The following is a 60,948-nucleotide window of genomic DNA, read 5'->3' as shown; positions in this document are numbered from 1 at the left end:
AATTACTCTAACAATCTTGAAGCATTAAAAATCAAACCCTGATTTTTTATAGTAGTCAATCTCTCCCGCACATACGAACGATTTTTTGGGCGTGGGTTTCTTCCAACAAAAAATCAAGATTTGGGCGTGGGATTCTTTTCTCGAATCAATTTGGGCGTTGGGTTTCCTCTCTCCCTCCTTCCTAAAAAGAACGGTGGGATCTACTGTCCTTCTCCCATCTCGTCTCTTTCTTTGCCTAAGAACCGTTTGAACCTTTTTTGGGTTCTTCCAGGGGCCTCATATTTCTGAGATTAGAATTGGTTTCAAGGCTTTGTCTTGATTGTTCTTCAACGACAGAGCCACAACTGTTGTTGGGCCCTCTATTGCACTGAGTTGAGGAAGAAGCCCACATGGATTGGTTGAGACAGATGCTAAATTAGCTTCTTCCAATTTTAGATTTGGAAGGGATCCTTCGATTGAAAATTTTGTTTTTATTGGTCGTGTGTTTCTCCGCAAAAGGCAACTTTCCTATCTCTCTTGTCAAAAAAAGAAAAAAGAAAAAAAAGGGCAACGTTCCTATCTCTATCCTGAACAGGCAACGTTCCTATCTCTCTCCTACAGATTGTCTTTTGATTTGGTGTAGCAGCAACCGACCAAAAAAAGAAAAGAAAAGAAAACGATCATTTCTTTTCCTTGCTTAGGGGTTTCATCTCTGACGCTTTGAATAAAAAAAAAATTCATCTCTGAAATAGCTGGTCTGGTGGAGGTTGTCTTTTTGTTGGGCTGAAATTCTTGTTGGACGGAATTAGACTTTTGGTGGGGTCGAATTGCTTGGCCGACATTCGATTTTTGCTTGGCTGCAGATCACAAGCTGTTCTGTTGGGGTTTGTCGATTTGCCGAAGCCGAATCGACACTGAAATTTTTGCCGTCAACCTCCTCTTGTCGTCGGCCACTTTCTCGCCGCCGACTAATTGTTGAGCCGCTAGTTCTTATTTTGTTTCTTGGATTCCACTTGGATTGGGTTTTCGCGATTCGTCAATCAGGTGCACGCTTTCTAATTTTCTTTTCATCTTAATTATACAATGGAAAAGAATGGTATGCCTCTTGAGATGGTCAAACTTCAATCCTTTGGTGGATCTGAGTTTAACTCATGGAAGCGAAAGACTCAATTCGGTCTAAAATATATAAATTGTTTTTACACTGTTTTGAGTACCTTTGCTGAGACGGATGAAGACGTTGATGAATCTCAATGGCTTAGGGATGAGGATTTCTGCAAAGACTACTTGTTGAATTGTCTTTCAGATCGTCTTGCAGAAACCTATAGTAAATTTAACACTGCTAAAGCAATATGGGACAACTTAGATGCTCAATTCAAGAAGGAGGAGGAATTGTCCAAGACCCATCTTGTGGACAAATTCATGGATTTCAAGTTTCAAGAAGACAAGGAAATCACTCCTCAAGTTACTGATCTAGAAAATTTGAGATCTAAGCTGAATAATGAAAAAATAGTTGTCTGTGATTCATTTCTTGTGGGTGCAATTATATACAAGTTACCATCTGCATGGCACTCTTTCAAAACCGAGATGTATCGGAAAAAGGTGCAAGTGGGACTGGATGATCTCAAACGATTCATTCGAATCGAAGATGAGAATCGAGCTAGGAATAACTTGGAGATGGTTAGACAGCAACAATCTGCTGCTAACGCGGTAATATATCCCAAGAAATTTCCTCGAAAATCCAAGTCACCTAAAAGTGAACATCCCAAGTTGGAGGCCAAAAAGACTATCTTTCAGAAAAAGAAGGGCAAGTGCCACAACTGTGGGAAATGGGGTCACTTTGCTGCAGAGTGTAAACAACCAAAAAAGGCTAAATCTGACACACCACAAAAGGAAGCCCATATGATGGTGGGCAGTGCTGCGCCTAAGAATTTTATTGCCATGTTAGGCAATGGTAAGGCCAGTACTTCTTCAGACTAGTGGTTAGATACAGGAGCCACCTGCCATGTTTGCAACTCGAAGAAACTACTTACGGATGCTGTTGGCGTGAAAGAGACCGTTACAGTGGCTAGTGGAGCTGAGGCAAAAGTGACTCACACTGGAACTGCGAACCTGGTCCTTTCTTCAGGTAAAATACTAACTTTAAAAAATGTTAAAGTAGTTCCTGCTATTCAAAAGAATTTAATTTCTATTAGTCTTTTGGACAATGTTGGCATGTGTTCATCTTTTTTAGGTGGTAGAGTAACTTTAACTGTTAACTCTTATTATTTTGGATGTGCTTTCTTAATCGATGGTATGTATAGACTGAGTTTAGCAAATGAAACCGTTAGTCAGGTTAGTTCCACTTTGATTGATCCTAAGTTGTTACACACTAGATTGGGACATGTGAACTATAGAAAAATGGTCAAACTTGCTAACACTTATAATATACCTTTAGATACATCGATTAGATTTGACAGGTGTGAAGTGTGTGCACAAACCAAGATCACTAGAAAACCCTTTCGTTCGGTTTCTAGGAGCACACACCTTCTTGAGTTAATACATTCTGACCTCTGTGACTTTAAAAGTTTCACTATTCGAGGTGGTCGGAAGTATTTAATTACTTTTATAGACGATTTTTCTAGATTTTGTCATATTTATCTCCTAAAATCAAAAGATGAAGCTTTTGATAAATTTAAAATTTTCAAGAATCGTGTTGAAAATCAATTGAACTTAAAAATTAAGCGATTTAGGAGTGATAGAGGAGGAGAATACACTTTGACAGAGTTCAAGGAATTCTGTTCCTCTCAGGGCATAATACTTGAAACTACTGCTCCTTACTCACCTCAATCTAATGGCATAGTTGAACGTAAGAACCGGACGTTAACTGAAATGTTAAACTCTATGTTATTAACAGCTGGCATGCCTACTAGCTATTGGGGAGAAGCAGTTTTAACTGCAAATCACATCCTGAATAGAGTACACCACTCTAAGTTGACCACTACTCCTTATGAGTTATGGCATAAACATCCTTGTAGATATGACACTCTTAAGACTTGGGGCTGTATTGCTTATGTAAGGATACAAGACCCTAGGAGACCTAAGGTAGGACCTAGAACCAACACTTGTGTTTATCTAGGTGGTGCAGAAGATAGTGCTGCTGATCGGTTTTTGGATCTATCTACCAATTTGGTTATAGAATCTAGAGATGCAGTATTCTTTGAGAATAAATTTCTCAGAGATCATGGTTTGAACCTACCTGGCGATACTGAAATGGTTACAGAATCACATGTAGAGTTTGAACAGAATACTTCTGACACCTGTCCTACACTGATTTCTACATCAGAACCTTTAAGAGTTTCTACAAGAGATAGAGTACCCAAGAACTTTGGTGAGGACTTTGTGACCTACCATGTAGAGAATGATCCATCAACCTATAAGGAAGCGATGAGATCTAGGGACTTTTTGTTGTGGGCAGAAGCCATTGATGATGAAATGAGCTCTCTGCTACAAAATCAAACTTGACAGCTAGTCGATTTGCCAAAAGGGGCTAAGACTGTGGGCTGTAAGTGGATTTTGAAGAAGAAACTTAATCCTGACGGATCCATAGCTCGGTATAAAGCACGTTTAGTAGCTAAGGGCTATACTCAAGTCAGTGGGATAGACTACTTTGATGTTTACTCACCGGTCTGTCATTTGGCAACGATAAGAATTCTTCTTGCTTTGGCTTCTATTGAGAAGTATGTTGTGCATCAAATGGATGTAAAAACGGCTTTCCTTAATGGAGACCTCACAGAGGAAATCTACATGAACCAACCTGAAGGGTTTGTCATGGAAGGTTTCGAGAACAGAGTTTGTAAGTTACACAAATCTTTGTATGGTCTTAAACAAGCACCTAAATTGTGGCATCAAAAATTTGACAAGGTAGTAAAGAGCTTTGGTTTTCAGACCAGTTACTCAGATAAATGCCTTTACTATCGTTCTGTGTCGAATAAGGTTGCGATTATTTGTTTGTATGTAGACGATATGTTGATTCTTGGTTCCGATCTCTCTGCAGTGAGTGACGTGAAAACCACTTTGGCTCAAGAATTCGACATGAAAGATCTTGGTGTGGTTGACACCATTCTTGGTATGAAAGTAAGTTTTGAAAGGCAAGGGATTACTCTTAGCCAAGCCCATTATATTGAAAAACTACTTTCTACATGGGGATACAGTGAGTGTAAACCGATTGAGACACCATTTGATTATACCAAGAAGCTGATCTCTAATGAAGGAGACAGTGTGAATCAGTTAGATTATTCTAAACTGATTGGTAGTCTCATGTATGCTATGAGTTGCACTAGACCAGACATAGCCTTTACAGTTGGCATGCTGAGTCGTTTCACTAGTAATCCTGGCCATGAGCACTGGGATGCCCTTATGAGGCTGATGAGATACCTTAAGGGTACTCAAGGATATGCTCTATGTTATACTGGCCATCCTCCTATCCTGGAAGGGTATTCTGATGCATCATGGGGATCAGAATTAGGAGACAGTAAATCTACCAGTGGTTATGTTTTTACACTGGGTGGAGCCGCTGTTGCATGGAAGTCAAAGAGACAGACTTGTATTGCTCTGTCATCTATGGAATCGGAACTTTATGCTTTAGCTTCTACAGGAGATGAAGCAGAGTGGATAAGAGATCTGATCCTGGACATTCCATTGACCCATTTAAAGATTAACTCTTTAAGTTTGTTCTGTGATAATCAAGCTACAATTACGATTGTGAAAAACTCACTCTTTAATGGTAAGATGAGACATGTCAGGCTGAAACATGCCACGCTGAATTATCTTCTAGAATAAGGTATTATCACTTTGGTTGATGTGAGATCGAAGGATAATATGGCCGATGCTCTTACGAAGGGACTGAACAAAGATCGAATATTCAAAACTGTGGGGGAGATGGGGTTAAAGACTGTGTAGACATGTCTTAACCTACATTCATATTATTTTGAATTTTTCGAATCTCCCTATCTTGGCCAAGATAAGCACTTGATATGTTTCAATGATGTTTACAGTTATCTTTATGTCATTCCACATTTGATGATATGTCCTTCTTGGGAAAGGTTGTTTCATTCCAAACTTGATGATACAGCTTAACTCAATTTGGATATGATGCCTGTAACATTCCAAATGGAAACATGGAATGGTTCTTTGTAAAGAAACTGTTTAGGTCTGGTTCTTGATTGAAACTTGACATTGATGCTTATTGATATTGATATTTATTTTTCAGCCATTATGAAATTGTACTAAGTTCTTCTGGTAGAACTAGATACTTTTGGTAAAATACACAAATGATTGGATTCATTTTTTAATGAAATTCATATTTGATAATTTACAGGAATTGGCGAAAATGGAGGAGATTGCCTCAATTTGGATCTTGATGAGGATGACTTACTTGATGAGTGAATCCTTATAGTGCAGTGGAACTATTATTTTCTTTTCCGTTGATTAAATAGTTCACCTACATATAAAACTGCTTATGTTTGAGTTTAGATTATTTCTAAAACTCTTGGTTATTCTTTAAAGTATTTTTGTTTTCAGTTGGATTACAAATCTTTATTGATATGGTGATATGGATGATTCAATAATTTTGTTTGGACATCACATTATCTATCTATTGGATTGTGCTATATGTAGAACATAGGAGGAGATTGTTGGGTATATCATATAACCCATATATGTTCTAATATAAGCCCAATAGGTAATGGACCAGGTGTAGTGGGCCCATTTGGGCTGGAGCCCATTAACCTCTTCTAACCCTAGTGTATCTCTATATATAGGGGCTGGAGGCAACAAACTTGGTATTCCAAACTAGATACCTTGGGTGTAATGCTTCAAGCAACCTCTTGCTTGACCTAATTACTCTAACATGCAAAGGGGCTGATGTACTTGTGAAGGAATGAGGTGACCTGATTGTCACGTACAATGCAGCCGGGTGTCCCAAGTGATGAAAAGGGGCTCATTTATCATTTCACGAATAAGATGGATACTGTTAAAGAGTTTGAGGGTACTGTTGGTGATAGAAAACAGAAACTGTTGCTTCAAGGCGTGATATCACTTTCCTTAAGATAAGATTCGCCCCCACCAGTAGTGTGCAAAGGGGATCTACGAATTGCCTCATACAATGAAGCCTAGTAGGGAAGCCCTACTAATGTTTGATGACACCTCGCACTAGCGGAATCAAACCCGAAATGCCCTTCCGAAATTTCAAGCCTTAGAGAAATTTCCAGATACTGTTTCTGCAGAAGAATAGTATCTAGAACGGTAAATAAAAGAAAAATAGTATGTAGAAATACTTGGAGATTTTAAAAGAATGTAGAAGAGAGTTTAAAGTTTGTCAGAATTGCCAATTCATTTTTGTTATGAAATGACTGAATTCTGCACATTTTATAGACCACCTGGTGTCTTTTCTGTGTGAAAAACACCTCTACAGGGCACCTTTCTAGAAGTTTGAAATCTGACCGTTAGATCACACCAATTTGATATTGAACGGTCCTGATCGATCTTAAAGGTGACTGTTGGTTTGAGTAAAACCTCTCTCCAACTCCGTCATCGTTAGATCAACTATCTATGGTGCGGATCGCACCCCCTTTGCTCTTGACCATTGGGGAAAGGGACACAACCCATTTGACCACACTCCTTGACCGTTGGAGTACTGGGCCCGTGCAAAGTGCGCCTAAAAAAGAGTCACTATGCGCCCTATAGCCCATTGCCCAAGCCGCGCGCGCGTGTTTATGTGCGTTGCACCGTCCCGCGGGTCCAACCATGGGTTCAACCCAATGTGCAATCAAACAAGTAGTAAAGAAGTGTAATGTTTTATAAGCCATTTTCTTTCCTTTATCTCGTTCGATACGGGACTATCTTTTCAACTACACTTCTAAATCATTTTGTATAAAAAAAAAACAAACCTTTCCAAAAAAATATTTTCTTTTTCCCAAACGCTATTGAGAAAATATTTTCCAAAAACACTAAATCATGGCAAAATATAAGATTTTGAAAATCCAAAATCACTAAGGGCCCGTTTGGATACCCCATTGGATTTGGATTTGGAGGTGAATTTGGATTTTTAAATCCAAATTCGGCGTTTGGCAACCCTTTATGACATCTGGATTTGGATTTGAGTGAAATCCACAAGATTTACAAATTCCTCATGTTAGTGTAATTTTTTGGATTTATAAATTGTCTCTGAGAGAGGTTATTTATAAATCTAAATCTGACCCATAAGGGTTTAAATGACCAAAATATACCAAATACCCCTATACCAGGTAAAAATGACAAAAACCCTTGAGTAGTGCAAAATTACTAAAATACCCCTATGACATAAAAATGATCAAAATAATCTCACACAGTGTAAAATGACTAGAATACCCCAATATCATGGAAAATTACTAAAATACCCCTAGATCAAGTAAAAATGACCCATGGCTCATAAAAAATGACTAACTCAACTCAACTCAACAAAGCCTTTGTCCCAAGCTAGTTGGGGTCGGCTAAATGAATCATTTAGAAAAAAAATTCATGAAGAAGGTAAAATGGCTCTACCCGGCTTTAATCCTGGTTCCAGTTGGGTGATTCTACGTGGATCATTTTCTTCCATCATGAGATAAAAATGATAAAAATACGCCATATTAGGTAAAATAACTAGAAATACCCCTATACCAGGTAAAAATGACAAAATACCCCCGAGTCGTGCAAAATGACTAAAATACCCGTATGACATAAAATGATCAAAATAACCCCATATAGGGTAAAAATGACTAAAATACTTCAAGATCATGGAAAATTATCGAAATTCCCCTATATAAAGTAAAAATGACCTATGGCTCATGAAAAATGACTAAAAATACCCTTATGAGATAAAAATAATAAAAATATGCCATATTAGGTAAAATGACTAGAATACCCTCGGGTCATGCAAAATGACCGGAATACACCTATACCGAGTGAAAATGACCAAATACCCTGAGTCATTGAAAATGACTAAAACACCCTTATGACATAAAAAATGATCAAAATACCCCCATATAAGGTGAAATGACTAGAATACCCTGGATCATGGAAAATGGCTGAAATGCCCCTATATCAAGTATTTTAGAGTTTTTTGGTTTTGTTAGATTTCAAATTCAAATCCAAAGAGCATCCAAACAAAAAAAAATTAATTTAGATTTGAAATCCAAATCAATACGTGGTCATCCAAACGGCATTATTTATAAATTTGTGAATTTTAAAATTGTTGATTTCAAATCCATGGATTTTGGAAATCCAAATCCAAGGGATATCCAAACGGGCCCTAACAGATACTACTATAGTTTGAAACATTTAACTAATTCTCTCTGGTACTTTATTTGGCTGCTTGTGTAAGTATTGAAGTAGGAGATACTATATGATATATCGGCGTGTATTCTATTCCACATAAATACATAGGGAGAAAAAAAGTAAACTAGTGCCCATTTATTTGGATGATCTAAACCACTCATTTGTAGGTCTCCATCATAGATAGGCAGTGTCCCAAAACTCTTCTCCTTAGGATGATTATATATATATATATATATATATATATACGAAAAGAAATTATATGATGAATGGGTGTATGAACACATAAAGGTGGTACGATGGATGTACAAGCCTTCATATTTAATCCAACAGCAGCTTCTTAACAAGTCAGCTGCTGTTGGATCAAATATCAAGAATGGGATGATGAGTACATGTTTATACGCCCATTCATCATACAATTTTTCATTTACTTTAACAAATGTTTGTTTTGGTACAACCAAAGATACCAATCACATGGTCTGATTGCTTTGACTTGTTTTGTTGGCCCACCCACATTGTCTATTTTTTAGTGTTTTGTGTTTAGGCATTAAGAATAAAAAGTTGAAAACCGAATGGCGGGTAACCCGAGGGCACCAATGCCCGACCCAGACCCACCCACGGGTCACAGGTACGGGTTGGGTGCGGGTATGTTTTTTCGCGTATTGAAATTGGTACCCGTACCCTTGCTGGCTGGGTGTGCCCGCGGGTACGGGTCCCATTTTGCCGGGTCTAATCCCTGCTTCTCAATTCTCATACTAAGACTTCTCACTCCGCTTCCCCAAAAACAAAATGGGCACAAACGTAAATTAACCTCAATAAGTAATAAGCTATAAAAGCACAAACCCTAGAACGCTAAAAACCCTAGACATCTCCACAATCATATTCTCTTCTTCTTCTTCTTCAAGAGAAACCCTAGGGAGCAGGAAAAATGGTGTCTGGATCAGGGATCTGCGCGAGAAGAGTGATTGTGGATGCTCGTCACCATATGCTAGGTCGTCTTGCTTCGATCCTTGCTAAGGAGCTTTTGAACGGACAAAAAGTCGTGGTGGTTCGATGTGAGGAGATCTGCCTTTCTGGAGGACTAGTTCGTCAAAAAATGAAGTATTTACGTTTTCTAAGGAAGAGGATGAACACTAAACCCTCTCATGGTCCTATTCATTTCCGTGCTCCTGCAAAAATCCTCTGGAGAACCATCCGAGGGTAATAAACTATCCTTCTTCTCCTTTGATTTAGTTATAGAAAAAAGATGAAATCTTTCTGTTCAGATCGGTATTCTTCATTAAAAAAAAAAAAAAAAATTCTGTTCAGATCTGATGTAGTTGTGATGTGTTTTAGGGTGGTGATTGTTAGTTGTTGTTGATGAGTTGTTGATGATGATGATGTGTGTTGTAATTGTCAAATGGATTGGTGATATGTAAACTACCTTTGTTCTTTTGATAATGTTACATGTTATCTTTTGATAATGTAAACTACATTTGTTCTTGTATTTAAATAGTTGTATTACATTGGAAATGGAGAGAATTTGGCAACAAAGAAACTTTATTTCAGGAGAGTCAATGTTCCTCTTGAATTGAATCATTAGTAGACCCGGTTGCCTCGAATCAACCTCTCTCTCCCCTATTTTTTCTATATTTTTCTTTATTCATTTTTGTTATGGCCATATAGGCACGTAACAAGATCTTAGTTATCATTTCCATTTCGTTCTACGTTTCGGCTGTTCTTTCATTTTGTTTCAGAAAAGACCTACAATTGGGGGAATTTTTTTAATAGTTAAAAATTAAAAAAATCTAAGAAAATGGGAAATTGCTAGAAAAATATAAGAAACTATTAATAATATGAACCATCTGTTTAGATTGATAGATTTTTTTTGCTTCTTATTCTGTTTTTGGTTCAGGATGATCCCTCATAAGACGAAGCGTGGGGCTGCTGCACTTGCCCGATTGAAGGCGTATGAGGGAGTGCCTGCCCCTTATGATAAGATGAAGAGGATGGTGATCCCAGATGCACTCAAGTAAGGCCATTTCCTTATTTTTTTATCTGTTCTTAGATCTACAAATACCCTAATTTCTGTTTTTTAATTTGTTGTTTTTCATCGATATATTTGATTGAGTTTTTTGTTACACATTCCTTGTTCAACAATAACAGAGTTTTGAGGCTTCAGCCCGGTCACAAGTATTGCCTTTTGGGTCGTCTTTCCAAGGAGGTTGGCTGGAGCCACTATGATACTATCAAGGTCAGTTCATGATGCCTTTTTTCTTTTTTGCAATACCCTTTATTTGCCTACTTGCATATATGTTGTTGTTGTTGTTGTTGTTGTGTGTGTGTGTGTGTGTGTGTGTGTGTGTGTGTGTGTGTGTGTGTGTGTGAAATAAAGTTTTATACTGTCAGTGTAAATACCACTGATTAAGAATGGAACTTGTTGATGCTGGGGTTAAGCTATGTGATTGCTAGGATGGACTTGTTCCATGCATAAATGTTTCCCACTCTCTTGTTATTGAGTGGTCTGTGGTATCTTATGGCATGGCTCTCCCAATAATTTTCTTTGATATCTATTTTGAATTTAATGTGAGTGCTAGGGATGAATTGGAATGACATTTGTGATGTGTTTCTTGTGATGAGTTCAAAGTATATGGATCATTCCTAATTGGGTCTTGATCGATCAAATAACCCCATGTGCACTTTGTGGGTTCATGCGATGCACTACCACATCACGTGGGTATCAGTACCACCCTTATCTTATCTATTGCTAGATTTATACTGGAAGTCCTGCTAAGGTGTCATTTATTTTCCTAGGTAACCTTCCATCTTATGCCCAAAATGTTATTGCATGGATGCTCATTACAAGATCTTCAGTAATTATATTCTGAAGATAATATAGGTATTAGACATCGTATCTGGGTTACTATCATATTTAATGCTCGGAGGTTCATAATTCACAACAGACTCACAATGCTCACAGCTAGGCTTAATATCAAGCAATAATATTGCAACAATCATCCTGCTATTCTATTGTAATCTAAAATTTCCATCTTTTTCCACCTTGAAAACAAGGACAAGCTATACCTGTATATTTTTCTTGTTTTACTATAATTACCCCTTTTTTATATCTTATTATGTGTCAAAGGGTACTTACCTTATGTCCAATGCTTTAAAGTTTCAATTATTGGTTACATGTTTGTTGATTTGAAGTGATCAATCAGATAAGAATGCCCCACTAGAGATCCTTTGATGAAAAAGGAACACCATTTGACAAGTGAAAAATAATTATCAGTAATGATGATCAAGAACATTGGTTTTCTATAATTACATTTCTCCTTAGGGCAGCATTTCTGATTGAAAATGCTGGTTTCTATTGTAGATGATTGCGTATATATACTACTATGACCTACATTAGATTTGGGTAAGAGTCAATATTGGGACCATTGATAGTTTATCCATTTTGTATGTTTTCTGCTCTTCCTGATGTTATGTCTCGTTTGATTATCAGGATTTAGGCTAACATGGTGGGAACCTTAGGCATATAGTGGTAGTTTGGGTTTGGATGAAAATGTATGATATTAGTGCTATTTTCACAATGACTTCGATTCATCAGGTTTGTAGCCATCCATGTTGTGGGGGTATGTGTGCTAGTGTCACTCAAAGGTATTAAGTGTCGAATTGACAATCCTCAAAAAAAAAAAAAAAAAGAAGAATAAGAATTTAATTCTTTTACATAATCTTGTATAACAGGTTATATATTGTGAGTTTTAAGTTTTAATATGTTTGGTTAGTGTGGTGTTTTATTTCCATATGCAAAGTTTACATTAGGATGGATACAGCTCCAGGCACATGATAGATGTAAATTTGTGGTAGTAGAATTTAGAAAATTCAAAATTATTAGTGAACTTGAATTGTTATATGCAAAATCCAACTAATGTTGGAATCTGACATGTCTGGCATAAGTTCTCTACATGTTTTGTAGAATCCATGTAACATGGGCACCCATTAGGTTAGGAGTGATGGTGTCTGTTATTCTAGGTTTATGGAAGCTTCTATTGTGATGTTAGCTTTTCATAGATGAGGGGTTGCAAATGTTGCTGAGTTTTCTCCCTATTAACATAATCTTCAATATCTGTAATCTACTTCCCCCATCCGTCATCTCCAACCAAAGTGTGAATGAAGTGACTTATATATGCGTTAGGTAAATTTGTTCTTAGTAGAGGCCTACCATTAGGATGGATAAACCCCAAAGGAATGGTGAATGTTAGAAAGTGTCATATACTCATACTAGAATTCTGTATTCCATGGAGTATTGGAATCGCAAGCGTTTATGACATGGGTACTTTGTCTGTTCAGAAGAATCCATGCAACATAATTACCCATTATGACTCAAGGTGTCTGTTGCACTAGGTTTATGGAAGCTTCTATTGAGTCTTATCTTTTTCCTATATGAGAGGTAGCGAATCGTGCTGTGAGTTGTGGTGGCTGGTGATAGATCAAAGGCAGTTGATGGATAAGTAAATCCTGTATGTTAGTAAGATACCTTTCGAACATGCTTATGAGTGATATTGTATCTGGTTCGCAGTGTTATATGCTGATGTTGATCTTTCATATCGAGACTGTGGAGTTGATTAGCATGGGAAGATGAAGGGTGGTAGATTGGTAAATTCAGTAAGATTGTGTGGTTTACTAATGCTTTAGGCTATGTTTGGTTGTAGGTATTTACCTCGGATAGTGGTGTAAGTAGTCAACAAGGAGGAGACAGACATTAGATTTACCTGGAACTTACCTCGGAGAATAGTGGTATGTAGTGTTTGGTTGTCAACCTTGGAGAGTAGAGTGTCATTATCAATATAGAGAGGAGAGGGAAGAGAAGGAGAGAAAACACCATTCCCAAGAAATTCAAGCAAAATTTCACCTTTTTTGTGGATTTTGGCTTGGAAGTTATGAGGAGGAGACATGAATGCCACATCACCAGACATGCAATAATTACCTAGGAGACATCTCTGGGAGTCTCCAGGGATTTCAATCCTATATTGACGACCAAAAAGGAATTTCGCTGACATGGCACCCTAATACCAAGCAAAATCCCTAAGCCTTCTTGGATTTTGTGCAACCAAACACACCCTAAAGAGGCTGGTAGCTACTTGAGTTCATTTCTCTGTGCTATTGAAGTTTGCAATGACAGTGAAGTTGGGTGGTAGCCTTTTAGTTCGTTTCTCAATACTAGCGGAGCTTGCAATGTTCCCAAAGACACTGTATTAGCCTACTGCTCAAATTTGGTCTATGAAGCAATACCCTTTTTTGGTAGTCATGCTGAGATTGAACTTCCCACCTCCAGGTGGAAGAACAAAGCCTTGACCATTGCGCTAGAGGCTCAATCCCCTACGAAGCAACACCTACGTGGATATAGATGAGTAAAATAGTATGATAGGAAACATCTAGGTGCTACTTTAGTTGTATTTTTGCTGCAATCAAGATACTAAATTCAATGTTGGGAAATATCACAAGGAATCTTCTCCTAGGTGATTCGTTGGCTTGTGTTTGGTTGCACAAAATCCCAGTAGCCGTCGGGATTTTTTTGAATTGGGGATGCCATTCCTCGTTTGGTTGCCAATATAACATTGACTTCCCGAAAATCTGGTATTTTCCCGTGTAATTATTGCATGTCTGGTGATGTGGCGTTCATGTCCACTCCTTGTAACTTTCAAACCAAATTCCACAGAAGGTGGAATTTTGCTTAAATATCTTGGGAACGGTGCTCTTTCTCTTTCTCTTCCCCCCCTCTCTCTATATTGGTAACGACAATCCCCTACTCTCTGAGTATAGCTGTGCAACCAAACACTACTTACCATTATTCCCCAAGGTAATACTTGTCAAACTCTTACGAGTCGAGCGCTAGGTTTTCAAGGCTAGTTGTTTGGGTGAATTGCCTCTGTTGAAGACTTTTACAAGTCGTCTGGTGAATCTTACGAGTCGCTGCGAGACGAGTCGAAAAAACAAGACTCTTACGAGTCAGGTCGAGTTGCTGGGCTAGGGCTTTCTTGTTTTGATGGTTGAAAGCTTGGAAGTTGGAACTTAGAACTTAATTATTATTATTTTTGAATGATAGGCATTTGCATTAAATGGAAAAAAATAAGACCGAGGAGATCTATACAAATAATGAGACTAAAAAAGAAAAAGAAAGACTAGTAAGTCCACTGCAAGGGTCACGGAGGAACAAAGTCAAATAGATCAACTCTCTCCATAGAGACACCATCTCTAGCTAAACTGTCCGCCACACCATTAGCTGACCGCCTAGCATGATGGAAAGAAGTAGATGCATCCCCCACACCATCTTTGATCTCATTGAAGAAAGAGGCAAATCTCCAAGGGAAGGAATGAGAGCCACTAAGCCACCTTATCACATTGAGAGAGTCTCTTTATACCACTACCTTATTCAAATCTTCATTTTCAAGTTACCTTAGTCCTTGGTAGATAACACACACTTCAGCTTCATTAGCGTCTGTGACTCCAATGGGACCCACCTATTTCATAGCTTCAAATTCATCCCTCAAGACTCCCACAATTCCGGTAGGACAGGGGTTGCCCATGCTGGACCCGTCAAAGTTTAGCTTCAAAAAACCATGTGCGGGAGGCTCCCGATCTTGTACAATCTTGAGTACTTGGCCCGAACCACCACAAATCTCCTTCCAACAATACAATAAATCATGGCCGGATACAAATCTAAAGCAAGGAAGGGTTTTCACCCATGATTAATTTCCAACAAGAACTTAATTATTTTGTGCATGCAAGTTACAAGAGGAAAATCCACATGGTCAGCTGGTGCGCTTTGTGTAACGAGGCGGAGGAGATGATTGGCCACTTATTATTTCATTGCCCTTTCACGTATCGTTTATGGACGGGGCTGATTAGATCGTTTGGCGTGAAATGGGTGTTCCAAAAATCCATCTGCAGGGTACTAATTAATTGGACGGGTGGTGCGTTTGGAGATACTGGACAAATCTTTTGGAAAATGCTCTCTTACGAGATTATATGGAACACCTGGAAAGAAAGAAACGAACGCATCTTCGGCGATAAAGTCAAATCGTTGGACATGATCAGCATTGAAGTTAAGGTTCAACACATCTCATGGGCAAAAACTATGAGAGGGGTTTCATATGGAACTGGGGTGATAATGAAGAATTGGACGCGCGATTATATGGGAAAGGAAGATATCGCCCAAAATAACCCCAAAATGGACGACTCCGCCGGTGGGATGGGTGAAACTGAATTTCGACGGGAGCTCTATAGGAAATCCAGGGCGGGCTGGTATTGGGGAATTATTCGGGATGATCAAGGGTGAACGGTTATGTCTTATTCAGGTCCGATAGGAATTTGCAATGCAAACAAAGCGGAAGTGAGGGCCCTGCCATTGACCTCAAATGGTTCTCAACTAATTCTTCTAAGCCTTTAATCGTCGAGAGGGATTCAGCAACGTGATTGCTTTGGCCAATTGAAAATCAAAGGTGGCCCTGGAGGCTTCAGAATTATATAGCTGAAGTGAAGGACCTAGTGAATTTGATCCGGCCAACAATCAACCACAGGAGGCGCTCGGCTAATGAAACGGCAGACGAATTGGCCAAACAGGGTGTAATGCTGGACTCGATGGGCATTGTAATCCGGTAATTTTAATGGTTGATGGGGTTGGGTAGTTTCATATTGTATCATCTTTCGTAATGGTTGATGGGGTTGGGTAGTTTCATATTGTATCATCTTTCGTAATGTATTAGGACCGATAGGCCTGACATCTGGTTGGGGACACACCCTGTCGTCCTCTCTTTGATCTGATTTGGATTAAAAAAAGTCAATTGTAAAAAAAGAAAGAGAATATAGTTATTTATATTTTTGCTTTGGTACTTTATCTATGTGCTATTGGTTTATACTTTTTACATGCTTCATCTTTTGGTATAAAATTATTTTTTTTCCAACTAAATTTCTTTTCTTGTCAAAAACTCTTACGATCGAGTCCAGTCATGAGTCATAAAAGTAAGAAATCGAGTCACGGGTTGAGAACTATGCTTGTCTCCCTGTTGACTACTTATTCCACTACTCGAATCTATGCCGTGCAACCAAACATAGGGATTATGTGATTAGATCCCCTGCACACTTCTTCCCTGACCGAAACTCCTAGGCAATTCAAACCCTATAACTGTATGTAATCTTTATAGTCCATCAGTTGCACTTCCTGTCCTCTATTGCTGTCATGATTGGGTCGAAGGAGAAACATCTTGGTTGGAGCTCAAATTTGTCATAATCCTCCCCTTCTTTTACCTAGGGTATGTTCTGCCAATGGGTGAGTGATAAGTGGCCCCCTCTAACCTATGTATAGGATGAAGCTAGATGGTCTGGAATTTTTTTTTTTTTGGGGCGGGGGGCCAGCTGTCACAGTATCCTAGATGGGGTGGGGGTTTCCTAGATAACATTTTTGTTTGAAGAGGGATATTGGATAAAAGGTGCCTTAAGCGACGAAGTGTAAACTACATTTTTGTTTCCGCATTTTTGGGTATTGCGGAAATGGCGCTGTACTCAATGAATGATTAACATTCGCCATTTGGGGTGGAAGGATAGATTTCCGCTAGGTTTAGGATAATACCACCCAAATAGTCCTTGAATTCTGAGAATAGTCTTTATTATATCTCCACTACCAAGTAAAAGAAAGTTGGAAAGTTCTTTTCCTATTTGGCTCGAAGGTATGATCGTGTCGGCTATATAAGTACTTTATTTTGGAGGGAACTTGTCATACTTGTTTAGTGGATCAGAGGACCGGTCATTGGTCTTTGCCTATAAGTCTATAACTAGGCGGTGAATCCCATATAAAGGGGGGCTTAGGGAGATCTTTGGGTTCCCTTAAGATATTTAGAATTAGGCCATCTCTTGAACATTGCCTTAGCCAGCAATAGAGCAACAAAGCGACGCGCAGCATGGCTCATCTTCCCTCCCCTCTTGTTCCGGAGGGCGGAAAAGGAACTTCCATGGAAATCTTTGTTTTGGAAAAGATTCTCGGCAAGCTGAAAACGATGGTTTATGATGAGGAGATGGCTTCTAAGAATGACCCAACCCACAAGGAGATTACGAAACACCTCCTTAAGAAGCAATGGAAATTGTTTAAGAAAGAGGCTCAGGACTATCCTTGGACACTCCGTCATGTTTCTGGGTCAGACAAGGTAAATGACACTCACTTGTCGTCGGACAAACACCCTTTCTTCAATTTAATCCTAAACGAAGAGAGGAATTTGAGGAAGCATCGTTGGGAAGCTAATAAGTTGGTGGGAATTCGACTGGTGGAAGAAAGGATTGCCACTCGAAAGAGCCCTACCTTTCTGGAAATGGAACCAGAGGACCCCATCGCACACATGCCGGATTTTCAAATCCAGCACCTTTTGGGGGAGTTAGAGAAGTGCGCTTCCTAGGCGAGAATATCTTCCTGGCGTTGACATGAATTTTTGGAAAAAGGATGGTTTTGCTTACGCTAAAAAGGTTTTAAAGCACAACAGTTTTTGGTGGTCTTCTTACGAATGGTCTACGAGGAAGGTAGTGGAAAATGTTTTTTCGGAATGCTACAGAATAGACAATTTTTTGGTAGGCTTGGGGTTATTCCCTAAGTCATCTTATGTTGTAACTAGTTTGGGACTCCTGGTTTCGCCCTTATGTATATATGGTTGGAATTTTAATATAAATTGGTCGTCTTTCAAAAAACAAATTTGTTGCCATGATTGTTGATTGTTTCCAAGTTTTGTTTTGTTTTTCATTTTGGATCAAAGTCTTCCATTGGGAAAGAAAACCCATCTTGATTCATTTGACTTGCCAAGTGAACCAAGCCATATATTAATGGGAATTGCTAGCGCCCATCGCAAAAGGCATTTCGCGGCTGGTCTGTTGCATGTCAGACCACCCACCTCGTGAATGGAGACAAAAGCTGTTGTCTCCAGTCACGAGATGGCTGGTCTGACATGTTTCAGATAAGCTGCAAAATGCCTTTTGATGGACCCTAGCAAATTCCCACAATAATATATTACCATTTTTTTGTTTCTTCATTGTTTATCCTTTCCTCGGCAATGTATTTATCTCCCTCTAATTATATTGAATGGCTTTGGAATTTTTCATATTGTAATAGTTAATAATACAATTTATTTTCTTGATTTTGACAGGAGCTGGAGGACAAGAGGAAGCAGAGGTCTCAAGTTGCATACGAAAGGAGGAAGCAGCTGACCAAGCTGAGGGTCAAGGCAGAGAAAGCTGCTGAAGAGAAGCTAGGAACCCAGCTTGAAATCCTTGCACCAATTAAGTACTAGTAGCTAGAGGAAGCAATAATGCAATATTTCAGTTTTGTTTGTGATGAGGGATTGTTTTGTTGTAGGTATATTGTTCTTTTTATACTGTTTCAATACTCGGTAGTGGCCTGTATGTTTGCTTTCATCTAACTGGATTTAGTTTTCATGAATGTTTGAAGGAGTTTGTTTTTCTTTCATTTCACTTTTACGCCTTTATGATATATGATATTTAGCTATCTTGGATTTAGTTTTCAATTTCTTTTAAGCTATACACCCCCGACTGTTGCTTGATGCTTGATCGAGATTTCCTTTTGAGCCCCCATCAAAGTTAAATTTCAGCTACCTCGATTGAGGCAGGCTCCACCCAGGAGATATACTATTTTTGCGTCTTTTTTCAGAGACCATCGCCTCCGATTCCAATTCTAATTCTTCTCGTGTCATATTTGCATTCTCTACTGTCAAATTGCAAATATGACAATAGAGAAAGAATACGAGGGAAGAGGGCAATCATGTAAAAGATAAATATGACTTCAGAAAACTGAGTAACACACTGTTGGCACCACCCATGCTATCTATGAAAACCCTTTACCATTGACAGATAAATCCCAAGAAGAACGGGAATTTCGTTATCGAAGGAACATCAGCAGTGCAGTGGTCTTCATGTAAGACTTTCTGAGCTCTCTGCTCTCATCTTATGTTCACTCAAAAGTCCGATGAGTTATGAGGCATGCTTTCAACCATTCAATAGGGTGGTCTAAAAACATGGTCATGTCAACACCAAATTTTGTTTGGATGCAGTAAAAATTGATTAGAGATGATCTTTCCAATGTAAAGGCAAATCAAAGTCAATCTACAAATGTCATATAAAGCACAGTATCTACCACCCATCTACGGATATCCAAAGAAAGTATGTGCTTCAATCTGGATTCTTTGAAGTCCAATTTCATCACCACATGCTCAAACTCATGGTCATTTCAATACCAAATTTTGTTCGGATGCTATAAAGCAGAGTATCTACCACCAATCTACAAATATCCAAGAAAAGAAAGCATATGTGATTCAATTTGGATTCTGAAAAGTCTAATTTCATCACCAAATGCCAAAGCTCAAAAGCCAATGTGCTTGGTTCAGTGGGTGGCGTGGGTAGTTGCCGTCTTCTTGAAATCAATCTTGTCGACCTTCACTTCTCCATCAATGAGCTCGTAAACATAGACCACAACACGAAGGCCGTCAATGTCCATGAGGACGAAGCTTGGGTTAACATCATAAGTAATGCTACTGTAAGCGCCTGTTGCGGAACCAGGGTTTATAACAACACCTCCCTCATGCTTGTAGGCCTTGAATTGATGGGTGTGTCCAGTAACAAGTATGTCCACATCTAACTGCCTCTGAAGCATGGCTAGAGAATCCAAGTCTCCCCAAGGAACAACCTTCACAGACAAATATAGTAATCAGGTATAGTAATCAGGAAATGGTGTAAAAATAAAAGGAGTCCCTGTAACACAAAGTGAAAATGCGCTAAAGTGATCAATTGAATTTTCTGAAATTCCAAAGTGGATAGGAAAGAGCACAAAAGGTTCAAGATTTCAATTTGTTTTAAAATGGAGAATCAGATTTCTCCTCAATAGTGGATGATAAAATCTTCTGGACTTCATTTTCATTATCAGGTTCTGCCAAATTTCTTATTTCACCATGATTGGCAAATGCAATTAAATCACTGATATTTTGAAAGCTGTGAAAGGAGGTGGAGTATGCACATAAACGGTTTTCAGGGTAAAACTTTCAATAAATTATTAGTTGAGAAGGAAAAACAAAATGAAAAAAGGGAACAATAAGATCAGGTAATACAATCCCCCTAAAGGATTAGGAGGACTTGGCCTACAATAAAGTTGCAGCCACCTGCTCTTGTGGACCTTTCATGAAAATCGTTTCCTAGTTATTTGCATAAAGAGTTGGATGAAGGAATGTAAAAAAAAACATGGACTGGACTACGAAAGGTTCAAAATATCGGCCTCAGTCAGGATATCGGTGAAAAATGATATGTATCGGCGAAACATATAGGCAGTATCAGCGTGAATTGTGTGATACGGATTCTCAAGATCCTGGAAATAGTGGCACACAATGTTTTGACTACGTGCTTGGGTTTACTTCTATTTTTAACGATTTTCAGTGTATATATTTCAACTAAAAACCATGATTTGATATTTTTACAGGGATTTATAAATTTTGGACTGCACCGACGAGTATAACGATCTTTTTCTGGTTTGTTCCTTTGTCAAGCCTTCTAGTTACTGCTTCAAGAAAATGTATAGGAACAATTATTTCAACTAAAGAAATGATCAAATAAACAATCAAAATTATAGAAAACATTAACATAACTTTATAAGTAATTAAATGCTAAAAGTTTTCACATTCCCACTAGGTGGTAATAATTTTTGGCCAAATGGGTGACATTTTTATAGGTATTTTCCTTTCTGCATTTTATTAATTTTCATATTTCATTTTTATTATTTATTTTGATCATTTATCAATCTATAAATATTTAGCATTATTTTTTTGAAGAACGAAAACATATATTAATGAAAGGACATTTTATAAATTCATGTCATTGGGCAGAGAATGCCCGGTATACAAGGAATCTCTCAAAGAGCCCGATTTGGAATGCCGATCAGCTCAATCACTTGCGTTTCCAGCAATAAGAGAAAAATGAAAAAATCCTCCATCTCTGCAAATCCCTGATCTTGTCTAGGAATTTGGCTACTCTTCACAGGCCATCACTTAATCCCTTGGCCCGTGAGATGACATCTGAGAGCTCACTCCATATGATCGTGAAAGACATAAACAAACCAAACCGGAGAGCTCGAACCTCAGCTTCAATTCAATCAACTAAACCAACTGGATTGGAGAAGATGAAAAAGATGTCACCGAAGGAATCCCTTAACACTCCCCCAATGCCAGCTTTGTCAAAGTTGAAATGAGAGCAACCATCAACATCAAGTTTGAGGGCATTTGAGGGTGGGGGGTTCCATTTGGCTGGCACCTCCATCTTAGGGAGGCGATCCATCATAATTTTCTTCTAGTACTCGAGAATGCAGTCCATTAAATAACACATAAAAGCTTGGTGTTGAGACGCCCAACTAGCTGCATAGTATCTTATTTTCCAAGGCAGTCCATGCAAGGAAGGACAACGATCCTCAAAGGCCCGAGCATTCCTCTCCTTCCAAATCTCCCAAATCGCAGCAAATGGAATGAGATCCCAAAGAGTCGTCCCCATAGAGCCAAGGCCCCCAGTGCACCAAGTGATCAAACAAATCTTAAACAAATCATGAATCACCCATTGAATATCAAACCATTCAAATACCCGAGTCCTTATGTTCAGAGTTACTCTACAATGAAGAAAGAGATGGTCGATGGACTCTTCTTCCATTGATCGCAAAATGCACCTTTTCAGCAGTTTAAAGTTGTGCCTTTTTAATCTGACTTGCGTGTTGTCTTTTTAAGCAAAACCGTTCGACAAAAAGCCAGAATTTTGGAAGGCACCAAAGAGGTCCAGACCCTTTGCCATGGGAAAGCAGGAGTTGAGGAGTTGCTGAAGAATCTAGGGAAAGATTTGATCATGAATGAGCCTCCAGCCTCGGGGGTCGAGATCCTGCAATCATTATTGGGTTCGCTAAGATTCCTATACAAAAAATGGCATTCCATACAATTGTACAACTCTCCCCTCCCCCAACTCTTTGATAGGACTTGAAGGCCCTAACATTTTTTTCCTTGCAATCCTATAGAGGCTCAAAAAAGCGTGGGATAAAGGACAAAATCCTCACCAGATATCACTCCAGAAACCCATTCTCTTCCCGCTTAATCCCTAGGTCAAGGCTGGCAGACAAAGGATAAATGGACTTCTATACCCATGAGCCACGACTTCTACTTAATCTGCTCATCTCCCACCAATCCCTGGATTCCCCATATTTGCATTTGATGATGTCCCTCCAGAGGGCATCCCGTTCCTTACCAAAACGGCAAAGCCATTTTCCAACAAGACTTTGTTTTTTTTCTGGTCAAATTGCCAATCCCCAATCCTCCATCGAATTTTGAGAGACATACCATCTCCCATTTGACCAAGTGCTTATTTCTTCCCGCTTTTGGTGCCTTCCCACAATATTCCTTTGGAGCTTCTCTTATTGGAAATTGTAGTGGGAATCATGAAAAAGATACACGAACAAACGGAAAGATTAGACAATGCGGCTTTGTTAAGAGTGATCCCCACCCACCCACCCACACAACCTCAAAGATAGGAGAGATTTTTTTCCATTCGACTAGTTTCTTCTCCATTAGTTCCATTAAAAAAAAAGAAGGTTTCATCTCCATTCTTTCAATGATCGGATTCCACAACCAAAACTAGTGGGAGACCTAAGGCAGACAGAGACAATGAACTCAAAGAACATCCTAATACTTCATGAATTCAAAAAACATCCTAAACTAGTGGGACCATAACCATGTGGGTCGTCTCAAGATAGCCTACAAGATCAACAATTTCGATTACATAGGCATGTCCATGGATGCCACAAATTTTACTAAGATATTTCTTAAAAGAACCATCAAGGAGTTTGGTTTGTTGTGTGTGTGTGTGTGTGTGTGGGAGGGGGGGGGGGGGGGGGGGTCGCTTTCATAAAAAAAGGGGTATAAAAATTAAAACCTAAACCCACTGACTCTTTCTCGAGAGTAGGGTCATGGCCGGCTTTCAGACGAGGGAAAGATCACTCCTAAAAGCAACCGTGATCTTATATACTATACCACTAGACATAAATGTAGCCGCTGGAGCCATTCTAAAAAGGGAGAAATTAGCACTACTTGGTGAAATAGGTTCTTTTAGAATCAATTTCGAACCATTTGCTAGAGGTTGTCACAATCCGAACGATCCCACTACATCAGGACCCTTTCGACGTTGCACAAGAGCCAGGTGCTTTCATAAAAAAAGGGGTATAAAAATTAAAACCTAAACCCACTGCCCCAATACACAATTTTAGGATTTTGCTTAGGAAAAATAACATAAGGAAAGACAAAGAGGTGAAGAGCCCGCATACTTGTCTCAAAAGAGACGAGCTGGTCAAAACCATACTGTGGCCACGCACTCAAAACCCTGCTATGCTTGCTCTTGCTGCGGTGACAAAAGATGGAAAAAGGAACATCGATGACAGCCCGAGGAACCAGAACGAGTGAGGAATGAAGATAGAGAAGAAGCTAAGGAATTCCAAATCGAGCGAGAAAAGAAGATTAAGAACAAATGGTGATGGAGATCGGGATTTCTAGATCGAGGAGCGTTATTTATCAAAAGATCCGAAACGCCAAACACCAACAGATATGTGATTCAATCACTTGGTTGGGCTGATTTTGACGTGCATTCAGAGGGAAGAAGGATTGCTCTGTAAAAGGGCAGAGATTTCCCCCAAAAAATGGGCAGAATTGAAATTAGAAGGGAGAAGATGTGATACAGAACAGATCGGCTTCATACCGGCTGATACAATCTCCATATCATTACCATTCAAAAAAAAAAAAAAACAAAAAAAACTGATAAGGCCAGTCGATATTGATGTGATATTTTGCAGTCTCCGATAAAGGTTCGAATATCATATCAGCCTTGACCAATGCGGTTACATATCAACTATTATGCTCAATATGATGTTGATATTTTGAACCATTGGTGTACGGAGGGGAACTCATATATTTCCAAAGTTATATTATACCTTTACTATTCAAAATTGTTAAAGATGAAAAAGGCAGGGAAAGTTTATGTTGCAAATCTTTCTTGATTAATGAACTGGTAGGGCTCCTGTCAAACCTACAAAGAGAACAAAAGGAAAAAAAAGAGAGTTGGAAGAAAGTTACGCCTCCCTTTAGCCATTATGAAACCAAAGTCCGGCATGAGAAGGATGCAAATCCAGAGGTTCGATGCTGAAAGTTTTTGAGACGTAACAATATCTCAAATTTTTTCATAAGGTTAACTTCCTAAATCGTTTAACATATAAAGTCTAACTGTGATTTAAACGCAGCGTGCAATTTTTCCAATGCTGAAAGTATGCTGTGATTTTCTTAGCATATTGTATGTCATCCATAATATTCATATACTATGCTACCGAGGTTTTAAATTTCGGTTTCGGTGTCGGTTGGCATGGAAACAGAAACATTTCAGCTTCGGTGGAAATTTCTGTGGAAATCTTGTTAAATCATAGAAACGTAAGGAAACATGCAAATGATGAAATTTTAAGATGATACATTGGAAAATGCTAGAATAAGCACAAAGACATACTTAGAAACCATCACATAAGCAAGAAACCCATCCATAATGGCTTAATCACATCGAACACCTAGTGACATGCATTGTCACACATGTCTGGAACAATAGAGTCAATAAATAATGAAGTATAAGAAAGTATAATGATCAGTCTCCCCTACAAAGATCCCAACTCTATGTCAATAGCACAAAGTAACGAGGTATTATTGGTCCCATGCCGATCTAACATGCCATGCATAAGATATGGCTACTTTGTTGTGCAGTTCAATGATGTTGACATATTTCCATCTTTTTATCATTCTGGCCATTTCGGTCGTTTTTTTTGGAATCTCGGTCTAATTCTGAGAATTTCACTCAAATTTCAAGATTTTCGGCCGGAAATAATGACGTGGAAGGAATTCATTGAGATTTCATTTCAGTCGGGATAAAAACGGAAACATTTCGGTCGTTTTGGGGAAATTTAAAACCATGCATGCTACATGAAAAGAAAACCAAAATAGTTTCGAAAAGCTTCCGGCTAACACATGTATGCAGTATGTGGCATTTTGGAAATTAACATGCTCAATCCCAAGGGGACAATGGTGCTGCGTAATTCATCTAGTTGAATTTACAAAAGACTTATTTTATTATTCTAAAAAGCAAATCCTGTGATGAATAAGTTAAATTGGTAATGTGGGCCTCAAGCATATCCTAGCTTGACCCAATCTAGTCATTTCCATCATTTTGGTCTTATAAAATAAATATTCCTAACGTTTTTCCGAGGATTGATCCAAGAAGAAAAGTCATGGTAAAAGAAAGGTTTGAGAAAACAACTAAAAGGTGAACCAAACCTGGTGACCATGGCATAGTCCAAGCTTGAATTGACCAATGGTAAGAGTCTTGGTCTCTGGATAACGTGCATCCTCATCATATTCACCTCGCGTAACATGCATGTCAGGGCAAAGACTCTTCAAATAATCATGAACCTCCTATACATGGCAAGCATCATAAAACTGTCATAAGTAGACTACCACATTAAATTTTCATGCAAGTGGAGCATACTATTTTTTATTTATTTTCTTAATCAAATGAAAGCGAAGATCTTATTGGAATAAAAGGAGTACATGTGAGATCTACAACATGTAGTGCCAGATCATAAAAGACTACACTATACACCAAAGCTCACAAGCTTTTTCACTTTAAAATTTGTTTCACAGGATTGCAAAATACATCCATTGAGCCTGAAAGTTATTTCCTAGATTTTGAGATAAGAACCAAAGAAGAACCTTCCTTTCATTAACTGATTTATTCAAGTAGTACGATTTGATCCATATCTATTATGAAAGGGAAAATCATTAAACTGGTAAGAGCGAAAACCAAAAACATCAGACCTAAGGAGCACAAACAGGGGCAGCAGGTTTTTGGAAGAACCCTAAATGGGACACATGTTGAAATTGCTAAGAAACATAGTGACATATACTGTTCTCAGCATTCTATCAACTCTTGTATTTATCAAGTTAATTTGAAATCTTGATGTTTTATTGAGACAATATCTGGAAACTTTCACAGAAAACAAAAATAATTGAACTTATGTATAATTTCAATAGTAAATAAAAATAAAAAACTAAAACTTATATAAGAAATTTCAATTATCAATTATATTATCGAGATAACAAAACAAATATGCATTTCTCATTATAGATTAGATTTATTTGGAAATTATCATGACAGGTTTGAAATAATAATGGTGACGATATCATGGTGAACTGGAATTATCAAAGATAATTGTTAAATAGTTAGGATACATGTTGAAAAGAACAGAAGGTTATCAGTGGAGATTTGCAGATGCTAATGACGAGATTTTGGGCCATATTGACGGGAAGGATCCTTGTTTTCAGGACATCAATAGGTCAGTGAATGGAGAAGCTGATGTTTTAGCATGCGGTAATATACTTGGGGGACACCTTGTGGTTGGTGCCCAATCCCATTATCCTATTGATGATCCACCTGGAGACTATGATTTGTGGACACGGACATGGGTGTCGCGTGTCGACACGGACACGGAGTGTCGGACATGGTGAACCCCCAAAATTTAGAAACGGGGACACGGCTAAAATAGAAAGTATATATATGATACAACATCAAATATTAGTTAAAGAATAGCTTAAAGAGTTTATAATAAAAGAATAGTTAATAATAAAAGAGGTAAACACAATATGCAATAATAAAACAGAATTTCACACTTGATAAGGCACAAAAACATGTCCCCACACCCACATTAAGTCACACTTGTAGCAGTACATCGAAGAGTGTCCAAAGGAGTGTCGACACAGGTGGACACGCGTGTCGTGTCGGACACAGCAGGACACGTGTGCCAGCAATAAATTTGAAGTGTCGGCTAAATCATAGCCTGGAGACTATCCCTTGGTATCTTTGACTTGTTCTAGTCCTCTCTCGTTTGGCCTTCTTGGTCATTTATTCATTATTATTTTTAAATAAAGCATCCTTACCATTCAAAAAAATTGTTAAAAGTCTAAAGAGAAACACACAATTCTAAGAGAATTAGAAAAGGAGGTAATATCAGAAAATAAATAGAAATGGAAAAAAGGCTCGTGGGGTGGAGGTGTGGGTGTGGGTGAGGTTGGGGGTGGGGGAATTGTATAACTTGAGAACATATTAAGCTCCTCATTATTGAAGATTTAGTACATTTCCAAATGCCAATGACATAAAACCGTCAGCCTTATAGATACGTTACAATGGAAAAACATGAGAAAATGGTGTGTTTACTTTTGCCTTCCTTTCAATGACAGAATTTGTCTATGAAAGCATTCCAAGAATGCTTGGAACAGTAAGCATAATATAGTATCTTATGAAACAAATTATTGCAAAAGGGAACAAAGACAGAGAGATCTAGATCTTTAACAGTTGGCATGGCATTGTGATCTAAGGGAAACAAATTATCAACATATTCACAGCAGAGGAAACATATCCTATCCAAAAGCCATTCAGAAACTATAAAATTACTGTCAGACCCAAGTGCCAACAACATATTGCAAATTTGTTATCCCGTTGAACTTTGTGGTCCATCACAGGTAGATAAAATCTGTGCCGTTTGAAGAATATGGATGAAAGGGAGTTTCAATTAGAGGATGCAAGTAATGCTGGAATCTTTGCAGTGATTGAAGGAGTGGAAAGTTAGTCAAATGCTATACAAATTTTCTGTAAAGGAAAGAGAGACTCTGCACGATACATATCATATCATCATCTCTTTCTTATGAATTGACACTATCACTTGTGCCATTTCTCATACTAGCCAATGATAACCAGGAAAATGCTAGATGATTCTAATATTCTACGAAACCGGTTTTTGATTCCACAGAAGAATTAAACCATGACATTATCAGATTTAATAAAAGCAAGAACAAAGGACAAAGAATTGAGATTCAACTACTCAATCAGCCACGGATAAAAGCAAGAACAAAGGACAAAGAATTGAGATTCAACTACTCAATCAGCCACGGATACAATCATTTGAAAGAACATAAGGAAAATGACCAATCAAAGCATGAGATCAAATTTCCAAGATTATAGTTAGATACTAAAAACATTAGAAAAGATGTGAGGGATGAGTACTTTAATACAGAGATTTCCAGTACATATGATGTGTTGAATTTTCCCAGGAACAAGCATAGATTTGAATTTAGCAGGCAAATCAGGTGCCCTGTGAGGGATGTGAAGATCTCCAAGGGCTAAGACCAACACCATTCTTCTTAAATTTAAGATATCACTTCAAATGTCAAATATCATCAAAATCTGCAAAAAAATAAGAGAAAGAAAAGCAATTTCATGGTGTGTTGAACCGAGCGGCATTATAACAGCCAGATTCCTAAATTCATGATACCGACTCACTTCAAAACCATTCATTATCTTCAGGGAATAGAAAAGGACAAAGTAAAAGAAAAAAAAAACTGATAAATTATGCCCGACACATGATAGAACCTAGATTCTTAAGTCAAAATATAACTATAAAATTCAATATAACTACAAAATCCAAACATAAACACCATCTATAAGGAAAAGAATAATATGGTGAAAACAAGAAAAGGAAAAAAAACTTTTTTACTGACAAAATGCACTGACCTAATTATGGAACCTGAACTCTACATCCACACAATCACCTCAAACTTCAAACACCCTGATGAAGTGCACTGAAACATTTATAAGATGCAGATTCCAAAATTCATAACATAACTTCAAGCTTTAGATATTTAAAAATTGTTTCTTCTTGAACAAAATTGAGTGCACTCTAGAAGCTACAATCCTAAACTCATGAGACCAAATGCACTTCAAAACCTTCATTATTTCCAGGGAAGAGAAAAAGACAAAGTAAATACAAAAGAATTTACTAACGAATTATGCTTAAGTTTACAATATAGTTTCAAAATTCAAACATATAATGCCTAGACAGAAAAAAAAAGATGCAAGAAAAGTAAAAAAGTTTTTTGACTGACAAAATGCAATGAACTAATTACGGAAAGCATTTTCCTGATAAATTGCATTGAACCCATTATAAAATGCAGATTTCTAAAATCATAACATCCCTTCAAGGTTCAGATATTTACAAATCTTTTCCTTCTAACAGATATGTACAAAATTGATTGGATAAAAAGAGGGGATTATCATCCAGAAAGCATCACAAATAGTAAAACTTCGCAATGGGCAAACTTTATCATCATCCAATCAACATTGGACCATGATGGGAAGTGGGTCCTAGTCGCCCTGATCTTTTAGGAAGCAACTGGGTCGCGTAGGTTGTACCTCTCACCTGTAGGAACTTTGACTGCAGATGTTTCACAATAGATAATTCACCCCAAGAGAAAGTAATAACAGAAGAAAAAGGAGAAGTGGATTCCTGATTAACAGAGATGAACCCATGAACCCGTCAAAAAGATCCATTTTCATAATTTCACAGCATCACCTCCAATTTCAAGCATTTACAAAATCCATCAATAGATAATAGATGGAAGCATCAAAAGAAGAAAATGAAAAAGATCTTCTTGACGAATTGCATTCAACCTTTTTTTGGTAGGTAAGCTAGGAACGAACATGAGACCTCAAGGTTGAGAGACAAAGCCTCAACCACTGAGCTACAAGCCCAACCCCTGAATTGCATTCAACTTATTATAATCCTAGAGTCATAAATCCAACGATCAGATCAAACTTCAATCATCTTCAAAAGCTACAACCAAAATGGAAAAAATGAGAGAGGACAATTCCATTTCCTGATGTGTTGCATTGAACCCATTATAGAAACATAACTTCTTGAATGCAGGAAATCGACTCAAGATCCAGCGAACCTTCAAAATCATAAAAATAAAAAAAAAGAAAAAAGAAAGAAAAGGGTTTTAGAAGATACCTGTTTTTAGTTCAATTCACGGTGTTCATTACATAGAACCAAATAAAGAAGAAAAGGGTTTTAGAAGATACCTGTGTTTAGTTCAATTCACGGTGCCCATTACACAGAACCAAATAAAGAAGAAAAGGGTTTTAGAAGATACACGTTTTTAGATCAATTCACGGTGCCCATTACACAGAACCAAATAAAGAAGATAAGGGTTTTAAAAGATACCCGGTTTTTAGATCAATTCGTGGTGCCCATTACACAGAATTAGACCATACGCATTGGGTTGTAAAGTCAGCTAAATTTCCAATAGATAAGAACTACAATTTCTCACTACACTATCTAATAAAGTTGCAATTTATTTAACTAAAACTAGGGTTGTTTCGCAAGACACATCAAATCATATGTTGCTGAACAAAAGCAAGAAATACAGAAAGGCCTAAAGACCACCTAATATAACCCATGTTGTCAATCTATTGGCAAAAGACACCCTCAATATCATATTGTCGTCGATATATTGCCAAAAGACACCTCAATATCATCTTGAAAATCCTACTCAAAGCTACTGAGAATTCCTAATATAACAAAAGAAGTCAATCTATTGCCAAAAGACAACCTCAATATCATCATGTCGTCAATCTATTGGCAAAAGACACCCTTAATATCATGAAAATCCTACTCAAACCTACTGAGAATTCTGGATGCCTAACATAAAACAAAAAAATAACAAACCATTAAGCAAATCTGTGAAAGAAAAAAAAAGGCAACAATTAATTCTCATCTACTAAAGAGCAAGGGAAAAAAAAAGAACAAATTTCCATCCATCCTACCAAATTTCCTAAAAAGAACTGGAGAAAGGGTGAAAAAAAAAACAAATAAAAACCTAAATCAATTGACGGGTTTCTGTATCGTGAAATTCGTGATTTTAACGATGACCAAATGCAGCCTAAAACAGTACTGAAAATTCAATGATGTAAAAGGAAATAATCTGAAGATCAGAAATTAGGGAAAAGGAAAACCCACAATTCTAAGATTTGAATCCCAAAAATTACCTGTCAAAGACCTTCAAAAGCAACGGATTCTAAAATAAAAACACCAGGAAGCAACGATCATAAGATCTGCTGCCGATGAATTTAAACTAATTAAACGAGAGAGGAGAAAAAATGGAAACGGGTAAATATTAAAAAGAGCTTCTCTTAGGCTCTGTTCACTTGTTTTCTCGGGAAAGGAAAATAAAATGTTTCCCGGGAATCTGACACGGCATTAGAAAAAGAAATCCAGGAAATCTGTACAGGAAAAGGTTTTCCTGGACTGTTCACTTTCGCAGGAAAAGGTTTCCAGGGAAACTGCTTGCCCTTCTTTTTGCACTAGTTTTCTGGGGAAATGAAATTCGAGTGTTTTTGGTCGGAAATGAAATCCCTAAATGGGGGGAAAATGGGCTTTTCCATGTCAATTTTTGACTTATTGTAGAAATTCCACGTGTAATTCTATTTTCCCGGGAAGCAAGTGAACACCAGAATTCTGTCTTGTCAAGGAAAAAAGAGGTTGTTTTTCAGGGATTTGCTTTCCTGGGAACGCAAGTGAACAGAGCCTCTGACCCCACCATTTCTCGATACGCCCCCACCTTTTCCCAAGAGACCCCAATTTTACCTAGACCTGGCAAGAAGTGACCCGGACCTGCGGGTTGAGAGGTCTACCCGTAATTTCCAGGTCCGGGTCCCAAAGTAGTGACCCGTTTCAATTTGACCCGCAGGTCTAACGGGCCAGTCAAAACTGGTCCGGGCCGGGTGGACCCGCAGGTGCCAGTTAAAAAGCAGAATACTTTTTGGGGGAGAGGACATGACAAAAATAATTGAGATCTGTGCGAGTACTTTCGTCACATCACTAAAATCTCAGCACTGCTTTTTCTTCCTGTCATGTCAATGGTCATTTCATGCTGATAAAGAAGATTGTCTTATCCCGAGGCAAAAAAGGTAACAGTTACCTATGCCTGGATATCGAGAAAACACACAAGAAAAGAAAGAATAAAGTGAAAGCTATTAAAGATGGAGAAAGAAAAGAATGGTTTTGGAGAGGATGTGACGAAAATAAGTGCCAAAATTCTTTAAGTGCCCAAATAAGAAAAGACCAACCAAAATTATTAAAACAAAAACGGTTGACCCGCGGGTCAACCGGCCTGTGCGGGTGGGGTCACCAAGTAGTGATCCGTAAAATTTCTGGTCGTTTTTTACTTGGCCCGTATGATCTGGACCTGTACGGGTTGGGTGAAACCTGGCCCGGCCCACCCGTTTGCCAGGTCTACTTTTACCCCAAATTTGGCCGACATCTTTTATGAATGAGAGTTCCTTTGGGTGTGTGTCTCTTGCTCCGACGATTTAGAGAGAGAAAGAAGAGGAAGGGAAGAAGTAGAAGGAAGAATCGACGCCGGAAAAAATAGAAGATGTTGGAAAAATGAAAAAGAAGATGAAGAAAGAAGAATCGATGCCAGAAAAATGGAAGACGCCGGAAAAAAATGAAAAAGTAAGGTCATATCAATGAAAGTTGGAGCTGTGTAGGAAAAAAATGGCATCTTGTCAAGAAAAAGAGGGGTCGTGTTGAAAGAAGTAAGGTCATGTAGGAAAATTTTGGGTTATGTTGACCCCACATTTTACCGAGGTACCATATTGTTGACCGAGCCAACCCCACATTATACTAAGTTGACCCCACATTTTACCGAGGTGACCCACACAATGATAATTTGTATGCGAGAAATGACCAAGATAAGAGGTAAAAAAGCCTTGAAGGACATTTACATCCTTTTTTTTTTTTTTCGTACGACCAATTTGAATTCAAAATTCGTTGCCAGTAAAATGCATTTTTTGAGTGATTTTTCTCCCTTTTTATGCTAATATTTTTTTCAATGCCTGAAGCACGTATATTTGGTGTGCTTTTCTTGTGTTCGTCTTGCACTTTGTTTTATCCTGTTCTTGTAATGTTAAGCGCTCTAAATTCATAACATATGCGGCATTGCCACGTGTGTAGCTCTTGATCTCGGTTTGGGGCATGACAAGAGCATCATCCTTCTACTTTAACCTGAAAACAAACAACTGAACTCTGCTGCTTTTACCATCTTCTCTCCCTCTCTGTTTTTTTTTGCGGTGTGTGTGTGCCGGGGAAGGGGTGTTGGTTTATCTGTTGTTTATAATTTTTAAGTACAAAGATATACCTTTATTGAGAAATTATACGATGGATGCGTGGACAAAATCATATTCATCATCCCACCCTTGATATTTGATTGAACAGCAGCACACTTTTTAAGATGCTGCTGGTGGATCAAATATCAAGGGCCGTACGTCTGTCCTACCCCATTCATATAATTTCTCCACATTTATTTGCCTTGAAGGTTCCTTGCAACATTCTTTAGTGGGTTAGATTGGTGTGACTAGGGGTGAAACTCAGATCGAGTTGAACCCGAGAAAATACAGGTCGGGGAATTGTGTTTGAGTCGGGTTGAGTTCGGTTTAAGGAAGTTGTAACTGAGTCGGGTCGGGTTTGGGTTTGAGTTGAGGTGTCGGGCATCAAAATCCAACATTTAATTTTTTTATACCATTTTTCTGGTTTTTTAGAACATAAAAACTTGAAGGGAAAAGATAACACCATAACCAGGTCAACCTGACCCAACTCGACTCAACCCGACCCGAATTGGGAAATCGGGTTGGGTTCAGGCTGAGATATTTTTTTGGGTTGGGTTGGGTTGGGTTGGGTTGGGTTAGCCTTCATCGGGTTGAGAGTCGGGTCGTGTCGGGTTCGGGTTGACAATTTAGAGTTCCGGGTTGGGATGGGTTCAGGTTGGCTTTAACCCGACCGGAGTTGCACCCCTAGGTGTGACAAAGATTAGACGGAGTGTTCTGTTTTACTTGCGCTCGAGAAGGGATCGATTTTCCTATGAGGATAAATTCACCCCCTTGAAGGATAAATTTATCCTCCTTTACCGGTTGTGGCTTCACAACAGGTACACAGTACACCACATGCTACTTGTATTGATCTCCCCCATGAACCATCTCTATCTCTCTACAAATTAGAGCAATGGAGATGGTTTTTGCAGCACAATCTAGAAACATGGGGCCTAACAACTGAATGGTTTGGATCTTTGAACAAGGTGGCCTTCATTTTATCTTCCAAAATATAAGCTATATAGATCCTCTTGAGCACACGCTATGTTGTGTTACGGGTGCACCCAGCCCTTGGGCATTCGGCCATCAACCAATCTGTTTGGGCTATAAGTGGCCACATTAGTTATTAGTGGATTAAGCAGGAAGTCCAGTGCATGGCCATGAGAAAACCACATCGTTTTCTTTGAATTGGGAGCGCTTGGCCGCCAGCCCGCCATGGTATCTTTGTGTGTGGAACCGAGAGAGAGAGAGAGAGAGAGAGAGAGAGATTCCATCCCATAAGATTGACACCTTATAGTCCACCCCATTTTCAGCCGCTAAGTGAAACATTTTCCACAAGATTCTGAATCTCAGTACATGTTTACTGAGAAATTATATGATGAACGAGCGGGCATGCTTGTATTCATCAAGACTCTGGTATTTGATCCAACAACAGTTCAGTTTTAAGATGCCGGTGAGGGGTCAAATATCAAGGGTAGTCCGAGTATGAGCATGTCCACTCATTCAGCATATAAAATCTCAACGTTTATTTGCCTTCGAACAAAGTGGGCCCAGTGATTGTTTCTAAAAGGATCAATTACTGTTGCATGCTGGAGAGTTGAAAAAATGACGAGAAAATGTTGAGTTTTGAAAAATCACTAACAAATGCTACTTTATTAAAAAAGAACTTTTTAGGACGAAAATACCCCTAACCTTACTTTATCTTTTTCTTCTTTGTTTTTACACTTTATCTTTCCGGCGATAGAAGCCTTCTTCTCCGGCGATAAAAGCCTTCTTCTCCGGCGAAACATCTTCATTTCTCCAGCATATGCTCATTTGTCTTGAGAGGTTAGAAGGAGTTCTCTAGAGACGCCCCATTCTCATTTTCTTTTTCTTTCTCCAAATATCCAAAATCTCATTATCTTTGTAAGTATTTCCCCTTTTCTAGTGGCTGTAGCCAAAATCAGTTGCCCAAAGAGCTTTCACTAGGCAAAAGGGTAGTGGAAGCCAAAATGGTACTCGAAGCAAAATGTAAGTTTGGCAAAAATGATAGTCGAAGCCCAAAAAATGCTAGTTGAAGCCAAAAATAAGTTACTCCAAGCCAAAAATGATAGTCGAATCCAAAAAATGATAGTTGAAGCAAAAAAAAAAAAATGATAGTCGAAGCCAACAAATATTTCTCGAAGCTAAAATATATTAGTTAAAGACGAAAAAAGTTCCAAATGTTACTGGAATTTAAAAGTTTTAGTCGCAGCCAAAAACATGTTAGTCGAAGCAAAAAAACCACTTATTCGAAGCCTAAAAAACTTTAGTCGAAGCGAAAAACACAACTGCGAATGTTACAGGAAACACATTTTTCACTTCGACCAAGTAATTTTTGGCTTCGACCGAGTAAATTTTGGCTTCGAATATCCTGTTTTGGCTTCGAGTACCTGTTTTTGCGTTGAGAAGAAGAGGGGGAGATCTCTGAAAATAACTAATCATTTGATGTCCATTGGATAGCACGAAAATGATGAACATATGACTTTGCCATAGCATCTCTTTTACAAGTTTAGAAGTTAAGAGAGGTAGTGGAGTTTTCCATTAGCCACAGTAACACAACAAAAAATTATCAAATGGGGTTTCTCAACATGTCCATAATCCAATTTTTCCTTCTCATCTTCCCATTCTATTTTATTCCTCTGCTCACATGACGATATAAACACTGATAGATCGGTGCTATTGGCTTTCAAGAAAGGCATAGTTGTTGATCCTCAGAATCCCTCAGGACAAAGGAGCATCTGCTGCCAGAGAAATGAGATTTTTCGCCGGAGAAGAAGGTTTCTATCGCCGGAAAATCTCGTCGTTTCACATAAAATGCGTCGTAGTAAAACATAGAAATGAAAGAATGTAAAACCTGCAAGTAAAAGAGTAAAATGGTAAAACCAAGAAGAGAAGAGAAAGATTAAAGCAAGTTGAGGGGTATTTTCGTTCCTAGCAACATTTCTTTTAATAAAGTAGCATTTGTTAGTGTTTTTTCAAAACTCAACATTTTCTCGTCATTTTTTCAATTCTCAAGCAAGCAACAGTAATTGATCCTTTCTAAAAATATGCACTAAAGAACCTATGCATATAGGTGGGTCTCACTGTATATTGGTCCGTCGGTGAGCATATGTTTTGACAAATACAATGATTCCACCTTTCTCGAAGATCCAAACTATTTAGTGCTGGGCCTCAATGTTATTGCATGGAGATTGCTGTCGGTGTGACACAGATTGGACGGAGTGTTCTGTTTTACGTGCACGGAAATTGGTGTTGGTGTGACACAGATCGGACGGAGTGTTCTATTTTACACTTTTACATGAGAGAGAGAGATTAGAGGGTTCTGTTCTGTTTTACATGCGCGAGACCCATGAAAGGATTAGAGAAAGGGGAGCGGTATCTTGGCTTGATAACTGGAACAGGGGGGTGAATTTACTGCGAATTTATCAGAACCCATTCTCGAACCATTCTCTCGTGCATGTAAAACAGAGCCTTCTAATCTCTCTCTCTCTCTCTCTCTCTCTCTCTCTCTCTCTCTCACGCACGTAGAAGTGTAAAACAGAACACTCCGTCCAATCTCTGTCACACCAACACCAATCTCCGTGCAATAACATTGAGGCCCAGCACTAAATGGTTTGGGTCTTCAAAAAAGGTCGAATCATTGTATTTGTCAAAACATAAGCTCACCTACACCTGGCAAAAAGTGACCCGGACCCGTGGGTCTACCCTGCCCTACCGTAAATTCTGGGCCCGGGTCACAATATTATGGCCTGTATAAATTTTCACCCGGCCCATACGGGTGATGTGAAAAAAGGTCCGGGCGAGGCGGACCCGCAGGTACCCGCAGGTGCCCGTACAGCGTAATACAAAATTGTGGTATTTGATCCAACAGCATTTGATCCAACAGCAGTTCAGTTTTAAGATGCCGGTGAGGGGTCAAATATCAAGGGTAGTCCGAGTATGAGCATGTCCACTCATTCAGCATATAAAATCTCAACGTTTATTTGCCTTCGAACAAAGTGGGCCCAGTGATTGTTTCTAAAAATATGCACTAAAGAACCTCTGCATATAGGTGGGCCCCACTGTATATTGCATCCGTCTGTAGGTGAGCATATGCTTGAACAAATACAATGATTCCACCTTGTTCGAAGATCCAAACCCTTTAGTACTGGGCCTCAGTGTTACTGCACGGAGATTGGTGTTGGTGTGACACTGATTGGACGGAGTATTGTGTTTTTCGTGTGTGAGAGACAGAGATTAGATAGATTAGACGGTTTCTGATAAATTGGCCGTAAATTCACCCTCCTTTGCCGGTTATCAAGCCAACATCCCCCTCGCATCTCTCTAAACCTTTAGTTCCAACTATGAATGGTTTACTTCATTGAAGGTGGACACCATAAAATAGTCACCTTTTTCCTGAAAAATAAAATAAAAAAACACTTGGGCTCACTTTGTTCAAAGATTGTCATGTGCCTAGATGTGTCCCACTATAGTAGAATAAATTAGTTTGGATTTAGGATATGTCAGATCTTTGAAGATCTGTTTATTGGATTACTTGTATGGTAGATTAGGCAAGTAGGGTGGATTAAGTAACTAGAATTTATTTGGATACTAGCAAAGATTTGATTAGTCTTTATTTAGTTATTTCCATTGTTATCATAAGATCTTTCTAGATCTTTCTATGTTTATCCCTTGAGTGTTTTATTTAAACACTCATTTGCTTTTCTATAATTTAATGAAGAAATAATCTTAAAAATTGTGTATTTTTGCACAACGGAGGATTGGTCATCCCTCGAAGTGGATCAACAGGCTGATCTTCCCTCTAAGAAGATCAATCACGTTACGAACTATTCAGGTTCGTAACAATTGGTATCAGAGCGGTTCGATCTGGCCTCATGTCGAAGAAAATTGAAGAAATAATGGATCGATGGGAGGAGGAAATAAGAGAGTTCAAAAGGCAACTTGCGCTTATGAATGCCAATTTCAACAAGATGGCATTATCACGTGGCGTGAAAATAGAAGAACCTCCATGTTTGCACAAGCTAATGGAAGAGTTCAATGAGAGCGCAGTTGAGAAGGCTTGCACAGTGAAAAAGAAAAGGCGAAACAGAAAAAGAGGAGAAAAGAAGAAAAGGGAAAGAAAGCAGATAAAAGAAAAAGTGGAGAAGCCACAACAGAAAGTCGTCGTTGATTTTCGAGATCGACGAGTTCACCATCGAAAAATCCGTCGTTCCTCTCAAACCGTTCAACACCATCAAGAAGATCCTCATCCTCGATCTTCCATGCATCAAAATTACAAACATTTCAAGAAAATATGGCAAAAGAGCTTTGATAAACAACACGACGAAATCCATTTGAAGATGGAGCTGTTGCGACCCTTGGCGATGACATGCGAAATGATAACCAATTGCAAGACGAAGCGAAGAAGAAAGAGAGCGAGAAAAAAGAAGAGAAGTGATAAGATTTTTGGAAAGTCTTGCGCAAAATCTCATTTCTCACCAACTGGCGAATGTATAATCTCTAACCTTGAGGATAATGTTGATTTCAAGAGGGGTGGAATGTTATGTGCCTAGACGAGTCCCGCTTGGAGTGGAATAAATTACTTTAGTATTTTAGAGAATAAGATTAGATCTTCCCACATCGGATATTTTTAGTAGTTAGGATATTTTAGGATGCTATATATTTAGTAGTTAGGATATATTAGGATGCTAATTTAGATTAAGATAATCTTTATTTAGTTATTTCTCTTATTATCATAAGATCTTTCAAGATCTTTCTATGCTTATCTGTAAGTGCTTTATATAAGCACATATTACATTTAATGGAAATGAATGAATAAATTATCTTAGAATTGTGTCTTTTGCAGAAGGAGGACTGATCCTTCCCTCAAAGTGGATCAAGAGGCTGATCTTCCCTCTAAGAAGATCAATCACGTTACGAACCATTCGGGTTCGTAACAAAGATCCAAACCGTTCATTTCTTGCAACTCTCCAATCAACCAATAAAAAAAAAAAAAAAACCTCTCTAATCAGTTGAGATTTATATGTTGTGTAATCGTATTAGATCGTTGGGTTAGGATCATCCGAATGGAGATAATTTTGTGGGTGATAAATTTTGAAGAGAAGATTTTCTATTATTCTGGAATGCATTACAATCAAGCCCAATGAATGTTTATATAGAGAACACTCAAGAAGATAAACATAGAAAGATATATGACATGATTTGGGGAGATAATCCTAATCTAATCTTTTTACTTAATCTAGCATTCTTCCTTAACCTACCACCTAATCAAATCAATCTAAAATCCAACCCAATCTATCTAAAATCCACCCTAATCAATCTACGATTTGATTTTATTCTCTAATAGTGGGCACGACCTATTTACATCGAGTCTCAACAAACGAGGAGTTAGGATCTTTGAACAAAGTGGGCCCAATGACTTTTTTCTAAAAATATGCACCAAATGACCTATGGGCACAGGTGGGCTCCACTGTATATTGTATCCGTTCGTAGGTGAGCATATATTTTGAAAAATACCATGATTCCATCTTTTTCGAAGATCCAAATCAATCAGGTGCTCGGCCTCACTGTTACTGGACTATGCCCAAAAATAATCTCCATTGGATGATCCTAACCCTCTAATTTGTAGATAAACTACACCGTATAGAAATCTCACGGATCAAATAGTTAGGACCCATCCTATGGAGATGATTTCGTGGTATTGCTTATTTATGTTGGGGCTAACAATTGAATGATTTATATCATTGAACAAATGGGTCCCACTATTTAAAAAAAATAAATTGTAACCTACATACAAACACGATATAACGTGTGTTTATTATAAAATCCTATGGTCCCACCTTATTCGGATATCTAGAGTGTTCATTTGTTGGGCCCAATGTAAAATATCAATCCATATAATGGTTTTAACTCTCTGTTTTGTAGATGTGATCAGAGGGTTTGGATAATTCTATAGAGATGGTTTTATGGGCAAAGCCTATTGATGTTGGGGCCCAACAAATGAATGGTGTAGATCTTTGAACCAGGTAGGCCCAAGTGACTTTTTAGAAAAAAAAGGACTTCTATGTAGGGTTGCAACTTAGGTTGGGTTTTCTGGAACCCTACCCTACCCGAGAAACTATCTCATGTTGGGTCAGGTAGAGATTTTTATGGGAAAACCCGAGATTCATAAACCCAACCCTACCCGAGATAGCTTCTCCAGTTGGACCAGGTTGGATTGTGTTTTTAAGTTTAAGCTTAGGTACTAACTAATGTTGAAGATTGTACAACACAACAAATCTTCACAAACAAAATCCCTAAAAATGAATTAATTTTAAGTCGCATAAATGTAAGAAGAAAACTACTTTTTCACACAACAAACTCAATCACCTTAACTAAAACAATTATATCAATATTTTGGAAAATAATTTGTTATGCAATTCAAGAGATATTCAAGAATTTTATAATATGCATATTAGAGTCGGGTCGATTTTTGTGTTTCGGTTTTTTTTTTCTTTAAACCAGACGCTACCCGAGATTGGATCTGGTTTTCAAACCTGAAATCCAGCCCAATCCAAGGGTCGGTTTTTGGGTTTCGGGTTTTTTTTTCTTTAAACCAGACGCTACCCGAGATTGGTCGGGTTTTCAAACCTGAAATCCAGCCCAATCCAAGACTCGTGATTTCTAAACCCGACCCAAGCTATTTTGGGGTTCTGTAAAACCTTACTAATAGGGGCACCGGGTTGTCATATCAAAAGAGAATTCTCTCATATCATGATCTGGTTGGTCTGAGTTAAGCCTATTAGAGTCAGGGGTGAGGCCGGTGTCTCTTTCTCGAAGAAGATCGACGACTCAGATATATGAGCGAAGATGAAGAGGAAGAAAGGATGGACCCTCATCCAAATAGTGAGCCTACGAAAGAAGAAAAATAAGCCATAGAGATTCACTCAAAATAGACGGAATAAATGTCACCATTACTATCCCTAACTAAAAGAAGCCAAGTTGCGACACTATTTTTATGGTGTCCCAGATAGTTGGGCCCCAACTATGTATAAGTCACTCTTTAAATGTGTTAGGGTACCAGAACAGGAAAACTTCGTGTTCCAGACAATTTCTCGTTGTTGGAAGAAAACCATGTGTCAAATGAGTGAAGTGCTTATAAATACCCTCATCGATTGTCTCATAATCACACCTTAGTTTAAGACAAGCTCTTCATCTCCTCTTCCTGTCTACCCTGGCCCCATCTTCCCGTCCTCTTCAGAAAAATTTCAACATGGCTAATCACCTTACACCCCTTCTAAGCACTCAAACATTGAAGCCAACTATCGCCCGACGATCAGCAAATTACCACCAAAGCTTTGCCGATTATGATTTCATCCAATCACTAAAGAGTGACTACATGGTAATCATCTCTATTCATAATGTTTTCACACTAGTTTCAAAACACCCCCCAGTCGACTCGTCCAAGTTGACTCCTAAACCTCGTCCCCGTTCTTGTCCGAGTCCGTATTTTATCCTACAAATTTAACCAAATTTAACTATTTTGACTCTCTCGAGTACTTGGTTGAAATCGTTACTTAGCCGCATCAAACGAGTACTTAACTGCATCGTGCATCGACTAGGATTTGCTTTGCTTGCCTTTTGATCACTTGCATCCACATTTTGAAACACTAGTTTTCCCATATTTGGCGCTGTGGATTGCACTAACTTGTTGGGTGCTTGTAGGGTGAGATGTACGAGAGGTAATTCAAAAAGCTTGAGGAAGATGTGAAGTGTTTGCTAGAAAAAATAGACCGACGTGGGATTGTACTAACTTGTTGGGTGTTTGTAGGGTGAGATGTACGAGAGGCACTGACATGAGGTGTTTGCTAGAAAAAGTAAACTAACGAGGGATTGTACTAACTTGTTGGGTCTTTGTAGGGTGAGATGTTCGAGGGGCACTTCAAAAAGCTTAAGGAAGATGTGAGGTGTTTGCTAGAAAAAGTAGACCAATGTGTAGATAGACTGAAGCTGATCGATACCCTCCAACACTTAGGCGTGGGGTATCACTTCAAGAAGGAGATCAGGGAAGTATTGAGGATAATATCTATAAATGACCGCAACATGGGAGATGATCTCTACACTACGGCTCTCCAATTTAGGCTCCTTAGACAACTTGGCTTTGAGGTCTCAGAAGGTAAATAGGCTCTCATCACACAAAGTTGTTTGTAAAAATTTTATGATCTCTGAATTTTGTAGTGTTTGTGAGTGACAGATGTTTTCAATGTCTTCAAGGACGATAAGGGTGATTTCAAGGCATCGCTTTGTGAGGATACGAAAGGGATGTTGAGCTTGTATGAAGCATCAAACCTTGCTTTTGAAGGAGAAATTGTGATGGACAAGGCCAGAACTTTCACGACCATGCATCTCATGGATGCTCTCAAAGGGAAGAGTATAGAGCAAAAGCTGGAAAGACAAGTAGAGCATGCCTTGAAGCTTCCATTTCATTGGAGGCTGCCAAGGTTAGAGGCTAGGTGGTACATAGAAGAAATATACCTTAGAGAAGAGGACATGAACCCTTTGTTATTTGAGATGGCTAAGCTAGATTACAACATGGTGCAAGCCATATACCAGACAAATGTTAAAGCTGTGTCCAAGTAAGAGCATGAAAGATGCCACTCACACATATACCTAATTGTCTATCTACCTATTTACCCCCCATCTCTCTGTCTCTCTCTCTCTTATATATATATATATATATATATATATATATATATATATATATATATATATATATATATATATATATAGCTTATCTGAGTAGAGCTCACAAACCATAGGGGGGCCTCATTTTTTGGGGGATCCAAAGCATTCATTTGGAAGGTCATTCCATGGAGGGGAAAATGGACAGACACTGTGTGTCCATGTTTTTGCCCATTTTTTCCCTCAACAAACGGCAGGGTTGGGATGATCCTATAGGGCTGATTTTTGGTACACACCCTATCAATGGAAGGGCCTTCCAAATGAATGCTTTGGACCCCCCGAAAAAATGTGGGGCCACATGTGTTTGTGAGCTCCTGCTCAGATAAGCTTATCTGTGCAGCTGCTCACAAACCATTTCCTGTATATATATATATATATATAGAGAGAGAGAGAGAGAGAGAGAGAGAGAGAGAGAGAGAGAGAGAGAGAGAGAGAGAGAGAGAGAGAGAGGAAACTGTTGGTGCGCTTAAGCTCACCAAGCTTATGGTGCGCTTAAGCGCCCAATCACATGGGTCCCACATTTTCTGTGGTGATCCAAACCATTCATTTGTAAGGCCCTATCGTAGATAGAGGGTTTACCAAAAATCAGCTCCATAGGATCATCCTAACCCTTCCATTTGTGGAGGACAAAAATGGGCAAATTTGTGGACAAACAATGTCTGTCCATTTTGACGTCCACAAATGGATGGGTTAGAATGATTCTATGGAGCTGATTTTTGGTACACCCCCCATCTATGTAAGGGACTTTCAAATGAATGGTTTGGATCATCCTAACAAAGTGGGCCCCCATGTGATTGGGCGCTTAAGCTCACCATAAGTTTGGTGAGCTTAAGCGCACCAACAGTTTCCTCTATATATATATATATATATATATATAAGTATTAGGGCTTCAGTTTTCTCTCAGTCTCAATAATGAGTATCATAGAGAGGATTCTAATCTTATGTAACTTCTGGCTTTGAGAAGTTGACTGCTACAATTACAATTTTCCTTAAGAAAATTTGAATCTTGTCTGGTACGGGTTTCCCACTGTTGCTAGCTCTTACCTATAATAGCAAATTTAGCAATGTGGAAGATTACTAATCCCCCTCTTTCGCCACTACAATGTTAAATTTTTAATCAGAAGTTTAATATGATATTCTGGCACCCCACTGCAAGGATCTATGTTTGCATCGAACCTACATTTTGGCATTTTCTATTCACCATAAGTGATCTCTAGGCCAGGTTCCATAAGTTTAACTTACTTAACCTAGCAATTTTTATCGTCATCTACTGATTTCTCATAGTGTCTTTTGATTGCTACACAAGGGTTCAATAATTATTTTGTAGATGTCTTGTATTCTGGCATTATACAACACCCTAACTAACTAATATGCGCGATGCACACATGGGTCAAGTTGCATGGTGAGCTCACTAGAAGTGCATGGGGCAGTTTGCCTTTATCGAGGTTTCTATGTAGCTCATCGGAAGGTAAGTTTAATTTATGGTTTGCAATAAAGGGGTATTTATGATTAGAATCCAAGTTACTCAAAACTATGACCGATTATGATTGGATTCGACCACACCAAATCAAAATGTCTGATTCGATCAAATTCTCAATTTTTGCTGGTTTTATATTTGCTACTCTTTTAGCCATGATATTTAACTGAGAATTTAATAAAAGAGAGTTAGATCACTGACCAGAAAACCAGTAGTCAAATTACCAGTTAATTTGCTCAATTGGTAACGAAGATGCCTCTGATTGGTGCTTTTCCGGGACTCTTTGGTCCGCTTGCAATAGTTTCTGAAAATTTTCGATCAGATGTGATTCCAACATCAAAAGAAAGCTGATGGCCTTCACAAGTCCAGAAGTGTTCGGACATTTCCTCCAGTTAATATGATATTCAACGAGCATAAAAAATTTTTACGCCCATTTTTCCAATTGAAAATGGTGTAAAATTTCTTTTACGCCCATTTTATGGAGCCTTCCTCGAAAATCAAATAAAAGGAAATGTAAATATCATTTTATAGTATAAATTATAAACTCCATAAATATATAGGGAAATGATATATCACAACCTTGTTTTGATAATTGTACTAACCCATCTTCTCTTTTATTATTTAAAGAGCTTTCAACGATTAATTCAGTTCCCAAAAATTTCTCAAAAACCAATTAGAAAAGAAAAGACAAGCTAGTTAGTGCAATTATATATTAAAAACATGGTTGTGCTGATATCATTTTCTCTGTAAATATAAGTTTATGGGTTTTGTTAACCTGTAGATTTACATTTCCAATGCATCTTAACGAGTGCTCCGGGGGCACTAATTAACAAAACCCATCAGCACAACCACGGAAAGGTAGTCAAAGAGAAGAAGGGAGTTAGGATACAGAAAGGATATGTGTGGGTGTATGAGGTACCTCCCGTTGGAATTACATTGCTCTTATCTGTTGCACTTATCGTGGCTTAGGTGGTGGAGGAAATTGGGTCTTGGTGAGCACTTGAGCTTTGCTAGAGACCGTTTGATGGAGAGCTTTCTATGGTCTATTGGACTTTTCTCGGAACCAGAGTTTGGGCAATCTAGAGAAGTGATTACAAGAGCGTTTCAACTAGTCACAACCATTGATGATATCTTCGATCTGTACGGAACCCTAGAAGAATTAGTGCTTTTTACGGATGCTGTTGAAAGGTTTGTATTTCAATATTTTACCATTTTTCAGGTAGATAGTTTGTCAATACTTCTTGTCTAATTCTCTGGTGTGTTTGGTTGCACGAAGCCGGGATGGCTTAGGAATTTTCTTGGCATTTGGGTGTCATGTCAGCAAAATTCCTTGTTTGGCTGCCAATATAGCATTGAAATACCCGGAGACTCATAGGATGCCTTCTGATTATATTGCATGTTTAATGATGTGTCACCCTTTTCCCCTCCTTATAATATCTGAGTTCAAACCGTAAAATAGGTGGAATTTTGCTTGGATTCCTTGGAAATGATGCCTTTTCTCTCCTCTCTCTTCCCTCTATCTCTTCTCTCAATATTGTTATTGTCAACCAAACACTACTTACCAAGGTAATTTCCATACAAATCCAACGCTGCTCTCCTCCAAGTTGACTACTTACTCCAGTACTAAAAGAAGATTTGATGGAAATTTTTTAGATGGGATGTTAACGCGATGGAACAGCTTCCAGATTACATGAAGATTAGTTTTCTGGCTCTCTTCAACACTGTTAATGAAATGGCATATGACACCCTAAAAGAACAAGGATGGGAAATCACCTGTTACCTGAAGAAATTGGTACTCCATTAATTTTCTTCTTTTGGTGATGCAAAAGCTAATTTAATTCTCATACTTGGAAGTGTTCTACTAATCTAGTGAGTGTTTTTGTGTAATTTAGTGGGCAGATTTATGTAAAGCATACCTTGTGGAGGCAAAATGGTACAATAATAAGTACACACCGACCTTTGACGAGTATCTTAACAATGCAGTGATTTCGATAGCAGGATCCGTCACACAAGGACATGCTTATTTTTCACTGAAGCCAAAGATAACTAAGGAAGCACTAGAATGCATAGAAAACAATCAAAATGTTGTACGCTGGGAAGCGATGATTGTTCGTCTTTGTAATGATTTGGAGACTTCGAAGGTACATAAAATAAATCTCACTTACCAATCATATTTCCTCTACCTCACTGACTTTTGGGTACTACACTGATTTAAAATCATTGACTTCATTGTGTGTACATATGTATTTTTCTTTTCAGGCAGAACTAGAGAGAGGTGATGTTCCCAAATCTATTCAATGTTACATGCATGAAACAGGCGCTTCAGAGGCAGTTGCTCGGGAACATATCAGAGGGTTAATTAGTGATACCTGGAAGAAGATGAATAAAGATTCCATCTCTTGTTCTTTGTTTCCTGAACCTTTTATCAGTTCCGCATTGGGTGGGGCACGGATTTCCCATTACTATTACCAAGACAACGATGGATTTGGTGATCCAAACAACCAAACCAAGGAGCGAATCATGTTACTGTTGGTTGAACCCATTTCAACTCATGTTATTGTTGGTTGAGCCCATTTAGGTTAAGGACTACTATGCTCAATTTCGGTTCTCAGGATATATTCAAATGTATCCTTATTTATATAAGGAGGTATGGACATAAGATTAGTATGTAATCATGTAAACCCCTTCCATTGGGGTTAATTATAAATAAATTTTATTTAAAATGGGTGCTTTTCAGTCATTTGATACTAAAATTTTCTCTCCAAATATTGCCGAAATACATTGTTGATGACCCAATAAATTTTAAGTTAGAAGATTAGATTAAGGAAAAAAGTCTTTATAAAGTTTCAATTTCTCCTAATCTGAAAAAATTCTATTTTTTTCATGGTAAAATTTCCACCAAATTCTTTATTGGATCCATACACCCCCAGTTTCTTTGGAACGACTGAAATGCCACGTTGTCCAAACCAAACCCACCCATCCCATGAGTCTTTGGCAACGAATGTGCAGTCACATTATTATTATAGAAGCGAACTTTCTAAATGATGACACCTTCACAAGTGATGAGAAAGAGAAAACGCTCCATATAACTAATCTTTGCCTAGTGCTGAAGCATGATATTCAGGGGCTGTTTGGAGGCAAAGATTTTAGAATCTTGGATACGGGAGAAGAAAGAGACCAGCCGTCGTTTTCTGATTTCTCGCGCTTCTTTTCTGTTGGAATGAAACCAATGAGGTTGGAGGGAGAAGATGCGTTTCAAGAGCAGAAGATTGTTCTCTTGATCCCAAATATACAAAGAAAGTAACCCAAGTTGTTGTACTACTCAAAACCCTTCAAATTTATTAAAAACAACTTACATATGAAGAAGATACATGGACTACTTAGCCTACCTTACAAATCAGAAATTAACTTTTCTTAATTACTATTAGCTTTCCTAAGCACAACTAACACACTATCACATGAAAAATAAAAACATTACATAATTCCAAAAAAGTGAACAAGACTTATCCGTCGAGCTTCCAAGAAAGTAAGTGACTTAAGTCCCAAGAAAGTGAGTAACTTAAGTCCCAAGAAAGTCAAGTAACTTAAGTCCCAAGAAAGTAGGTAACTTAAGTCCCAAGAAAGTCAAGTTGATAGATGATCAATATCTAGTGGTCAAGATTAATTTCCAACAGCCCCCCTTAAGCTAGACCGCTACCATGCCGAGTTTTGTCTTCATCGTGATGAATGTATCGGTCTTCAAAGCCTTTGTAAAAATATCTGTAACTTGATCTTTAGTTTTGCAGAAACGAATATTGATAACTCTATCATTTACCAAGTCTCGAATGAAATGATACTTGATCCTTATGTGCTTGCTTTTGCCATGAAAAACTAGATTCTTTGTGAGTGAGATCGCAGAACTATTATCACAAAATAAACTTGTACCACGATCTTGTGGATGTTTGAGTTCTTCTAATATCCATCGTAGCCAAAGAGCTTGACAACCCGCCGAAGATAATGAAATGTACTCCGCTTCCGCCGTAGAAAGATGATGCAGCCCCGATCCATGTGAGAGACAAGCTAGACTATCCAACGGCTTTAAGAAGATCATCCATCATTCGAACACAACATAAGGTCCAAGCCCAACTTGAATCCACAAAGCATAAAGGCCAGCTCCAGCCCAAGATCATGGGCACACCAATTCAGGCCTGACCCAGTTGCATTTTCGTCATAATGAACCTGGTCAATTTTGATGCACGTTTTTGGGCCTCTAGATGGACGAATCAGAGAAAATTCTTAACTAAGAAGTTGTAGGTCTCTGAATTATCTTTCCAAATAGAGTGGGGCAAAATAGGGAAAGATAACTTCAACGGCTACTCTTCTAAGTTGCCAAGGAAGATAGGTAACATCAATTCTTCTAGATTGATGGTTGCAACTCTTCAAGGATGCAAACAATAGGGGAAAGCTCCTACTCTTCACGGAAGGAGTGAAACTCTTCTAGATTTCAAGGAAAAACTCTTCAAGGTTCAAGGGAAAATGCACTAAGCAAATTTTCATTCAAATATTATACTAACTTCATTACATATGTTTGATACTCTTTAAGTAGAGAAATACATGAGAAAATTCGTTCAAACTAGTCCACTAACTAGTTTAGGGACTCACATACATCATTAATAGCTTAGGAACTCTAAACACATTAACTAGTCAAAGCTAGCAAACACAGTCTACCAAAATAGCCATAACTCTTCAACCACTAGGTCAAATTAAGACCATGAATATCCGTTGGAAATATAATTCAAAGACCTACAACTTCTTAGTTAATAATTTTCTCTGATTCGTCCATCTAGAGGTCAAAAAATGTGCATCAAAATTGACCAGGTTCATTATGACGAAAATGCAACTGGGTCAGGCTTGAATTGGCATGCCCATGATCTTGGGCTGGAGCTGGCCTTTATGCTTTGTGGATTCAAGTTAGGCTTGGGCCTTATGTTGTGCTCGAATGAGGGATGATCTTCTTAAAGCCGTTGGATGGTCTAGCTTGTCTCTCACATGGATCGGGGCTGCATCAGACTCTGCCGCACCTGGGGTTCGAGGGGAAGAATCAGATCTACCTCCTTTCTTAGATGTGGCGCTATCCTCTTCTGGGGCCCTCCACTCCCCTCAATTATCGTGCCACCACCTACTTTCTTGGCTCTAATTTTACGTCTCTTCGCCGACAATTGCTCCGGTAGGCTCTCTCCTCCTCCATCTCCAATGGGATCAGGGGAGAAGAGGGTGATTCCTCCATCCCCATGGGTTCAGTCGACCGGTTTTGTGAATCCGTGTTCTCCGACATGACTATTTAAAAGAAATGAAATGCAAAGATCAGATTGAGAAACGCACCGGTGAAATTGAAGGAAAAGGTTGTGAAGCTCGCCGAAAAAGACGAACTAGTGCCGTTGAAAAAAAGGGAGAAATCGGAACGGAAAACTTGAAATCTTGCGAATCCTTGACCAACGCAGGAGAACGAAGCAAAATGGAAGACTTCGACAGAAAAAGGGAAATGATCCACCGTAAAAAGGGAACTTTATAAAAGAAAACCCATGAGGATCTCGCCGGAATGAGGAAGGAAAAGAAAGAAAGAAAAAATAGAAGCAAAAGAGAAAAATGGGCGGGCTTTTATAGGCCTTCGCGCGGGAAAACTCAAAAGTCGCGTCCCTCTGACGTTACACGACACGTGGCGTCCCGTGATACATACACGGTTATCAAGGCCATAAATACGTCGTTTCACCATCATTACTTGAAGCGCCAAACCGCCGTCACCCAAGAGTCGCGACCGTTACACGTGTCTCTTCAAAATACCCCTCAGGGCACGTCAATGAGCACTCAGAAGGCAAAGCTTCCCCTGGTGCCGAGTATCGTTTGATGAAATAAATTATGCAATATACTCAAGCTATGTGACATCCACGCCAAGGTCAAAGTACACTCGAGACTGAATGTGCGCACTTGTACCATGAACGTAACTCCAACTAGAACGATGCACCCATGCATGGTGATGCATGAGTCATAACATTCTGCTCCGATTATTACTAAGCAACATATTTATCAAACGTCTACGAGCGTCGGCCACACACCACCATCGGTATTGAATAATAGTGGGAAATAATAGAAATAACAAAGATCATTTTATTCACAAGTAAAAGAACCTTTACAAAAGAAGAGCTTCTAGGCCAAATACGAGAAAGAAAATACACTCAAGACCATACTGAACTACAACTAACTACAAAAAGCAAAATGCGGCTGACGATTCACCATCTCAAAACGGCCTTCTACTGGGATGTTTAACCAGATGCTCGAGAAAGAAACTGCAGGGTTTCAACACCAGGGACTTCAGTATCATACGCCTGGTGAACCACCAAGTGTTACCAGACATTAGACCCCACCATTGCCACGACACCCACTTAGCACGATCTTCTTTGCCCCGGAAGGAGGCTTCAAACTGACTGTGGCAAGGTTGTGGCCGAGGGTGCAATCATTCGTCCGGATCTTCCTCCGGATCCTCTTCAGGGTCTTCCTCAGGATCCTCCTCCGGCGAATTCACCTCCAGATGAGACTCGAGACCAGGTGACGCGGAGCCGACTCTCGTATCGCCTTCAGTTACTTCTTGTAACATCACCTTCAGGGCCTCGTTCTCCATTTCCAACTTCTCGACTTTAGCCCTCAGCCGGAGAACCTCCGAGCCTTGCTGAAGAAGTTGATCCTCCACCCTGCATCCCCTCTCCATAGTATGCTTCAAAGACCGCTTATAATTGGCAACGAAGCTGGAAACGTCGCCAGGAGCAAGGCAATCTCCGGGACCAGGGGAACCCGATTCTTGGGTTTCCACTTTCCGCTTCTATTTACTTTGGGAGCCGCGATCCGCCCCCTCAACTCCAGCCGATGGGAAAATCACCGCCGCCAGAGTCACCACTTCCGGCGAACCAAGTCCTGCCGCTGGTGAGTTTCTTGCCCTCTGCGATCCCCTGGTTCTCCGAGACACGGGCTCCCCGACGAAAACCCGAGGCCCCTCTTCTCTATCCGATGGCAAATTCACTTGCATATTAAAGGGGAAAGGGCGACCTCATTGGTCCACCTTATCTTAACGCAACAGGGATTACAAGTTGTGGTTATACATTCCCTTTAATCGAGCATTAATTACAGGATTCTAGTTGCTTTTTTCACCATACCATTAAAAGATATCTTTACCTATTTACTAACTTTCCATTTAATTCGCCAACTCTCTCTCTCTCATTTTAGCAACCTCTCTCTCTCTCTCCCTTTCCCTCTCTCCCTCTGCAGATTTAGAGTAAAACACTAGAAAAAAAAGAGCATTACTAAGTTAGCTTGTTTTAATTTATCCTATACAAAGTTGCAACTACAGCACCGTAAAAGCTAATTTCTTATGTTTTCTTTGTTACTCATGCTATTAACTTTGCTTGCTTGACTTGATGACTTGATATATCATCACGAGTATTAGTAGTATAAATGTTAGTATTTAATAGAATATTCTTAAGTAACCCAAATTGAGTTTTAATTTGTTAAAAATTAAAAAAAATCGACCAATATGAAATGAGAAATGACCATGAGAAATGACCATGAGAAATGATAGGCCACCTTATAAGATTAGTAGATAGAGAGAGAGAGAAAATCGACCCATATGAAATGAGAAATGACCATGAGAAATGATAGGCCACCTTATCATATATATATATATATATATATATATATATATATATATATATATATATATATATATATATATATATATATAAGTAAAGCGGAATCCTCTAAGCCGTGGTGGTGCCACGTGTCAGCCCCTCCTCTATCCCGCAATTGTAAAAAGTCTTAATCGCTTCTCTCTCTTCGTATTCCCTATTATAAGTATTACCAAACCGTTTCGTATTCTCCATTCCCTGTTTTCTTTCCTCTTAAGGATTCTCAAAAACGATTTTAAAGTGGGTTTCCAGTCCCTATTAAATAGCTATTAATTTGGGTTCTGATTTATCACCTTAGATAAAGATAGAATGGCCACCTCAGCCTTCCATTCCCTTCAATTTTCAAGATATTCGTTTCTTACCATTTATTGCTCCCTTACAATGACTTCCTACATTTCTGAGATTTACCAATATCAAAACGATTCTATTTATTCTCCTTTTAAATGGGTGGTAAGGAGAATATTTAGGAAAAAAATCAACTAAAATGTCCTAATATAGTAATATCCAAGTTTTTTTTATTAAAATATCTAAGTATCCACCATTTATTCTCTCCTAAAATCTCTCAATATCCAGCATGGCATCATAAATCTCTCATACGATGAGCATAAATCTCCTATATTGGTTTCGGATTTCCCGATTTCCTTTTCTACCATGCATTTTCCTTTTTATGCTTGACCGTTGGTTTGAATAGAAAAGTTACCCATATCTATCGGTTCCTCAAAAAGACTAGGACTCTGCCTTTTCGCCAGGATTCGAGTTCCTAAATAAACAATGACTCTCTCTCTCTCTCTCTCTCTGCGCTTAACCTTGGACATATCAGATTGACTTTACCATCAAGGTAAGCGTTTTATTCTATTTTTTATTTTCCAATTAACGGTCTCATGTGTTGGCTTCTCTGTTGGTATTTTTTGGATGCTTGATTTATTGAGGAATCATCACTAGGTGCTGTCAATTACCCTTTCTTTTCCACTTAATTGTCGTCCATATTAGATGCAATCAAGTTTCGTCAAGGTACGCACTTTGTTTTGCTCCTCCCCTACACTCCTTTGTAAAATTATTTGGTTATGTTATAACCCGGCCACATCCCAAATCAACCTCTTTCTGCATTCTCTCATATCCTTTTACATAAGACTTCTTTATGCTCTTCTATTGCATTGTCAGTTTTCCAACGAAAAATCTTACTCTTAAATATATATTACAGAATTGCTATAACACTATGTTAAAATCAAACATGCAAATGGATTCTTGATTGAGAACTGTTTGTAGACATGCTTTATTAAGTGGAAGTTGAGAAACCACCAGACTGTGGATTTAAAATGCCTCCTCACTATGGCTGTTATCGGGTGCACACTGAGTGTTTGTTCAGTTTTCTTCATTTTCTTTTAACTTCTTTTGGTACTGAAATTTACGTGGTCCGTTATATTTTTATTTTAAATTACTGCCTTCATGTTTCTTCCATCAGCTTATTCCCAGTAGAGAGGTCTGAATGGTGATGGTGTTTGAGGGAATATCACAAGCCAGAAGTGATTACAAAATGGGAGCCCACTTCTTAGGATCTTAGTCAATTAATCCTAAGTCCTAACCATCTAATGTGCGTGGAGTTGCAAACGTTTAAAATCGTACGTGATATGTACAACCACAAGTCTTTGGTTATTGGTTGAGTTGGAATCTTATGTTGCAAGAAGGGTGAAATGTTCAAGACTTTAACTCTTAATTAAAAGCAAACTTACTATTTTCTAGGATATTAAGATGGAGATAAAGAGGGACTCTTCGTAAAGAAATATCACTCTCACGTTTTGATGCATTTGGACGGTTAGGATAAGATCAAAACTCAAAAGTTTAAGATGGGATGTTAGCAAATCTTAATTCTAATTTTGTTGTTAGGAAAGAAAATCTTGAGGTGGTAGGTCTGATTGGATGAGCATCCTAAAATTAGTAGATGCCCAGTTGGTTAGGATCTTTATAATTTCTAACACAATATCTCTTCTTAGGGGAAACAAGTTTAATTGGAATAGGACTCATATTATTTATCCTCTATAATTAATATAGAGGACGGCCATGTGGAATTTTAACGAAAGCTGCAACACGGCTTCAATTTGGCATATTTTTTTAAATCTGTGCCAAAGAGAAATATTGTATGAACAAAATTATCAAGGCAAGTTTGCCAAGAGAAAACATTGCAAATTCAATGGAAGCAGTTCGAATTGAAAAAACAAACTAATCAGACATACGTATTAATCAAAAGAATTAGAGAATGCAAAACCAAACAAACATAAATCAGATTTTTACCCTATTAATATAAAAAAAAATAAGAAATACAAGACTTGGATTTTTTTTATATTGAATACATATTGTTTTTCTTTGTTTTTAAAAATTAGACGAATTTGTCATATCGCCCACAAATTGAAAAAGAAAAAGAAAAAAATTATGCCACCCCGTGCATCGCGCGGGTCTGCAACTAGTTAGATTAGTAGAGAGAGAGAGAGAGAGAGGAACTTCCTTTTTTCGGTTTCTTCATAAAGAGAGAGACTTTTTTCACTCCACGTGGTGTTGAGTAGAGAATGAGTGAGACAAAGAGTGCTTCACGTTTTAGTGTGACACAGATAAGTAGAGTGTTTGGTTTTACATGCGAGAGAGCAGGAGTGTCCTTTTTTCAGTTTTCTCATATTTATTTTTAGAGAAGGAGAGCATATTTCTCCACTCCATCGTTGTTTTGAGTTTACTTCTTGTTTATAATTTCCTTACTTATATCATTTTCCTTTGTGTTAAGTTACTCTTTAAACAAGAAACCTTAACTTTGATTTTGTAGAACGGTGAAAAACGGGATCCAAAGTGATGGGGTCCGGACTCAGCACTGAGGGAATCCGGACTCACCACTGAGGGAATCCGGACTCAGCACTGAGGGGTCCGAACTCAGCTCTGAGGGGTTCGAACTCAGCATCCAATTGGCTGCTGGCACGTGGCCCTCACAAGGACCGTTGGAAGGCCAACACCTGTCCCCACTAGGTGTGGCACCTGGACCAATCAGGGACTTCCACCTGCCCTTCTTAGGTATGAGACCTGGTCCATACAGAGCCCACCACCTGTCTTGGACAGGTGGCTCAGAATTACCACCTGTCCTAGACAGGTGGCTCAGAATCACTATAAATAGCCTTCACTTGTGCTAAGGTGAGGGTTCTAAGATCTGAAATCCAAAATCCTAAGCTCCTCAGTTCGGAATTGCTCTGCACTCCTGCTCATACTGACTTGAGTGTCGAAGCGCCCGTCCGGAGCACCACTCCGGGCTGGTCTTCTGACCTTTTGTCTTCTTGTCAGGCCCTAACAGCGCAGGACTCCATCAGCCCTTCAGGTCTAGATCAGCCCTTCAGGTCCAGATCAGCCCTTCAGGCCCAGATCGGTCCTTCGGGCCCAGATCAGCCCTTCAGGCCCAGATGAGTCCTTCAGGCCCAGATGAGTCCTTCAGGTCCAGATGAGTCCTTCAGGCCCAGATGAGTCCTTCAGGCCCAGATCAGCCCTTCAGGTCCAGATGAGTCCTTCAGGCCCAGATGAGTCCTTCAGGCCCAGATCAGCCCTTCAGGTCCAGATGAGTCCTTCAGGTCCAGATCAGTCCTTCAGGTCCAGATCAGCCCTTCAGGTCCAGATGAGTCCTTCAGGTCCAGATGAGTCCTTCAGGTCCAGATGAGTCCTTCAGGTCCAGATCAGTCCTTCAGGCCCAGATGAGTCCTTCAGGTCCAGATGAGTCCTTCAGGCCCAGATGAGTCCTTCAGGTCCAGATCAGCCCTTCAGGCACAGATCAGCCCTTCAGGTCCAGATGAGCCCTTCAGGCCCAGATGAGTCCTTCAGGTCCAGATGAGTCCTTCAGGCCCAGATGAGTCCTTCAGGTCCAGATGAGTCCTTCAGGCCTAGATCAGTCCTTCAGGTCCAGATGAGTCCTTCAGGTCCAGATGAGTCCTTCAGGCCCAGATGAGTCCTTCAGGTCCAGATCAGTCATTCAGGTCCAGATCAGCCCTTCAGGCCTAGATCAGTCCTTCAGGTCCAGATGAGTCCTTCAGGTCCAGATCAGTCCTTCAGGTCCAGATCAGCCCTTCAGGTGCAGATCAGCCCTTCAGGTCTAGATCAGCCCTTCAGGTCCAGATCGGCCCTTCAGGCCCAGATCGGCCCTTCGGGCCCAGATCGGTCCTTCGGGCCTAGATCGGTCCTTCGGGCCTAGATCCGCCCTTCAGGCCCAGATCAGTCCTTCAGGCCCAGATCAGCCCTTCAGGTCCAGATCAGCCCTTCAGGTCCAGATGAGTCCTTCAGGCCCAGATGAGTCCTTCAGGCCCAGATCAGTCCTTCAGGTCCAGATCAGCCCTTCAGGCCCAGATCAGCCCTCCAGGCCCAGATCAGCCCTTCAGGCCCAGATCAGCCCTTCAGGCCCAGATCAGCCCTTCAGGTCCAGATCAGCCCTTCAGGTCCAGATCTGCCCTTCACGCACAGATCAGCCTTTCCGGCCCTACCATAACCTGTTACCAATTTTAGACCTAACAGATTTGGCGCCATCCGTGGGACCCCGCAACAAAAAGCTGTTCGAAATCTCACTCAGACAAAAATGGTAGGACGGATTGGCGCCGAGAACACACGCCCCCGGACCGGAATCAGACTCGTCATTTCACAAGACGAGACAACAGCCTCCGGGACAGGCATGTGCGTCCTGAGTCTAAGTGTTTGCAGTGCTTGCAGACTTAGACCTCAGCAGCGGTGCAGAGGTTCACTCCGTAGAACCTGTTTGAAGCGCAGACTCAGCGGTGGTGCACTCCGGCTCATCCTAGTGGCTTGGAGATCAGTTCCAGCCGAGGACGCCAGCAGTGAATATCAGTTCCAGTCGAGGACGCCAGTAGTGTGGCCCACTCCGGCTCATCCTAGTGGCTTGGAGATCAGTTCCAGTCAAGGACGCTAGTAGTGTGGCCCACTCCGGCTCATCCTAGTGGCTCGGAGATCAGTTCCAGTCGAGGACGCCAGTAGTGTGGCCCACTCCGGCTCATCCTAGTGGCTTGGAGATCAGTTCCAGCCGAGGACGCCAGCAGTGAATACCACCTTCGAAGACTCTAAGTGTTTGCATACTTAGCTCTCAGCTCGGTGCTTGCAGACTTAGAAGCCCCGCAGTGGTGCACTGCGGCTCATCCTGTTGGCTTGGAAATCAGTTCCAGCCGAGGACGCCAGCAGTGAATACCACCTTCGAAGACTCTAAGTGTTTGCATACTTAGCTCACAGCTAGGTGGTTGCAGACTTAGAAGCCCAGCAGTGGCTCACTCCGGCTCATCCTGGTGGCTTGGAGATCAGTTCCAGCCGAGGACGCCAGCAGTGAAGACCACCTTGAAGCAGCGGTGGCTCACTCCGGCTCATCCTGGTGGCTTGGAGATCAGTTCCAGCCGAGGACGCCAGCAGTGAATACCACCTTCGAAGACTCTAAGTGTTTGCATACTTAGCTCTCAGCTCGGTGCTTGCAGACTTAGAAGCCCCGCAGTGGTGCACTGCGGCTCATCCTGTTGGCTTGGAAATCAGTTCCAGCCGAGGACGCCAGCAGTGAATACCACCTTCGAAGACTCTAAGTGTTTGCATACTTAGCTCACAGCTAGGTGGTTGCAGACTTAGAAGCCCAGCAGTGGCTCACTCCGGCTCATCCTGGTGGCTTGGAGATCAGTTCCAGCCGAGGACGCCAGCAGTGAAGACCACCTTGAAGCAGCGGTGGCTCACTCCGGCTCATCCTGGTGGCTTGGAGATCAGTTCCAGCCGAGGACGCCAGCAGTGAATACCACCTTCGAAGACTCTAAGTGTTTGCATACTTAGCTCTCAGCTCGGTGCTTGCAGACTTAAAAGCCCCGCAGTGGTGCACTGCGGCTCATCCTGTTGGCTTGGAAATCAGTTCCAGCCGAGGACGCCAGCAGTGAATACCACCTTCGAAGACTCTAAGTGTTTGCATACTTAGCTCACAGCTAGGTGGTTGCAGACTTAGAAGCCCAGCAGTGGCTCACTCCGGCTCATCCTGGTGGCTTGGAGATCAGTTCCAGCCGAGGACGCCAGCAGTGAAGACCACCTTGAAGCAGCGGTGGCTCACTCCGGCTCATCCTGGTGGCTTGGAGATCAGTTCCAGCCGAGGACGCCAGCAGTGAAGACCACCTTGAAGCAGCGGTGGCTCACTCCGGCTCATCCTGGTGGCTTGGAGATCAGTTCCAGCCGAGGACGCCAGCAGTGAAGACCACCTTGAAGCAGCAGTGGCTCACTCCGGCTCATCCTGGTGGCTTGGAGATCAGTTCCAGCCAAGGACGCCAGCAGTGCCCACTCTGGCTCATCCCGGTGGCTTGGAGATCAGTTCCAGCCGAGGACGCCAGCAGTGGAGATCACCTCAGGCCGACCAGAAAATGAGGTCATCTCAGGCGGACCAGAAAATGAGGTCATCTCAGGCCGACCAGAGAAATGAGGTCATCTCAGGCCAACCAGAAAATCATGGTCATCTCAGGCCGACCACAGAAAATGAGGTCATCTCAAGCCGACCAGAAAATCTGGTCATCTGAAGAAGACAAAAGACCTGTCCGGCTGTCCGGACAGGATATGGCGCAAGCGCTAGAAGACAAAAGACCTGTCCGGCTGTCCGGACAGGATATGGCGCATTCGCTAGAAGACAAAAGACCTGCCCGGCCGAGCCGCTCAGAAGGCTTAGCCGGACAGGATATGACGCGTTCGCTGAAGAAGACGCCAAAAGACCTGCCCGGCCGAGCCGCCCAGAAGGCTTAGTCGGACAGGATATGACGCGTTCGCTGAAGAAGACAAAATTCTGCCCGGCCGAGCCGCCCAGAAGGGCTCGGGCCGACCAGAAAATGAGGTCATCTCAGGCCGACCAGAGAAATGAGGTCATCTCAGGCCGACCAGAGAAATGAGTTAATCTCAGGCCGACCAGAAAATCATGGTCATCTTAGGCCGACCAGAGAAAATGAGGTCATCTCAGGCCGACCAGAAAATCTGGTCATCTGAAGAAGACAAAAGACCTGTCCGGCTGTCCGGACAGGATATGGCGCAAGCGCTAGAAGACAAAAGACCTGTCCGGACAGGATATGGCGCATTCGCTAGAAGACAAAAGACCTGCCCGGCCGAGCCGCCAGAAGGCTTAGCCGGACAGGATATGACGCGTTCGCTGAAGAAGACAAAATTCTGCCCGGCCGAGCCGCCCAGAAGGGCTCGGGCCGACCAGGGAATTAGGTCATCTCAGGCCGACCAGAAAATCTGGTCATCTGAAGAAGACGCCAAAAGTCTGCCCGGCCGAGCCGCCCAGAAGGGCTCGGGCCGACCAGAAAATGAGGCCATCTCAGGCCGACCAGAAAATCTGGTCATCTGAAGAAGACGCCAAAAGACCTGCCCGGCCGAGCCGCCCAGAAGGCTTAGCCGGACAGGATATGACGCGTTCGCTGAAGAAGACAAAATTCTGCCCGGCCGAGCCGCCCAGAAGGGCTCGGGCCGACCAGAAAATGAGGTCATCTCAGGCCGACCAGAGAAATGAGGTCATCTCAGGCCGACGAGAGAAATGAGGTCATCTCAGGCCGACCAGAAAATGAGGTCATCTCAGGCCGACCAGAGAAATGAGGTCATCTCAGGCCGACCAGAAAATCATGGTCATCTCAGGCCGACCAGAGAAAATGAGGTCATCTCAGGCCGACCAGAAAATCTGGTCATCTGAAGAAGACAAAAGACCTGTCCGGCTGTCCGGACAGGATATGGCGCAAGCGCTAGAAGACAAAAGACCTGTCCGGCTGTCCGGACAGGATATGGCGCATTCGCTAGAAGACAAAAGACCTGCCCGGCCGAGCCGCCCAGAAGGCTTAGCCGGACAGGATATGACGCGTTCGCTGAAGAAGACAAAATTCTGCTCGGCCGAGCCGCACAGAAGGGCTCGGGCCGACCAGAAAATTAGGCCATCTCAGGCCGACCAGAAAATCTGGTCATCTGAAGAAGACGCCAAAAGTCTGCCCGGCCGAGCCGCCCAGAAGGGCTCGGGCCGACCAGAGAAATGAGGCCATCTCAGGCCGACCAGAAAATCTGGTCATCTGAAGAAGACGCCAAAAGTCCTGTCCGGCTGTCCGGACAGGATATGGCGCAAGCGCTAGAAGACAAAAGACCTGCCCGGCCGAGCCGCCCAGAAGGCTTAGCCGGACAGGATATGACGCGTTCGCTGAAGAAGACAAAATTCTGCCCGGCCGAGCCGCCCAGAAGGGCTCGGGCCGACCAGAGAATTAGGTCATCTCAGGCCGACCAGAAAATCTGGTCATCTGAAGAAGACGCCAAAAGTCTGCCCGGCCGAGCCGCCCAGAAGGGCTTGGGCCGACCAGAAAATGAGGTCATCTCAGGCCGACCAGAAAATCTGGTCATCTGAAGAAAACAAAAAGCCTGTTCGGCTGTCCGGACAGGATATGGCGCATTCGCTAGACGACAAAAGCGCTAGAAGACAAAAGACCTGTCCGGCTGTCCGGACAGGATATGGCGCATTCGCTAGACGACAAAAGCGCTAAAAGACAAAAGACCTACCCGGCTGTCCGGACAGGATATGGCGCATTCGCTAGAAGACAA

General features: G+C 40.1%; 3 protein-coding genes and 1 long non-coding RNA gene across 5 annotated transcripts; 3 read left to right on the top strand and 1 right to left on the bottom strand.

The window, feature by feature from the left end:
• The first annotated feature begins 1,176 nt into the window (after nucleotides 1–1,176).
• On the top strand, nucleotides 1,177–5,596 carry LOC143876104 (uncharacterized). Its single transcript, XR_013250310.1, has 2 exons — nucleotides 1,177–2,104; nucleotides 5,336–5,596. It is a non-coding gene; the product is annotated as an uncharacterized LOC143876104 (long non-coding RNA).
• Nucleotides 5,597–9,154: 3,558 nt separating this feature from the next.
• On the top strand, nucleotides 9,155–18,838 carry LOC143876103 (large ribosomal subunit protein uL13w). The gene is made up of 4 exons (XM_077377746.1): nucleotides 9,155–9,510; nucleotides 10,205–10,321; nucleotides 10,456–10,543; nucleotides 18,480–18,838. The coding sequence occupies exons 1-4, from the start codon at nucleotides 9,239–9,241 to the stop codon at nucleotides 18,621–18,623; spliced, it is 621 nt and encodes a 206-aa protein (XP_077233861.1). The 5' UTR covers nucleotides 9,155–9,238; the 3' UTR covers nucleotides 18,624–18,838.
• A 546-nt stretch (nucleotides 18,839–19,384) lies between these two features.
• Nucleotides 19,385–31,483, bottom strand: LOC143876102 (vacuolar protein sorting-associated protein 29). 2 transcript variants are annotated; one of them, XM_077377745.1, is made up of 5 exons: nucleotides 31,324–31,461; nucleotides 29,011–29,065; nucleotides 28,504–28,683; nucleotides 25,722–25,859; nucleotides 19,385–20,032 (listed from the first exon to the last, which is right to left on the bottom strand). In XM_077377745.1, the coding sequence occupies exons 3-5, from the start codon at nucleotides 28,633–28,635 to the stop codon at nucleotides 19,730–19,732; spliced, it is 573 nt and encodes a 190-aa protein (XP_077233860.1). In that variant the 5' UTR covers nucleotides 28,636–28,683; nucleotides 29,011–29,065; nucleotides 31,324–31,461; the 3' UTR covers nucleotides 19,385–19,729. The 2 variants fall into 2 exon arrangements, with proteins under 2 accessions (XP_077233860.1, XP_077233859.1); XM_077377744.1 differs by lacking the exon at nucleotides 29,011–29,065 and having other exon boundaries at nucleotides 31,324–31,483.
• Nucleotides 31,484–42,416: 10,933 nt separating this feature from the next.
• LOC143875757 (alpha-terpineol synthase, chloroplastic-like) lies at nucleotides 42,417–47,395 on the top strand. Its single transcript, XM_077377360.1, has 6 exons — nucleotides 42,417–42,598; nucleotides 42,677–43,058; nucleotides 45,611–45,829; nucleotides 46,295–46,433; nucleotides 46,534–46,782; nucleotides 46,901–47,395. Exons 1-6 carry the CDS (start codon nucleotides 42,526–42,528, stop codon nucleotides 47,207–47,209), a joined length of 1,371 nt encoding a protein of 456 aa, XP_077233475.1. The 5' UTR covers nucleotides 42,417–42,525; the 3' UTR covers nucleotides 47,210–47,395.
• Nucleotides 47,396–60,948: the final 13,553 nt, after the last annotated feature.

This window comes from Tasmannia lanceolata, unplaced genomic scaffold (genome assembly GCF_043159265.1).
Source record: "Tasmannia lanceolata isolate RefF3 unplaced genomic scaffold, GAP_Taslan_0.1 ptg000004l, whole genome shotgun sequence".
NCBI classification, from domain to species: domain Eukaryota; kingdom Viridiplantae; phylum Streptophyta; class Magnoliopsida; order Canellales; family Winteraceae; genus Tasmannia; species Tasmannia lanceolata.
This window is presented reverse-complemented; position numbering and strand designations above follow the sequence as displayed.

Bases quoted from the DNA above. Each gene is read 5' to 3' on its own strand.
- LOC143876103 (XM_077377746.1), top strand. From the start codon at position 9,239: ATGGTGTCTGGATCAGGGATCTGCGCGAGAAGAGTGATTGTGGATGCT. The intron at 10,322-10,455 runs GTAAGGCCATTT...CAACAATAACAG, and splicing joins GTGATCCCAGATGCACTCAA to AGTTTTGAGGCTTCAGCCCG. The intron at 10,544-18,479 runs GTCAGTTCATGA...TGATTTTGACAG, and splicing joins GCCACTATGATACTATCAAG to GAGCTGGAGGACAAGAGGAA.
- LOC143875757 (XM_077377360.1), top strand. From the start codon at position 42,526: ATGGGAGATGATCTCTACACTACGGCTCTCCAATTTAGGCTCCTTAGA. The intron at 42,599-42,676 runs GTAAATAGGCTC...TGTGAGTGACAG, and splicing joins TGGCTTTGAGGTCTCAGAAG to ATGTTTTCAATGTCTTCAAG. The intron at 46,434-46,533 runs GTACTCCATTAA...TGTGTAATTTAG, and splicing joins CCTGTTACCTGAAGAAATTG to TGGGCAGATTTATGTAAAGC.
- LOC143876102 (XM_077377744.1), bottom strand. From the start codon at position 28,635: ATGGTGTTGGTCTTAGCCCTTGGAGATCTTCACATCCCTCACAGGGCA. The intron at 25,860-28,503 runs GTACTCATCCCT...TGCCATGTATAG, and splicing joins CTGGAAATCTCTGTATTAAA to GAGGTTCATGATTATTTGAA. The intron at 20,033-25,721 runs GTTTGGTTCACC...TTGTCTGTGAAG, and splicing joins GACTATGCCATGGTCACCAG to GTTGTTCCTTGGGGAGACTT.